The sequence below is a fragment of the Erinaceus europaeus genome, chromosome X, assembly GCF_950295315.1.
Source record: "Erinaceus europaeus chromosome X, mEriEur2.1, whole genome shotgun sequence".
Classification (NCBI taxonomy): Eukaryota; Metazoa; Chordata; class Mammalia; order Eulipotyphla; family Erinaceidae; genus Erinaceus; species Erinaceus europaeus.
Genome location: NC_080185.1, coordinates 128,151,690 through 128,223,778, shown reverse-complemented (window position 1 = coordinate 128,223,778; position 72,089 = coordinate 128,151,690). Strand labels below are relative to the sequence as shown.

Genomic DNA, 72,089 nt, shown 5'->3' with positions numbered 1-72,089 from the left:
GAGCACCCTTGGTACCCTGGGAGCACCCTTGAGACCCTGGGAGCACCCCTGAGACTCTGGGAGCACCCTTGAGACTCTGGGAGCACCCTAGAGACTCTGGGAGCACCCTTGGTACCCTGGGAGCACCCTTGAGACTCTGGGAGCATCCTTGGGATCCTGGGAGCACCCTTAACACCCTGGGAGCACCCTTGGGACCCTGGGAGCACCCTTAGGATCCTGGGAGCACCCTTGAGACCCTGGGAGCACCCTTAACACCCTGGGAGCACCCTTGAGACCCTGGGAGCACCCTTGGGATCCTGGGAGCACCCTTGGGACCCTGGGAGCACCCTTGATACCCTGGGAGCACCCTCAGGACCCTGCACACTCTGGGGCGTCTCTGGGGCTGGTCCTGGGTGTCTGTGTCCCGGTTCCCTTGACTGGGCACGGCTGGCCCCGGGGTCCCCACACCCGCCTGTCTCCCTACATGCGGCCCCGGGTTCGAGCCCGACACGGCCCCTCGGGGGCCCGGCTGACCCCCCCCACGCCCTGCTGTGCCCAGAACAGCCGGAACCTGGGTCCTGGCCCCGAGGGCAAAGGTCAGCTGAGACGGCGGGAGGTGGGGGCCACCCGTCCACCTGTCCATCTGTCCACCTGCCTGCTGGGTATCTCAGTGATTCACTCATCCACCGTGTTTCAGTGAGCCATTCATCTATCATCTGTCTGTCTGTTTATCTGTGTATCTGTCTATCTATCTCTCTGTGTATCATCTATCTATCATCTGTCTGTCTGTCTATCTATCATCTATCTATCTGTCATCTATCTATTTATCTAATGTCTATCATCTATCTATCCATCCATAATCCACCCATCTATCTATCCATCCATCAATATATCTATCTATTCACTCATTCATCATCTATATGTCTGTCTGTCTATCTACCTGTCTATCATCTATCTACCTATCATAACTATCTATCTATATGTCCATCCATCCATCAATATGTCTATCTATCCATCCATCCATCCATCAATATGTCTGTCTGTCTATCTATCTATCCATCCATCCATCAATATGTCTGTCTGTCTATCCATCCATCCATCAATATGCCTGTCTGTCTATCTATCTATCCATCCATCCATCCATCAATATGTCTGTCTGTCTATCCATCCATCCATCAATATGCCTGTCTGTCTATCTATCTATCTATCCATCCGTCCATCAATATGTCTATCTATCCATCCATCCATCCATCAATATGTCTGTCTGTCTATCTATGTATGTATCTATCTATCTGTCATCTGGCCATCTAGCAATCAATCTATCATCTATCTATCTTTTATCCACATCTGTCCACTCAGCTCTATGTCCATCCATCCATTTGCCCATTCATCTATCTCCTATCTATTTTTCATCTATTAGCTATCTATCATGCATGCATGTATCAAATAATCTATCATCTATAGAAAAACGATAGATAGATGGTAGATAAACACATACATGATTAATGATAGATAGATGATAGATATATTGATAGATGACAGATAGATGATAGATTGATAGATGATAGATAATAAATGATAGATAGATGATATATAGATTGATAGATGATAGATATATTGATAGATGACAGATAGATGATAGATTGATAGATGATAGATAATAAATGATAGATAGATGATATATAGATTGATAGATGATAGATAGATTGATAGATGATAGATAATAAATGATAGATAGATGATATATAGATTGATTGATAGATGATAGATTGATTGATAGATGATAGATAGATTGACAGATGATAGATGGTTGACAGATGGCTGGACAGACACCTGTGGCATGGACAGTCTGTCCGTCTTCACTAACTGTCTGTTTGTCCCCCTGACCCGCCATGTTGTTCCCCCCAGGAAACTACCCAGATCTCCAGCCCTACAGGCCGCAGCCCGGGAGCCCCGACAGCGGAGGAGGTGAGGCCTGCCTCTACCGACACCAATCAATAACCAATAATCAATACAACCCCAGAAAATGTCCGGGGGGGGGACGACGGCTCAGCGGTCAGAGCCCAGGACGTGCAGCCTGAGCCCCCAGAGGCCCCGGGTTCCAGCCCCGGCGTCTCCCTCCTTCAGGCCAGGGCTCTGCTCTCTTTCTGACTCAAATCAATCAAACTCCATCCTTTTTCACAGCTGTGTAGTATTCCACCACTCAGACACACGTCACTTGCTTACCCAAGCTTCTACTCATTTCTTAAGCTTTTTTGTGTGTGTTTCCCTCCAAAGATGTCTACCCAAGACCCAAGCCGCCCCCTGCCCGCCCGCAGCCAGGCCACCCTGAAGGGGGAGGTAAGTAAGCGCTGAGGGTGAGGACCCCGGGCTTGGGGGGGATCCAGGTTGCCATTTCCTGAAACGAGGGAATGAACCCCATGAAAAGATGGATGGGATGAAGGAGGTAACGGAGGAGGTGAGAACATGAAGCCCAAGAAGGAGAGGAGGGAGGGGCACGGCAGAATTAAATGATAAGAGAGAAAGGGAGGGAGGAAGGAAGGAAGGAAGAGAGGAAGGAAGAAAGAAAGAAAGAAAGAAAGAGGAAGGGGGGAAGGAAGAAAGAGAGGAAAGAAGAAAAAGAAAGAAAGAGAGGAAGCATGGAAGGAAGGAAGGAAGGAAGGATGGAAGGAAGGGAGAAGATGAACGCGAGAATGGCCGGGTGTCCGGGTGTCTGGCTGTCTGGGTGTCTGGCTGTCTGGGTGTCTGGCTGTCTGGGTGTCTGGCTGTCTGGGTGTCTGGCTGTCTGGGTGTCTGGCTGTCTGGCTGTCTGGCTGTCTGGGTGTCTGGGTGTCTAGGTGTCTGGCTGTCTGGGTGTCTGGGTGTCTGGCTGTCTGGGTGTCTGGGTGTCTGGCTGTCTGGGTGTCTGGCTGTCTGGGTGTCTGGCTGTCTGAGTGTCTGGCTATCTGGCTGTCTGGCTGTCTGGGTGTCTGGCTGTCTGGGTGTCAGGGTGTCCGGGTGTCCGGGTGTCCGGGTGTCCGGGTGTCTGGGTGTCTGGCTGTCTGGCTGTCTGGGTGTCTGGCTGTCTGGGTGTCTGGATGTCTGGGTGTCTGGCTGTCTGGGTGTCTGGCTGTCTGGCTGTCTGGGTGTCTAGGTGTCTGGCTGTCTGGGTGTCTGGGTGTCTGGCTGTCTGGGTGTCTGGCTGTCTGGGTGTCTGGCTGTCTGGGTGTCTGGCTGTCTGGGTGTCTGGCTGTCTGGGTGTCTGGGTGTCCAGCTGTCTGGGTGTCTGGGTGTCTGGCTGTCTGGGTGTCTGGGTGTCTGGCTGTCTGGGTGTCCGGATGTCCGGATGTCCGGGTGTCTGGGTGTCTGGCTGTCTGGGTGTCTGGGTGTCTGGCTGTCTGGGTGTCTGGGTGTCTGGCTGTCTGGCTGTCTGGGTGTCTAGGTGTCTGGCTGTCTGGGTGTCTGGCTGTCTGGGTGTCTGGGTGTCTGGCTGTCTGGCTGTCTGGGTGTCTAGGTGTCTGGCTGTCTGGGTGTCTGGCTGTCTGGCTGTCTGGGTGTCTGTGTGTCTGGGTGGTTGGGTGGCGGGCGCCCCGTGGCCCCTCCCCGGGTTGAGTGGGGTCCCGACTGACACCCCCGCAGGCCACTTCTCTCCTGGGGACGACGGCCACTACCCCCCAGGCCGCCCGCAGGGATCTCGGGGTCCCGGGAGGGCGGGTGGGGCCTGGGGTCAGGGTGGGCGCCCGGCTGGTGGGAGGTCAGGGTCCTGGGGGCGAGGGTGGGAGCGGGACAGGCACTGGGGGAGATGAGTCATTCATCTGTCTGTCATCTATCTAGCTATCTATCATCTGTCTGTCTGTCTATCGATCTATCATCTGTCTATCTGTCTAACGTCTACCTATCTATCATCTATCATCATCTGTCCATCTAACATTAATCTCTCTGTCTAACGTCTATCTATCTATCTATCATCTATCCATCATCTATCTGTCTGTCTAACATCTATTTGTCTATCATCTACCTGTCTATCTAACATCTATCTATCATCTATCTATCGATCAGTCATCTACCCATCCATCCATCCATCCATCCATCATGTATCTATTGTCCATCAGCATTTATCTATATATCTATAATCCTCTGTGTTTATCTGTCTCTATCATGTATCTCTAATCTATCATCTATCTAGTCTATCTTCTGTCAGCGTATCTATTATCTATGTAGCTATCATCAGCTAGCTATCATTTTCAACCTACCTATCACTCTATCATCTATCAATCTATTATCTAGCTCTGTCTATCATCCATCTATCATGTATCTATCACCTATCTATCTAATCTATAGCCTATCTATTATCTATCAGATCTAACATCATCTATCACCTCCCCATCTCCCCATCAATCCTCTGATCAATCGCCCTCTATTGGTTCTTGGCGACAGAGGTGTGTGTGTGTGTGGGGGGGAACTCAGGGTCCTGGGTGTCAGTTTTCTGGGTGCTGGGGGTGGGTGGGTGGGTGCTGGTGTCCTTGGGGCTCAGGGGCTGATGTCGGGGTTCCCTGGGGTGCCAGCATGACAGCCTGTGACACCCCATGACACCCTGTGACACCCCATGACACCCCATGACATCCCATTACACCCCGTGACATCCCATGACACCCCGTGACATCCCATGACACCCCGTGACACCCTGTGAGACCTCATGACACCCCATGACATCCCATGACAACCTGTGACACCCTGTGACATCCCATGACACCCCATGACATCCCATAACACCCTGTGACATCCCATGGCACCCCGTGACACCGAGACCTCATGACACCCCATGACACCCCATGACACCCCATGACATCCCATGACACCCTATGACATCCTATGATACCCTGTGACACCCCATGGCATCCCATGACACCCCCATGACATCCCATGACACCCTGTGACATCCCATGACACCCCTTGACACCCTGTGAGACCTCATGACACCCCATGACAACCTGTGACATCCCATGACACCCCATGACAACCCGTGACACCCCAAGACACTTCACGACACCCCATGACAACCCGTGACACCCCATGAACCTCATTACACCCCGTGACACCCCATGACACCCCAATCTGTCTCTCCAGCAGGTGGCGGCTTTGGGGGTGCCAGCGGGGGCCAGGACCCCAACTACGGGGGCTACGGGGGCACCCACGGTAGGTGCTATTCTCTCTGGGGGGGTCCCGGGAGGGGCTGGGGAGATCCCGTGACAACCAAACCCCGTCCCCTCCTCCCTCTGGGGGCCCAGAAACGGGTGCGATCACCTGACCCACCTGTCTGCGGGGCCCAGGCCACCAGGTGCACGAGAGACAGAGAGACAGAGGTGAAGAGACACAGAGATGGAGAGATAGGGATGGACAGAGACAGAGACACAAAGATGGAGAGACAGAGATATGGAGAGACAGAGATGTGGAGAGACAGAGATGTGGAGAGACACAGAGATGGAGAGATAGGGATGGACAGATACAGAGACACAAAGATGGAGAGACAGAGATATAGAGAGACACAGACATGGAGAGACATGGAGACAAAGATGGAGAGACACAGAGATGGAGAGATAGGGATGGAGAGACGACGGCAGAGAGACAATAACAGTGAGACAGAGAGAGGCAGAGATGGAGAGACAGAGATGGAGAGACAGAAAGACAGAGATGGGAGGACAAAGATGGAGAGACACAGAGATGGAGACAGGGAGACAGGGAGAGACAGAGACCACGCCCAGCAGAGTTAGTTTCAAAGACAAATGGTGGAGCAGGCCTACAGGTGTCTCTCTGTCTCTCTATCTCCCCATTCCTCTCTGTCTTATGACATATAAAAAGAATAAAATGAAATAAAAGCAAAAGATATATATATATATTTTTTTTAAATATGTATTTATTACCTTTTGTTGCCTTAGTTTTATTGTTGTGGTTATTACTGTTACTGATGTCGTCGTTGTTGGATAGGACAGAGAGACATGGAGAGAGGAGGGGAAGACAGAGAGGGGGAGAGAAAGACAGACACCTGCAGACCTGCTTCACCGCCTGGGAAGCGACTCCCCTGCAGGTGGGGAGCCGGGGGGCTCAAACCGGGATCCTTACGCCTGTCCTTGCGCTTTGCATCATGTGTGTTTAACCCGCTGAGCTACCGCCCGTCTCCCAAGAAAAAGATAGTTTAAATAAAAGAATAAAGGATGGAAGAGAATAGAATATGTTATCGTAAGGAAGAATAAGGTGAGATTTGACCGAATAGAATAGGATAGGATAGAATGAATGGAATAGAATAGGATAGAATAAAATAGAATGAAAAGAATGGAATGGAATAGAATGAATACAATAGAATAGAATAGAATAGAATAGAATAGAATAGAATAGAATAGAATGAATAGAACAGAATAAATAGAATAGAAAGAATAGAATAGAATAGAATTAGAATAGAATAGAATAGAATAGAATTAGAATAGAGTAGAGTAGAATAGAATAGAATAGAATAGATGGAATAGAATAGGATAGAATAAAATAGAATGAAAAGGATGGAATGGAATAGAATGAATACAATAGAATAGAATAGAATAGAATGAATAGAACAGAATAAATAGAATAGAAAGAATAGAACAGAATTAGAATAGAGTAGAATAGAATAGAATAGAATAGAATAGAATAGATGGAATAGAATAGGATAGAATAAAATAGAATGAAAAGGATGGAATGGAATAGAATGAATAGAATAGAATAGAATAGAATAGAATAGAATAGAATAGAACAGAACAGAATCTGCTAGAATGGACTAGAATCAGGTGAACAGTCTAGAATAGGATAGAAGGGGTCAGGTGGGGGCTCACCTGGCTGAGGGCCCCTGTTCCCAGGCACAAGGACCCGGGTTCAAGCCCCTGGTCCCCAGCTGCAGGGGGGAAGCTTCATGAGTGATGGAGCAGGGCTGCAGGGGTCTCTCTGTCTCTCTGTCTCTGTCTCTTTCCATTTCTGCTTCTCTGTCTCTACCTAAAAGAACTCCATGAACTAATTTCAAAAACACTTCTAAAAAAAAGTGAAGGTTAGGGGGTCGGGCGGTGGCGCAGCGGGTTAAGCGCAGGTGGCGCAAAGCGCAGGGACCGGCGTCAGGATCCCGGTTCGAGCCCCCGGCTCCCCACCTGCAGGGGAGTCGCTTCACAGGTGGTGAAGCAGGTCTGCAGGTGTCTGTCTTTCTCTCCCCTTCTCTGTCTTCCCCTCCTCTCTCCATTTCTCTCTGTCCTATCCAACAACGAATTGCGTCAACAAGGGCAATAATAATAGCCACAGCGAAGCTACAACAAGGGCAACAAAAGGGGGAAAAATGGCCTCCAGGAGCGGTGGATTCATGGTGCAGGCACCAAGCCCAGCAATAACCCTGGAGGAGGGGAAAAAAAAAGTGAAGGTTAGCAAAATAAAATAAAATAAAATAAGCATAAAAAATATTAAAGTATTATTGGCACCAAAAAAAAGGTATTTGCACACACAAGAAAGAAATAAATAAAGAAAATGTACAGAGAATTTCTCCCCGGTCACGCAGAATTGTCATGCAATTTGAAGTTGGCAGACGGGGTCTGTGGAGTTTGCACCAAATTTCTGCAGTTTGCAAACACACACACACACACACACACACACACACACACCACAACAAAGTCGGCTTAGAATTTATTATTATTCTTTGCACAGAGTTTTGTTTGTTTTTTTTTGCAGAATTCGCACATGATTTTTTTTTTCCAGCTCGGGCCAACACCCACGCCGGAGATGAATCAGTCTTCCCCCCACCCGCAGGGCTGCAGGATGAAAAACAGGACGGGCGGGCGGGCGGGTCCCTCCCAGCAGCTCACGTCCTGACAGCACCCTTGGGTCCTGGCTGGGTGCCCGGCTGGACGTGTCTGCATCCGCCCGGCCTCACCCATGGGCATGAGACTGACTCATGGCTCTTATGGAATCCAGACTTGGAAAATCTGGTCTCCCTGACGCTGGGGGGCGGGGGGACGGTCTCAGCTCTTCAGAGAGACCCCACTTGGCTGAGGGCACCTGTTCCCAGGCACAAGGACCCGGGTTTGAGCCCCCTGGTCCCCACCTGAAAGGGAGAGAGGACAGAGACCTGGCCTGAGGGGGGTCTGGGGCTGGAATAGAATAGAATAGGATAGGATGGGATGGGATGGGATGGGATGGGATGGGATGGGATGGGATGGGATGGGATGGGATGGGATAGAATAGAATAGAATAGAATAGAATAGAATAGAATAGAATAGAATAGAATATGATAGAATATGATAGAATAGAATATGATAGAATAGAATAGAATAGAATAGGACAGGACAGAATAGAATATGATAGAATAGAATAGAATAGAATAGAATAGAATAGAATAGAATAGGACAGGACAGGACAGAACAGAACAGAATAGAATAGAATAGAATAGGACAGGACAGAATAGAATATGATAGAATATGATAGAATAGAATAGGATAGGACAGAATAGTATAGAATAGAATATGATAGAATAGAATAGAATAGAATAGAATAGAATAGGACAGGACAGGACAGAATAGAATATGATATAATAGAATAGAATAGAATAGAATAGGACAGGACAGAATAGAATATGATAGAATAGAATAGAATAGAATAGAATAGAATAGAATAGAATAGAATAGAATAGAATAGAATATGATAGAATAGAATAGGATAGGATAGGATAGGATAGGACAGAATAGTATAGAATAGAATATGATAGAATAGAATAGAATATGATAGAATAGAATAGAATATGATAGAGTATGATAGAATAGAATAATATAGCATAGAATGGAATGGAATATGAGACTTGAATAAAATATGGTAGAAGAAGAGAATAGAGTAGAATGAATAAATGAATAGAATAGAAAAATAATAGAATAGAATGAATAAAAAATAATGAATAGAATGGAATAGAATAGAATATTATAGAATAGAATCAAGTATTATAGAACAGAGAGAATAGAATATGATAGAATAAAATAGAATAGAATATGATAATAAAACAGAATAGAATAGAACAGAATAGAATCTGCTAGAATGAAATAGAATAGAATAGAATAGAAATAGAAACTGGTAGAATGGACTAGAATAGAATTAGAATAGAATATGATAGAATATAATGGAATGGAACAAATAGAATAGAACTAGAATAGCATAGAATATTATGGAATATAATGGAATGAATGGAATGGAATGGAATAGAATAGAATAGAATAGAATAGAATAGAATAGAATAGAATAGAATAGGATAAGCTGGAATGGAATGGAATGGAATGGAATGGAATGGAATGGAATGGAATAGAATAGAATAGAATAGAATAGAATAGAATAGAATAGAATAGAATAGAATAGAATAGAATAGAATAGAATATGATGAATAGAATAGACTAGAATAGAATAGAGTAGAATAGAATAGGATGAATAGAATAGAATAGAATAGAATAGAATGGAATAGAATATGATGAATAGAATAGAGTAGAATAGAATAGAATAGAGTATGATGAATAGAATAGAGTAGAATAGAATAGAATAGGATGAATAGAATAGGATGAATAGAATAGGATGAATAGAATAGAATAGGATGAATAGAATAGACTAGACTAGAATAGAATAGAATATGATGAATAGAATAGAATAGAGTAGAATAGAATAGGATGAATAGAATAGAATAGAATAGAATAGGATGAAAAGAATAGAATAGAATAGAATAGAATAGAATATGATGAATAGAACAGACTAGACTAGACTAGACTAGAATAGAATGAATAGGATGAATAGAATAGAATAGAGTAGAATAGAATAGGATGAATAGAATAGAATAGAATAGAATAGAGTATGATGAATAGAATAGAGTAGAGTAGAATAGAATAGAATAGGATGAATAGAATAGGATGAATAGAATAGAATAGAATAGGATGAATAGAATAGGATGAATAGAATAGGATGAATAGAATAGAATAGAATATGATGAATAGACTAGACTAGAATAGAATAGAATAGAATAGAATAGAATAGAATAGAATAGAATAGAATAGAATAGAATATGCTGAGATGATAGGATAGGATAGGATAGGATAGAATAGAATAGAATAGAATAGAATAGAATAGAATAGAATAGAATAGAATAGAATAGGATCTGCTAGAATAGAAGAGAACCAGGTGAACAGTCTAGAATAGGATAGAAGGGGCCTGGTTGGGGCTCACCTGGCTGAGGGCACCTGTTCCCAGGTACAAGGACCCGGGTTCAAGCCCCCTGGTCCCCGCCTGCAGGGGGAAGCTTCTGGATGGGTGGGAGCAGGGCTGCGGGGGTCTCTCTATCTCTTTCCCACTTCCCTGTCAATCTCTCTCTCTCTGGTTTGTCATGGATAAGAGAAATACAGTAATTGAAAGGGAAATATTTTTTTTAATGATCATATGAGAATAAAAGGTTGAACACAAGAACATTTGTCGTGATATGAGAGGAAAGTATTCAGTCTGGTAGAATAGCACAGAATATGATAGGATAGAGTGAGATAGAGTATGATTTGAATAGAATAGAATGGAATAGAACGTGATAAAATAAAATAGAATATGATTAGAACAGAATAGAATAGCATAGAATATGATAGAATAGAATATTATAGAACAGAATACGATAGAATAGAATAGAATGAATAGAATAGAGAGAATGGAATGGAATAGAATAGAATATTATAGAATAGAATAGAATATGATAGAATAGAATATTATAGAACAGAGTAGAATAGAATAGAATAGAGAGAATAGAATAGAGAGAATGGAATGGAATAGAATAGAATAGAATAGAATATTATAGAATAGAATATGCTAGAACAGAATATGATAGAATAGAATAGAATATGATAGAATATGATAGAATAGAATGGAATCTGGTAGAATAGCATAGAATATGATAGAATAGAACAAAATAGCATGTAGGAGTGTGTGGTAACATGTGGTAGCATGCAGGCATGTGTGGGAGCATGTGGGGGCATGTATGAGCATGGGATAGCTTTTGGGAACATGTAGGCATGTGTGGGAACATATGGGAGCATGTGGGGGCATGTGGAAATGTGTGGGAGCACATGGAAGCATGTGGGAACATGTGTAAACATGTAAAACTATGTGGAAGCACATAGCAGCATGTGGGAGCGTGTAGGAGCATGCTGGCATGTGGTGGCCTGTAAACACCTGTGGGGGCACGTGGGAGTATGTGGAAATGTGTGGGAGCATGTGGGAGCATCTAGGAGTGTGAGATATCATGTGTGGGAGCATGTGAGAGTGTGTGCTAACATGTGGGAGTGTGTGGGAGCATGTAGGAGCGTGTGGGAATATATGGGAGCGTCTGATAGTATGTGGGAGCGTGTGGGAATATGTGGGAGCATTTGGGAGCATGTGGGAGTATGTGGGAGCATGTGGGAATATGTGGGAGCGTGTGGAAGCATGTGGGAGCACGTGGGAGTGTGTGGGAGCATGTGGGAATATGTGGGGGCATGTGGGAATATGTGGGAGCATGTGAGAGCATGTGGGAGCATGTGGGAATATGTGGGGGCATGTGGGAATGTGTGGGAGCATGTGGGAGCATGTGGGAATATGTGGGAGCATGTGGGATCATGTGGAAATATGTGGGAGCATCTGGGAATATGTGGGAGCATCTGGGAATATGTGGGAGCATGTGGGAATATCTAGGAGTGTGTGGGAGCGTGTGGAAGCATGTGGGAATATGTGGGAGTGTGTGGGATCATGTAGGGGTGTGTGGAAGCATGTGGGAATATGTGGGAGCGTGTGGGAACATGTGGGAATATGTGGGAGCGTGTGGGAGCTTGTGGGAATATGTGTAAGCGTGTGGGAACATGTGGCAATATGTGGGAGCATGTGGGAGTGTGTGGGAGTATGTGGGAGCATGTGGGAATATGTGGGAGTGTGTGGGAGCATGTGGGAGCGTGTGTGAGTGCCCCCTGACCCCAGGAAGCATGTCTGGGTCCCTCACAGCCCTGTCTCTCTCTCCCCCCGTCCCCTAGGCTCTGGTGGACACAGCAACTATGGTGACCAGCAAGGTAATGGCCCCCGGGGACCCATGTTGGGGGGACGTGTGTTCGTCTGCTTCCAACTTCTGCTTCTAAAACCCCTTCTGTCGCATTGCTTGTGGTCAATTCACATAACCACTGTTTCGTTCGCACTGGTTTCATCCCCACTGGTTCCGCCTCAGGAGATGCACAAGGACAGGATAGTGATTAGAGAGAGCTAGCGAGACCGCACCGCGTCCCCGCTCGCTGCGTTCCCAGCTCGTCAATAAAGATTGAACTGCGTTCCCAGCTCAGCCATGTCTCTTCATGTCTCTGCATGTCTCTGTATATCTCTGAATGTTTCTGACCATCTCTCTGCATGTCTTTGCATATCTACATGTCTCTGCATATCTCTGAATGTCTCTGCATGTCTCTGCATGTCTCTTCGTGTCTCTGAACATCTCTTAATGTCTCTGCATGCCTCTGAATGTCTGCATGTCTCTGAATGTCTTTGCATGTCTCTGAAGGTCTCTACATGTCTCTGAATGTCTCTACATGTCTCTGCACATCCCTGCACATCTCTGCATGTCTCTGCACATCTCTGCATGTCTCTGCAGTCTCTACATGTCCCTGCACATCTCTGCACGTCTCTATATATCTCTGAATGTCTCTGCATGTCTCTGTATGTCTCTGACCATCTCTGCATGTCTTTGCACATCTACATGTCTCTGCATATCACTGAATGTCTCTGCATGTATCTGAATAGCTCTGCATGTCTCTGAATGTCTCTGCATGTCTCTGCACATCTGCATGTCTCTGCATGTCTCGGCATATGTCTGCATGTCTGCATGTCTGTGAATGTCTCTGAAGGTCTCTGCATGTCTCTGAAGGTCTATGCATGTCTCTGTCTGTGAATGTCTCTGCATGTCTCTTCACGTCTCTTCACATCTCTGCACATCTCTGAACGTCTCTGTCTCCCCGGCCGCAGGGAACACGGTGGCCAAGGTGGTGTCCCCGATCGTGTCGGTGGTGGTGGTCACGCTGGTGGGGGCGGCCGTCAGCTACTACAACCGCAGGAGGGGCTGCTGTGTGCGTGGAGGTGAGTCCCGGCTCGCGGGGACCTTGGGGCGGACGGGGGACAGAAGGACGGTCGGGCGGCATCAAGTACTGAGGGCTCTGCTTCTCTCTCTAATCAATCAATCAATCAATCAATCAATCTATTGGAAATTCTATAAAGCATCGCAGGAGTTGCCCCAGGTTATAAAATGCTGGACTCTCAAGTGTGAGGCCCCGAGTTCCATTCCTGGCACCACAGGAGCCAGAGGGAGAGTCTCTACTTCTTTCTCTAATCAATCACTCAATGAATCAATGTATTGGAAATTCTATAAGGCACCTTAGGAGTTGTCCCAGGGGATAGAATGCTGGACTCTCAAGTGTGAGGCCCTGACTTCCATCCCTGGCATCACAGGAGCCAGAGGGAGGGTCTCTGCTTCTCTCTCTAATCAATCAATCGATCAATCAATATATTGGAAATTCTATCAGGCACTCCAGGAGTTGTCCCAGGTTATAAAATGCTGGAATTTCAAGTGTGAGGCCCTGACTTCCATCCCTGGCATCACAGGAGCCAGAGGGAGAGTCTCTACTTCTCTCTCTAATCAATCAATCAGTCAATCAGTCAATCAATATATTGGAAATTCTATCAGGCACCCCAGGAGTTGTCCCAGGTTATAAAATGCTGGACTCTCAAGTGTGAGGCCCTGACTTCCATCCCTGGCATCACAGGAGCCAGAGGGAGAGTCTCTACTTCTCTCTCTAATCAATCAATCAGTCAATCAGTCAATCAATATATTGGAAATTCTATCAGGCACCCCAGGAGTTGTCCCAGGTTATAAAATGCTGGACTCTCAAGTGTGAGGCCCTGACTTCCGTCCCTGGCATCACAGGAGCCAGAGGGAGAGTCTCTACTTCTCTCTCTAATCAATCAATCAGTCAATCAGTCAATCAATATATTGGAAATTCTATCAGGCACCCCAGGAGTTGTCCCAGGTTATAAAATGCTGGACTCTCAAGTGTGAGGCCCTGACTTCCGTCCCTGGCATCACAGGAGCCAGAGGGAGAGTCTCTACTTCTCTCTCTAATCAATCAATCAGTCAATCAGTCAATCAATATATTGGAAATTCTATCAGGCACCCCAGGAGTTGTCCCAGGTTATAAAATGCTGGACTCTCAAGTGTGAGGCCCTGACTTCCGTCCCTGGCATCACAGGAGCCAGAGGGAGAGTCTCTACTTCTCTCTCTAATCAATCAATCAGTCAATCAATATATTGGAAATTCTATCAGGCACCCCAGGAGTTGTCCCAGGTTATAAAATGCTGGACTCTCAAGTGTGAGGCCCTGACTTCCGTCCCTGGCATCACAGGAGCCAGAGGGAGAGTCTCTACTTCTCTCTCTAATCAATCAATCAGTCAATCAATATATTGGAAATTCTATCAGGCACCCCAGGAGTTGTCCCAGGTTATAAAATGCTGGACTCTCAAGTGTGAGGCCCTGACTTCCATCCCCGGCATCACAGGAGCCTTAGGGAGGGTCTCTGCTTCTCTCTCTAATCAATCAATCAATCAATATATTGGAAATTCTATAAAGCATCGCAGGAGTTGCCCCAGGTTATAAAATGATGGACTCTCAAGTGTGAGGCCCTGATCCATTCCTGGCACCACAGGAGCCAGAGGGAGAGTCTCTGATTCTCTCTCTAGTCAATCAATCAATCGATCGATCGATCCATCAATCGATCAGTCAATTGATAAACCAATCCCTTTGACCCCCCATGTCTCTCCACAGTCCCTTTGACCCCCCCGTGTCTCTCCACAGAACCCGAAAACGTCTGACGCCTCCCAGGACCCCCCCAGCACCCTCAGCACCCAGGCCGGGCCCCCAGCACCCTTGGGTGCTGCCCCCCAAGATCTCAGTCGCCCGTCAGCGGCCGAACCTCCCGTCGCCCCCGGAGCCTCGTGGGACCCCTGGGCCCCTGGTTTGCAGACAGTGGGGGCGCTGGGTGCTGGGTGCTCCCGTGGGCGCTGGGTGCTGGGTGCTGGGTGCTCCCGTGGGCGCTGGGTTCTGAGGGCCGGACACCAAGCAGGTGAGCTTCACCTGCAGGGGAAAAGCAAAGCCAGGAAGCGAAAAGAAAACAAATACAGAAGAAACAGGGGAAAGGAAGAAAAGAAAAAAGAGAAAAAGGAAGGAAGGACAGAAGGACGGAAGGAACAGAAGAAGGAAAAAAAAGAAAGAAAGAAAAATGGGACTGTGCTCACTGGCTCTCTGTCAACCATCTCTGAGATCCTGGGGACACCGTGATTCTTACGTTCTCTCTCTTCTTTCTTTCTTTCTTTCTTTCTTTCTTTCTTTCTTTCTTCTATCTCCCTTTCTCATTCTGTGTCCTCCTTTTCTTCTCTTTCCTTCGTTCCTCCCCTCTCCTCTCTCTCTCTCTCTCTTTTTCTCTCCCTCTCTCTCTCTGTCTCTCACTATCTCTGGTTCTGTCTCCCGTAAGTGAATAAACGTGTAGAGGCTGAGACCAGCCTGGTGAGACTCGTTCTCTGTTGTGTCCAGACTCCCTCATTCTTTCAAATAGTCATTCATTCATTCACTCATTCACCCATGCATTGATTGGTTGGTTGATGGACTCCGTGATTAGTTAATGCATTCGTTATTCACTCATTCATTCAAGCACTGATTCATCCACTCCATCATCTATCCATCATCCACCCACCCATCCATCCATCCACCTATCCATCCAACCATCCATCCACCCACCCATCCATCCACCTACCTGTCCATCCATCTATCCATCCACCTATCCATCCATCCATCTACTCATCCATACATCCATACATCCATCCACCTACCCATCTGTGCATCCATCTATCCATCCATCCATCCATCCACCTACCCATCTATCCATCCATCCACCTACCTATCCATCCATCCACCTACCCAGCTATTCATCCATCCATCTGTCCATCCATCTACCTATCCATCCATCCATCCACCCACTTATCCATCCATCCACCCACCCACCCACCCATCCATCCACCTATCCATCCAACCATCCATCCATCCACCTACCCGTCTATCCATCCATCCAACCATTCATCCATCATCCATCCATCCACCTACCTATCCATCCAACCATCCATCAACCCACCCATCCATCCACCTACCTGTCCATCCATCCATCCACCTATCCATCCATCCATCTACTCATCCATACATACATACATCCACCTATCCATCCATCATCCATCCATCCATCCACCTACCTGTCCATCCATCCAACCAACCATCATCCACCCACCTATCCATCCATCATCCATCCATCCATCCACCTACCTGTCCATCCATCCAACCAACCATCATCCACCCACCTATCCATCCATCATCCATCCAACCATCCATCCACCTACCTATCCATCCAACCATCCGTCATCCATCCATCCATCCACCTATCCATCCATCATCCATCCAACCATCCATCCATCATCCATCCATCCACCCACCTATCCATCCACCTATCCATCCAACCATCCATCCATCATGCATCCATCCATCCACCTATCCATCCACCTATCCATCCAACCATCCATCCATCATCCATCCATCCATCCATCCACCTATCCATCATCCATCCAACCATCCATCCATCATCCATCCATCCACCTATCCATCCACCTATCCATCCAACCATCCATCCATCATCCATCCATCCATCCATCCACCTATCCATCCAACCATCCAACCATCCATCCATCATCCATCCATCCATCCATCCACCCACCGATCCATCATCCATCCAACCATCCATCCATCATCCATCCATCCATCCACCTATCCATCCACCTATCCATCCAACCATCCATCCATCATCTATCCATCCATCCATCCACCTATCCATCCATCATCCATCCAACCATCCATCCATCCATCCATCCACCTATCCATCCATCATCCATCCAACCATCCATCCATCATCCATCCATCCATCCACCTATCAATCCACCTATCCATCCAACCATCCATCCATCATCCATCCATCCATCCATCCACCTATCCATCCAACCATCCATCATCCATCCAACCATCCATCCATCATCCATTCATCCATCCATCCATCCACCTATCCATCCGACCATCCATCCATCATCCATCCATCCACCCACCTATCCATCATCCATCCAACCATCCATCCATCATCCATCCATCCATCCATCCACCTATCCATCCGACCATCCATCCATCATCCATCCATCCATCCATCCATCATCCATCCATCCATCATCCATCCATCCATCCACCTATCCATCATCCATCCAACCATCCATCCATCATCCATCCAACCATACATCCATCATCCATCCAACCATACATCCATCATCCATCCATCCATCCATCCACCCACCTATCCATCATCCATCCAACCATCCATCCATCATCCATCCATCCACCTATCCATCCACCTATCCATCCACCTATCCATCCAACCATCCATCCATCATCCATCCATCCATCCATCCATCCACCTATCCATCCACCTATCCATCCAACCATCCATCCATCATCCATCCATCCATCCATCCACCCACCTATCCATCATCCATCCAACCATCCATCCATCATCCATCCAACCATCCATCCATCATCCATCCATCCATCCATCCACCTATCCATCCAACCATCCATCCATCATCCATCCATCCATCCATCCACCCACCTATCCATCATCCATCCAACCATCCATCCATCCATCCACCTATCCATCCAACCATCCAACCATCCATCCATCATCCATCCATCCATCCATCCACCCACCTATCCATCATCCATCCAACCATCCATCCATCATCCATCCATCCACCTATCCATCCACCTATCCATCCACCTATCTATCCAACCATCCATCCATCATCCATCCATCCATCCATCCACCTATCCATCCAACCATCCATCCATCATCCATCCATCCATCCACCTATCCATCCACCTATCCATCCAACCATCCATCCATCATCCATTCATCCATCCATCCACCTATCCATCCATCCACCCACCTATCCATCATCCATCCAACCATCCATCCATTATCCATCCATCCACCTATCCATCCACCTATCCATCCAACCATCCATCCATCATCCATCCATCCATCCATCCACCCACCTATCCATCATCCATCCAACCATCCATCCATCATCCATCCATCCACCTATCCATCCACCCATCCATCCAACCATCCAACCATCCATCCATCATCCATCCAACCATCCATCCATCATCCATCCATCCACCTATCCATCCACCTATCCATCCAACCATCCATCCATCATCCATTCATCCATCCATCCATCATCCATCCAACCATCCATCCATCATCCATCCATCCATCCACCTATCCATCCACCATCCATCCAACCATCCATCCATCATCCATCCATCCATCCATCCACCCACCTATCCATCATCCATCCAACCATCCATCCATCATCCATCCATCCACCTATCCATCCACCTATCCATTCAACCATCCATCCATCATCCATCCACCTATCCATCCACCTATCCATCCAACCATCCATCCATCATCCATTCATCCATCCATCCATCATCCATCCAACCATCCATCCATCATCCATCCATCCATCCACCTATCCATCCACCTATCCATCCAACCATCCATCCATCATCCATCCATCCATCCACCTATCCATCCAACCATCCATCCATCATCCATCCATCCATCCATCCACCTATCCATCCACCTATCCATCCAACCATCCATCCATCATCCATCCATCCATCCATCCACCCACCTATCCATCATCCATCCATCCACCTATCCATCCATCCATCCACCTATCCATCATCCATCCAACCATCCATCCATCATCCATCCAACCATCCATCCATCATCCATCCATCCATCCACCTATCCATCCAACCATCCATCCATCATCCATCCATCCATCCATCCACCTATCCATCCACCTATCCATCCAACCATCCATCCATCATCCATCCATCCATCCATCCACCCACCTATCCATCATCCATCCATCCACCTATCCATCCATCCATCCACCTATCCATCATCCATCCAACCATCCATCCATCATCCATCCAACCATCCATCCATCATCCATCCAACCATACATCCATCATCCATCCATCCATCCATCCACCCACCTATCCATCATCCATCCAACCATCCATCCATCATCCATCCATCCACCTATCCATCCACCTATCCATCCACCTATCCATCCAACCATCCATCCATCATCCATCCATCCATCCATCCATCCACCTATCCATCCACATATCCATCCAACCATCCATCCATCATCCATCCATCCATCCATCCACCCACCTATCCATCATCCATCCAACCATCCATCCATCATCCATCCAACCATCCATCCATCATCCATCCATCCACCTATCCATCCACCTATCCATCCAACCATCCATCCATCATCCATCCATCCATCCACCTATCCATCCAACCATCCATCCATCATCCATCCATCCATCCATCCACCCACCTATCCATCATCCATCCAACCATCCATCCATCCATCCACCTATCCATCCAACCATCCAACCATCCATCCATCATCCATCCATCCATCCATCCACCCACCTATCCATCATCCATCCAAACATCCATCCATCATCCATCCATCCAACCATCCATCCATCATCCATCCATCCACCTATCCATCCATCTATCCATCCACCTATCCATCCAACCATCCATCCATCATCCATCCATCCATCCATCCATCCACCTATCCATCCATCATCCATCCAACCATCTATCCATCATCCATCCATCCATCCACCTATCCATCCACCTATCCATCCAACCATCCATCCATCATCCATTCATCCATCCATCCACCTATCCATCCATCCACCCACCTATCCATCATCCATCCAACCATCCATCCATCATCCATCCATCCACCTATCCATCCATCATCCATCCAACCATCCATCCATCATCCATCCATCCATCCACCTATCCATCCACCTATCCATCCAACCATCCATCCATCATCCATCCATCCATCCATCCACCCACCTATCCATCATCCATCCAACCATCCATCCATCATCCATCTATCCATCCATCCACCCACCTATCCATCATCCATCCAACCATCCATCCATCATCCATCCATCCACCTATCCATCCACCTATCCATCCACCTATCCATCCAACCATCCATCCATCATCCATCCATCCATCCACCTATCCATCCAACCATCCATCCATCATCCATCCATCCATCCATCCACCCACCTATCCATCATCCATCCAACCATCCATCCATCATCCATCCATCCACCTATCCATCCACCTATCCATCCAACCATCCAACCATCCATCCATCATCCATCCAACCATCCATCCATCATCCATCCGTCCACCTATCCATCCACCTATCCATCCAACCATCCATCCATCATCCATTCATCCATCCATCCATCATCCATCCAACCATCCATCCATCATCCATCCATCCATCCACCTATCCATCCACCTATCCATCCAACCATCCATCCATCATCCATCCATCCATCCATCCACCTATCCATCCAACCATCCATCCATCATCCATCCATCCATCCATCCATCCACCTATCCATCCACCTATCCATCCAACCATCCATCCATCATCCATCCATCCATCCATCCACCCACCTATCCATCATCCATCCATCATCCATCCATCCACCTATCCATCCATCCATCCACCTATCCATCATCCATCCAACCATCCATCCATCATCCATCCAACCATACATCCATCATCCATCCATCCATCCATCCACCCACCTATCCATCATCCATCCAACCATCCATCATCCATCCATCCACCTATCCATCCACCTATCCATCCACCTATCCATCCACCTATCCATCCAACCATCCATCCATCATCCATCCATCCATCCATCCATCCACCTATCCATCCACCTATCCATCCAACCATCCATCCATCATCCATCCATCCATCCATCCACCCACCTATCCATCATCCATCCAACCATCCATCCATCATCCATCCAACCATCCATCCATCATCCATCCATCCACCTATCCATCCACCTATCCATCCAACCATCCATCCATCATCCATCCATCCATCCACCTATCCATCCAACCATCCATCCATCATCCATCCATCCGTCCATCCACCCACCTATCCATCATCCATCCAACCATCCATCCATCCATCCACCTATCCATCCAACCATCCAACCATCCATCCATCATCCATCCATCCATCCATCCACCCACCTATCCATCATCCATCCAACCATCCATCCATCATCCATCCATCCACCTATCCATCCACCTATCCATCCACCTATCCATCCAACCATCCATCCATCATCCATCCATCCATCCATCCACCCACCTATCCATCATCCATCCAACCATCCATCCATCATCCATCCACCTATCCATCCACCTATCCATCCACCTATCCATCCAACCATCCATCCATCATCCATCCACCTATCCATCCACCTATCCATCCACCTATCCATCCAACCATCCATCCATCATCCATCCATCCATCCATCCACCCACCTATCCATCATCCATCCAACCATCCATCCATCATCCATCCAACCATCCATCCATCATCCATCCATCCACCTATCCATCCACCTATCCATCCAACCATCCATCCATCATCCATCCATCCATCCACCTATCCATCCAACCATCCATCCATCATCCATCCATCCGTCCATCCACCCACCTATCCATCATCCATCCAACCATCCATCCATCCATCCACCTATCCATCCAACCATCCATCCATCATCCATCCATCCATCCATCCATCCACCCACCTATCCATCATCCATCCAACCATCCATCCATCATCCATCCATCCACCTATCCATCCACCTATCCATCCACCTATCCATCCAACCATCCATCCATCATCCATCCATCCATCCATCCACCCACCTATCCATCATCCATCCAACCATCCATCCATCCATCCATCCATCCACCTATCCATCCACCTATCCATCCAACCATCCATCCATCATCCATTCATCCATCCACCCACCTATCCATCATCCAACCATCCATCCATCATCCATCCATCCATCCATCCACCCACCTATCCATCCATCCATCCAACCATCCATCCATCATCCATCCATCCATCCGTCCATCCCCTCCCTCCGGCTGTGGGATCCCGAGCCCGTCCTCGAACCCGCGTCCCCGCCCGCACGGGGTCTCCCAGGGGCCCTCCCCCCCCCTCCCCCCCGCGGCCCTCAGAGCTGCAGCGACCGGACGGCTCAGTGGTCAGCGCGCAGGGGCCCGACCCGGGGTGAAAGGTCAGCCTGCGAGCACCCAATAATGACGGTTCTGCTCGAGGAATAATAATAATGATGATGATGGTGGTTCTGCTCTAGGAATAACAATAATAACAATAATAATGATGGTTCTGCTCGAGGAATAACAATAATAATGATGATTCTGCTCGAGGAATAACAATAATAATAATGGTTCTGCTCGAGGAATAATAATAATGATGGTTCTGCTCGAGGAATAACAATAATAATAATGGTTCTGCTCGAGGAATAACAATAATAATAATGGTTCTGCTCGAGGAATAACAATAATAATAATGGTTCTGCTCTAGGAATAATAATAATAATGATGGTTCTGCTCTAGAAATAACAATAATAATAATGGTTCTGCTCTAGGAATAATAATAATAATGGTTCTTCTCTAGGAATAATAATAATAATAATAATAATGGTTCTTCTCTAAGAATAAGAATAATAATGGTTCTTCTCTAGGAATAACAATAATAATAATGGTTCTGCTCTAGGAATAATAACAATAATGATGGTTCTTCTCGAGGAATAACAATAATAATAATGGTTCTGCTCTAGGAATAATAATAATAATGGTTCTTCTCTAGGAATAATAATAATAATAATGGTTCTTCTCTAAGAATAAGAATAATAATGGTTCTTCTCTAGGAATAACAATAATAATAATGGTTCTGCTCTAGGAATAATAATAATAATGATGGTTCTGCTCTAGGAATAATAATAATAATGATGGTTCTGCTCTAGGAATAACAATAATAATAATGGTTCTGCTCTAGGAATAACAATAATAATAATGGTTCTGCTCCAGGAATAACAATAATAATGATTCTGCTCTAGGAATAATAATAATAATGGTTCTGCTCTAGGAATAACAATAATAATAATGGTTCTGCTCCAGGAATAACAATAATAATAATGATTCTGCTCTAGGAATAATAATAATAATGGTTCTGCTCTAGGAATAATAATAATGATGGTTCTGCTCTAGAGAAAATAATAATAATAATAATAATGTTTCTGCTCTAGGAAAAAAAATAATAATTCCATCCCCAGCATCAACATCAGCCAGAGCTCAGCAGGGCTCTGGGAAAATAATAATAATAATAATAATAATAATGGTTTTTCTCTAGGGATAATAATAATGATGATTCTGCACTCGGGATAAATAATAGTAATAGGAAGTATAATAATAGTAATCATAATGGTTCTTCTCTAGGGAAAATAATAATAATAATATTAATGGTTCTGCTCTAGGGAAAGATAATAGTAGTGTTTCTGCTCTAAGGAAAACAATAATAATAATAGTAATATTAATAGTAATAATAATCATTCCACCCCCAGCATTCTCAGCAGGGCTCTGGGAAATTTCATAATAATAGTAATAATAGTAATGATGTTTTTTCTCTAGGGGTAATAATAATGGTTCTGCACTAGGGGAAATAATCATAATAATCATAATAATAATGAATTTTGGGTTTTTTTCTTTTTCATCCTGAAATGAAACTTTTCAGCCCATGCCCCACCTCCAGGCTCAGGGCGCTGCTGGTTGACGTCTCTGATTTGAACGAGTCGGATTTTTTAAATGATTTTAATTTAAAATTTTTTTTGATTGTTTTTGCTAGATTTTGAATTTCGACTCTTTAATTTTGAATTTGAGTTTTGATTTCGATTTTGGTCTGCGGGGCCGTGTCTCCGGGTGGCTTGTCCTGCGGTCGTCCGTGAGAAGGTTTCCTCTTTCTTCTCCTGTCTTCCGATTTATTTTTATTGTTTAGACAGAGAGAGAGGGAGAGGGAGAAAGAGAGAGACGGATGGATGGATAGATAGATAGGTGATCAATTGATGGATAGATAAAAGTAATGGATAATATATGAAAGATTTATGAGACAGATAACAGTGACATGACAGATGATAGATAGATAACAGATAATTGATGGATAGATTGATTGAATTGATGGATAGATAATTGATGGATAATGGATAGATAATTGATGGATAATGGATAGATAATTGATGGATAGATTGATTGAATTGATGGATAGATAATTGATGGATAATGGATAGATAATTGATGGATAGATAATTGAATTGATGGATAGATAATTGATGACAGATAATAGATAATTGATTGATAGATGATACGACAGTTAATTGATTGATAGGTAGATAAATAGATGATAGATACATGATAGATAAACAGATGATTGATAGATGATTGATAGGTGATTGATGACTGATTGATAGATACATAGATGAGAGATTGATAGATACATGATTGACAGATGCGTGGTAGATGATTGATAGATGATAGAAGAATTGATTGATAGATACATAGATGATAGACTGATAGATACATGATTGATAATGATAGACAGATGATTGATAGGTGATAGATGATAGACAATTGATTGATAGATACATAGATGATAGATACATGATTGATTGACAGATGCATGATGGATAGATAAATAGATGATTAATTGACAGATGATAGATTGACTGACAGATAATAGATGATACAGAGATGATTGATAGATGGATGATTGATAGATAAATGATAGACAGGTAGATGATTGTTTAGATAGATAGGGGATTGTTTGGATAGATAGATGATTGGATAGATAGATAGATAGATGATTGGATGGATGGATAGATAGACAGACAGACAGACAGACAGACATGATTGTTTGGATGGGTAGATAGATGATTGGATAGATAGATGATTGTTTGGATGGATAGATAGGTAGATAGATAGATGATTGGATGGGTAGATGATAGATGACTGTTTGGATGGATAGAGAGATGATTGTTTAAATAGATAGATGATAGACAGGTAGATGATTGGATGGATAGATAGATGATAGATGATTGTTTGGATGGACAGACTGATAGATGATTAGATAGATAGATAGATAGATAGATAGATAGATAGACAGATGATTGTTTAGATAGACAGACAGACAGGTAGATAGATAGATAGACAGGTAGATGATTGTTTGGATGGATAGATAGATAGATGATTGTTTGGACAGATAGATAGATGGATGATTGTTTGGATAGATAGATGATAGATGATTGTTTGGATGGATAGATAGATGATTAGATAGATGATTGTTTAGATAGATAAATAGATAGATAGATGGATGATTGTTTGGATAGATAGATGATAGATGATTGTTTGAATGGATAGATAGATGATTAGATGATTGTTTAGATAGATAGATAGATGGATGATTGGATAGATACATAGATGACAGATGATTGTTTGGATGGATAGACAGATAGATGATTAGATAGATGGTTGTTTAGATAGATAGACAGACAGACAGGTAGATGACTGGATAGATATATGATAGATAGATGATAGGTAGGTAGATAGATGATTGGATAGACAGATGATTGTTTGGATAGACAGACAGACGACAGATAGATAATTGATAAGATGGATGATAGATCTTTGCAGAGCGCGAACGAGAGGGACGTGAGCCCACAAGAGACCCCCCCCCCACCAAATCCAAATCCCGCACACGACACGGCAACCCCTCCTGACTATTGATTATTGATCGATCGGAGACCAGGAGGAGGCCCGTCCCCGGCGGCCATCCCTCCCTCAGGGCCGGGGCTCCGGGGCCCCGTCCGTCTGTCCGTCCTGGGAGCAGCCGCAGAAGGGGAAGGTCCCACAGCAGGGCTGCAGCCAGGGTCTCCAGAGGATATTGATCAGGGAGAACTGGGCCGGGGCTGGGGTGACCGTCGCCCGGTGGGCCTCCACCGCCCGGGCCAGGCGGGCCAGCACGGCCTGGAAACGCGGCTCGGACCCGGGGCCGAGGGCTCGGGCCTCGGAGGGGTCGCTGGTCAGCTCGAACAGTAGAGGGGGGCTGTGCACGGCCACGCCGGGCCCGGAGCAGGGGCACAGCCCCGAGTCGTGGCAGCCGTCCGAGCCCTCGGGCTGGAACCTGGGCGTCATCAGGTGCATCTTCCACACCAGGCCACCTGCAGGCAGACAGACGGGGGGACGCGTGGACAGACAGCTGCAGCTGTCCTGTAGGTTATGATAGATGTTGCGGAGCAGGAGAATGTGGGAGGGTGGTGTTCGGAGTGGTGGAACGGAACAGAATGGAAATGGAATGGAAATGGAATGGGATGGAATAAATAGAATAGAATGAATAGAATAGAATAGAATAGAATAGAATAGAATAGAATAGAATAGAATAGAACGGAACAGAATAGAATATGATGGAATGAAGTGGAATAGAATGGAAGGATAGGATACGATAGGATAAATAAAATAGAATATGATAGAATGGAATGGAATAAATAGAATAGAATATGATAGAATGAAATGTCATGGGATAAATAGAATAGAATGGAATAAAATAGAATGGAATAGAAGAATAGAATGGAATGGAATGGAATGGAATGGAATGGAATGGAATGGAATAAATAGGATAGAATAGAATAGAATAGAATATGATGGAATGAAGTGGAATAGAATGGAAGGATAGGATACGATAGGATAAATAAAATAGAATATGATAGAATGGAATGGAATAAATAGAATAGAATATGATAGAATGAAATGTCATGGGATAAATAGAATAGAATGTACAGAATAGAATGGAATAAAATAGAATGGAATAGAAGAATAGAATAGAATAGAATAGAATAGAATAGAATAGAATAGAATAGAATAGAATAGAATAGAATAGAATATGATAGGATGTGATAGAACAGAATAGAATGGAATGGATAAAGTAGAATAGAATGAATAGAACAGACTAGAATAGAATATGATGGAATGAAGTGGAATAGAATGGAAGGATAGGATACGATAGGATAAATAAAATAGAATATGATAGAATGGAATGGAATAAGGTTGAAATAAGGAAGGAAATCCCCTCAATGATAATCAATGAATCAGTCAGTCAATCCATCCATCCATCCATCCATCCATCCATCTATCCATCCATCTATCCATCCATCCATTGAAACAGTTGAAATAAGGAAGGAAATCCCCTCAGTGATAATCAATGAATAAGTCAATCAATCCATCCATCCATCCATCCATCCATCCAGAATAGAATAAATAGATAAATAGAATAGAATGAACAGCGTGTGTGAGCGTGTGTGAGCATGTGTGTGAGCGTGTGAGCGTGTGTGAGCGTGTGTGTGTGAACGTATGTGAACGTGTGTGAGCATGTGTGTGAGCGTGTGTGAGCGTGTGTATGAGCATGTGTGAGTGTGTCTGAGTGCGTGTGTGTGAGCATGTGTGAGTGTGTGTGTGAGCATGTGTGTGAGCGTGTGTGAGTGTGTGTGAGCATGTGTGAGTGTGTGTGAATGTATGTGAGCATGTGTGTGTGAGCGTGGGTGTGTGTGCGAGTGTGTGTGAGTGTGTGTGAGTGTGTGTGAGCGTGTGTGTGTGAGCGTGTGTGAGCGTGTGTGTGTGTGAGCGTTGTGAGCGTGTGTGAGCATGTGTGAGCGTGTGTATGAGCATGTGTGTGAGCATGTCTGAGCGTGTCTGAACGCGCATGTGTGTGTGAATGTATGTGAGCATGTGTGTGAGCGTGTGTGTGTGTGAGCGTGCGTGAGTGTGTGTGAGCATGTGTGTGTGTCTGAGCATGTGTGTGAGTGTGTGTGAGTGTGTGTGAGCGCGTGTGAGCGTGTGTGAGCATGTGTGAGCGCATGTATGAGCATGTGTGTGAGCATGTCTGAGCGTGTCTGAACGTGCATGTGTGTGTGTGAATGTATGTGAGCATGTGTGTGAGTGTGTGTGAGTGTGTGTGAGCGTGTGTGAGCGCGTGTGAGTGTATACTCACTTTCTCTCTCGTGCCAGCGAGCCGCGTGCAGAAGGTCCCCGCAGTAGTGGAACATGAACTCGTGAGCTGAGTGCTGAACCTCCCCCTTGAGCAGGGGCAGCAGGCTGTGGCCGTCCATCACCCTGGGGACCGGGCGGGGGCACAGGGCTGGGCATCCTCTCACTGATGCTCCGCCCTCCCCTCCATCCCTCCATCCGCCATCAGCCATATTCATCCATCCGTCGTCCATCCATCATCCACCACCCATATTTATCCATCCATCATCCATTCATCCTCCATCATCCATCCATCACCCATATTTATCCATCCATCATCCATCCATCATCCACCATCCATCCATTTTCCATCCGTCATCCATCCATCACCCATCATTCATCATCCATTATCTATCCATCATCCATCGTCCATTCATCCATCATCCAACAGTCATCCATCATAAATCATCCACCATTCATCCATCATCCATCTATCATCCACCCATCATTTATTATCCATCCATCATCCATCTATCATCCACCCATCATTCATCCATCCATCCATCCATCCATCCATAATCCATCCATCCATTCATCCATCATCCATTCATCATCCATCCATCCATCATCTATCCATCCATCTTCCCTCTTCCATCATCCCCCCATCCTCCCCCCTCCCCCCTCCACCATGCACCGTTCCTCCATCCACCCCTCCTGCCCCCAGGTGAGGGAGAGGCAGGGCACCCACCTGTCCTGGGGCACCCGGCCGCCACCCAGCTCGACCAGCGTGGGGAAGACGTCCATGAGGCTGGTGGGCTCGTGGATGACCAGCCCGGCCTCCAGCTGCCCCGGCCAGCGCACGATCCCGGGGACGCGGATCCCGCCTTCCCAGCCGCCCATCCCCTTGCCACCTGCGGACAGACGGACGGACGGACGCCCCCTGAGCACCTCCAGGGAGCCGCGTGTCCTGTCTACACAGCCAGGGGCCCCCGTGAGCCCCCAGGGCACCGCCATGGACACCCACATTTTGCAAATGGATCGTTGTTGGTGACTCCGTGTTTGTTCTCAGAAGACTTGAGACGCACAGAGATGGCTGTCCATCCATCCATCCATCCGTCCATCCGGCCATCCGGCCATCTGTCCATCCATCTATCCATCTATCCATCTATCCATCCATCCATCCATCCATTGGGAAACAGTTGAAATAAGGAAGGAAATCCCCTCAGTGACAATCAATGAATCAGTCAATCCATCCATCCATCCATTTATCCATCCATCCATTTATCCATCCATCCATCCATCCATTGGGAAACAGTTGAAATAAGGAAGGAAATCCCCTCAGTGATAATCAATGAATCAGTCAATCCATCCATCCATCCATCCATCCATCCATCCATCCATCCATCCATCCACTGGGAAACAGTTGAAATAAGGAAGTAAATCCCCTCAGTGACAATCAATGAATCAGTCAATCCATCCATTCATCCACTGGGAAACAGTTGAAATAAGGAAGGAAATCCCATCAATGATAATCAATGAATCAGTCAATCAATCCATCCATCCATCCATCCATCCATTGGGAAACAGTTGAAATAAGGAAGGAAATCCCCTCAGTGATAATCAATGAATCAGTCAATCCATCCATCCATCTATCCATCCATTGGGAAACAGTTGAAATAAGGAAGGAAATCCCCTCAGTGATAATCAATGAATCAATCCATCCATCCATCCATCTATCCATCCATCCATCCATCCATCCATTGGGAAACAGTTGAAATAAGGAAGGAAATCCCCTCAATGATAATCAATGAATCAGTCAATCCATCCATCCATCCATCCATCCATCCATCCATCCATCCATCCATCCATCTATCCATCCATCCATTGAAACAGTTGAAATAAGGAAGGAAATCCCCTCAGTGATAATCAATGAATAAGTCAATCCATCCATCCATCCATCCATCAAGAAACGATGAAATAAGGAAGTCTCTTCAGGGACAATCAATCAAGTACAAAACAATGAAAGAAAGAAAGGATAGTCTCCCCAGTGACAACCAAACATCCAGTCAATCAATCAATCAATCAATCAGTCAACCAGGCAATCAGTCAGTCAATCCATCAGGAAACAGTGGGAAATGGGAAGAAATTGTCCTCAGTGACAATTGATCGATCAATCAGTCAACCAGGCAATCAGTCAATCAATCCATCAGGAAACAGTGGGAAATGGGAAGAAATTGTCCTCAGTGACAATCGATCGATCAATCAATCAATCAACCAGGAAGTCAATCAATCAATCCATCAGCAAACAGTGGGAAATGGGAAGAAATTGTCCTCAGTGACAATCAATCAGTCATCAACCAACCAATCATCAACAAACCAATCATCAATCAACCAATCCGTGAGGGGGGAAAAAAAGAAAAAGTTTCTTTGAGGATAATCAATGAGTTGTCTATCAGAAAATTAAAAAAGAAAAGACGGAAAAAAAAGGTCTCTGGGACAAGGAGACAGACTCACGGACGCTGGGACTTGAACCTCACGGTCCAACATCTTGGAGCACCAACTCCTCCTCATTCCTTTTTTTAAATTGATTAATTGATTGATTGATTGTCAGTGAGGAGAATTTTCTTTCCTTTTTATTGTTTTATGATGAATTGATTGTCACTAAGGAGACCCTTTTTTCCTTTTTTTTCCCAGAGAGACAGAGACACAGAGAGACCATGTCACAGAGACTGTGCAGAGAGACAGAGAGACCCTGATCACAGAGATGGTCCCGCTAGAGAGACAGAGATTGTGCAGAGAGACACAGAGAGACCTGGAAACGGAGATTGTTCAGAAAGAGACAAGGAGAGACCTAGTCACAGAGATAACAGAGAAACAGAGACACAGAGAGACCCTGGTCACAGAGATCATACAGAGACACAGAGACACAGAGAGACACTGGTCACAGAGATAATAGATACAGAGACACAGAGACCCTGGTCAGAGATCATAGAGATACAGAGACACAGAGACCCTGGTCACAGAGATCATAGAGATACAGAGACACAGAGACCCTGGTCACAGAGATCATAGAGATACAGAGACACAGAGAGACACTGGTCAGAGATCATAGAGATACAGAGACACAAAGAGACACTGGTCACAGAGATAATAGAGATACAGAGACACAGAGACCCTGGTCACAGAGATCATAGAGATACAGAGACACAGAGAGACACTGGTCACAGAGATAATAGAGATACAGAGACACAGAGACCCTGGTCACAGAGATCATAGAGATACAGAGACACAGAGAGACCCCGGTCACAGAGATCAGAGATACAGAGACACAGAGAGACCCTGGTCACAGAGATCATAGAGATACAGAGACACAGAGATACCCTGGTCACAGAGATCATAGAGATACAGAGACACAGAGAGACCCCAGTCACAGAGATCATAGAGATACAGAGATACAGAGAGACCCAGGTCACAGAGATCATAGAGATACAGAGACACAGAGACCCTGGTCACAGAGATCATAGAGATACAGAGACACAGAGAGACCCCGGTCACAGAGATCAGAGATACAGAGACACCGAGAGACCCCAGTCACAGAGATCATAGAGATACAGAGACACAGAGAGACCCCAGTCACAGAGATCATAGAGATACAGAGACACAGAGAGACCCCGGTCACAGAGATCATAGAGATACAGAGACACAGAGAGACCCCGGTCAGAGATCAGAGATACAGAGACACAGAGAGACCCAGCCACAGAGACGTCCGTCCACGGTCTCACCTCTGTAGATGCCATTCCAGCCGCCCAGCCGCCCGTGTTCATCCCTGGCCTCCAGGAAGCCCCCGTGGTCGGAGGTGAAGTAGGTGAAGGTCGTGTTCGTCAGGCCGTTGGCGTCCAGGGCGTTGAGGACGTCACCTTCATGGCGGGTGGGGGTCAGGGGTCATGATGAGGGGGGCACCCATGGGTGCCTCATGGCGCCCGCCTTCCCATCAGGGTGGGGGACCCAGGTGACAGGGTGGGGTCCTCACACACAGCTGCGGCCTGACTAGGACGTCATCCATCCATCCATTCATCAGCCCATCCATCCATCCATCATCCATCCATCTACCCATCCATTCATCAACCCATCCATCCACCCTTCACCCATCCTTCATCCATCCATCCATCCACCCATCCATACATCCTTACATCCATCCATCTACCCACCCATCCATCAGCCATCCATCATCCATCATTCTACCCATCCATCCATCTACCCACCTGTTCATTCAACCACGCATCCATCCATCATCCATCCAGCCTTCATCCATCATCCATCCTTCTTTCCATTCACCCATCCATTCATTTATCCATCTATTGTCCATCCATCATCCATCTATCCATCCATCCATTCCCCATCAACCATCCATCCCCCATAATCCATCTATCCATCCAACATCCATCCTTCCATCCATCATCTATCCACCATCCATCCATCATCCATCCATCAACATATCCATCCATCAACCTATACATCCATCTACCTATACATCCATCCACCCACCCATCATCCATCCATCAACCTATCCATCCACCCATCCATTCATCCATCTATTGTCCATCCATCATCCATCTATCCATCCATCCATCCATTCATCCATCTATTGTCCATCCATCATCCATCTATCCATCCATCCATTCCCCATCAACCATCCATCCCCCATAATCCATCTATCTATCCAACATCCATCCTTCCATCCATCATCCATCCATCCATCACCCATCATCCATCCATCACCCATCATCCATCCATCCATTCCCTATCAACCATCCACCCCCATAATCCACCCATCTATCCATCCAAGATCCATCCATCCACCCACCCATCATCCATCCATCCATCAAGCTATCCATCCATCATCCATCTATCCATCTATCCATTCCCCATCAACCATCCATCCCCCATAATCCATCTATCCATCCAACAGCCATCCTTCCATCCATCATGCATCCATCCATTCATCATCCATCCATCATCCATCATCCATCCATCCATCCACCATCCATCCATCCACCCATCCAACCATCCATTGTTCACCCATCATCCATCATCCACCCATCCATCAACCTATCCATCCATCCACCCATCATCCATCCACTCATCCATCCATCCATCAACATATCCATCCATCCATCAACATATCCATCCATCATCCATCCATCAACCTATCCATCCATCCATCCACATATCCATCCATCCTCCATCCATCAACATATCCATCAACATATCCATCCATCCATCAACCTATCCATCCATCATCCATCCATCCATCAACCTATCCATCCATCATCCATCCATCCATCAACCTATCCATCCATCATCCATCCATCCATCATCCATCCATCAACATATCCATCCATCAACATACCCATCCATCAACATATCCATCCATCAACATATCCATCCATCAACATATCCATCATCCATCTATCCATCAACATATCCATCCATCATCCGTCCATCCATTAACATATCCATCCATCCATCAACATATCCGTCCATCATCCGTCCATCCATTAACATATCCATCCATCCATCCATCAATATATCCATCAATCCATCCATCCAACCATCCATTGTCCACCCATCATCCATCCATTCATCCATCCATCAACATATCCATCCATCCATCAACATATCCATCATCCATCAACATATCCATCCATCCATCAACATATCCATCCATCCATCAACATATCCATCCATCCATCAACATATCCATCCATCCATCAACATATCCATCCATCCATCCATCCCACCATCCATTGTCCACCCATCATCCATCCATTCATCCATCCATCAACATATTTATCCATCATCCATCCATCAACATATCCATCATCCATCAACATATCCATCCATCAACATATCCATCCATCCATCAACATATCCATCCATCCATCAACATATCCATCCATCAACATATCCATCCATCCATCAACATATCCATCCATCCATCCCACCATCCATTGTCCACCCATCATCCATCCATTCATCCATCCATCAACATATTTATCCATCATCCATCCATCAACATATCCATCATCCATCAACATATCCATCCATCCATCAACATATCCATCCATCCATCAACATATCCATCCATCCATCAACATATCCATCCATCCATCAACATATCCATCCATCATCCATCCATCCATCAACATATCCATCCATCCATCCATCCAACCATCCATTGTCCACCCATCATCCATCCATTCATCCATCAAAATATCTATCCATCATCCATCCATCAACATATCCATCCATCCATCAACATATCCATCCATCCATCCATCCATCAACATATCCATCCATCATCCATCCATCACCATATCTATCCATCCATCCACTCATCAACATATCCATCCATCCAACCATCCATTGTCCACCCATCATCCATCCATTCATCCATCCATCAACATATCTATCCACCATCCATCCATCAACATATTCATCATCCATCAACATATCCATCCATCCATCCATCAACATATCCATCCATCCATCCATCCATCAACATATCCATCATCCATCCATCCATCCATCCATCCATCCATCCATCCTCCATCCGCCCCCCATCCATCCGCCCCCATCCATCCCCCGTCCTCCTCCCCCCCGCCCATCCGCCCATCCGTCCCCCCGTCTGTCCGCCCGCCCGTCCGTCCGCAGGACGCACCCACCAGTCCGTCCATCTCCTGGACGCTGTCGCCGTAGCGACCGTGTTGGCTGGAGCCCAGGAAGGGCCCCGCGGTGACGAGCGGCAGGTGGACGTGGGGCAGCGCCAGGAACAGCAGGAAGGGGCGCGAGCGGTGCCTGCGGGGGAGGCGGCTCAACTACCCGGCACCCAGCACCCACACCCGGCACCCAGCACCCACACCCACACCCAGCACCCACACCCACACCCAGCACCCACACCCAGCACCCAGCACCCACACCCAGCACCCAGCACCCACACCCGGCACCCGGCACCCACACCCACACCCAGCACCCACACCCACACCCAGCACCCACACCCAGCACCCAGCACCCACACCCAGCACCCAGCACCCACACCTACACCCAGCACCCACACCCAGCACCCAGCACCCACACCTACACCCAGCACCCACACCCAGCACCCAGCACCCACACCCAGCACCCAGCACCCACACCTACACCCAGCACCCACACCCAGCACCCAGCACCCACACCTACACCCAGCACCCACACCTACACCCAGCACCCACACCTACACCCAGCACCCACACCCAGCACCCAGCACCCACACCTACACCCAGCACCCACACCTACACCCAGCACCCAGCACCCACACCTACACCCAGCACCCACACCTACACCCAGCACCCACACCCAGCACCCAGCACCCACACCTACACCCAGCACCCACACCTACACCCAGCACCCACACCTACACCCAGCACCCACACCTACACCCAGCACCCACACCCAGCACCCAGCACCCACACCTACACCCAGCACCCACACCTACACCCAGCACCCAGCACCCACACCTACACCCAGCACCCACACCTACACCCAGCACCCACACCCAGCACCCAGCACCCACACCTACACCCAGCACCCACACCCAGCACCCAGCACCCACACCTACACCCAGCACCCACACCTACACCCAGCACCCACACCTACACCCAGCACCCACACCCAGCACCCAGCACCCACACCTACACCCAGCACCCACACCTACACCCAGCACCCAGCACCCACACCTACACCCAGCACCCACACCTACACCCAGCACCCACACCCAGCACCCAGCACCCACACCTACACCCAGCACCCACACCTACACCCAGCACCCACACCTACACCCAGCACCCACACCTACACCCAGCACCCACACCTACACCCAGCACCCACACCCAGCACCCAGCACCCACACCTACACCCAGCACCCACACCTACACCCAGCACCCAGCACCCACACCTACACCCAGCACCCACACCTACACCCAGCACCCACACCCAGCACCCAGCACCCACACCTACACCCAGCACCCACACCTACACCCAGCACCCACACCTACACCCAGCACCCACACCTACACCCAGCACCCACACCCAGCACCCAGCACCCACACCTACACCCAGCACCCACACCTACACCCAGCACCCAGCACCCACACCTACACCCAGCACCCACACCTACACCCAGCACCCACACCCAGCACCCAGCACCCACACCTACACCCAGCACCCACACCCAGCACCCAGCACCCACACCTACACCCAGCACCCACACCTACACCCAGCACCCACACCTACACCCAGCACCCACACCCAGCACCCAGCACCCACACCTACACCCAGCACCCACACCTACACCCAGCACCCAGCACCCACACCTACACCCAGCACCCACACCTACACCCAGCACCCACACCCAGCACCCAGCACCCACACCTACACCCAGCACCCACACCTACACCCAGCACCCACACCTACACCCAGCACCCACACCTACACCCAGCACCCACACCCAGCACCCAGCACCCACACCTACACCCAGCACCCACACCTACACCCAGCACCCAGCACCCACACCTACACCCAGCACCCACACCTACACCCAGCACCCACACCCAGCACCCAGCACCCACACCTACACCCAGCACCCACACCCAGCACCCAGCACCCACACCTACACCCAGCACCCACACCCAGCACCCAGCACCCACACCTACACCCAGCACCCACACCCAGCACCCAGCACCCAGCACCCACACCCAGCACCCAGCACCCACACCTACACCCAGCACCCACACCCAGCACCCAGCACCCACACCTACACCCAGCACCCAGCACCCACACCCAGCACCCAGCACCCACACCCAGCACCCAGCACCCACACCTACACCCAGCACCCACACCCAGCACCCAGCACCCACACCTACACCCAGCACCCAGCACCCACACCCAGCACCCAGCACCCACACCCAGCACCCAGCACCCACACCTACACCCAGCACCCAGCACCCAGCACCCACACCTACACCCAGCACCCACACCCAGCACCCAGCACCCACACCTACACCCAGCACCCACACCTACACCCAGCACCCAGCACCCAGCACCCACACCTACACCCAGCACCCACACCCAGCACCCAGCACCCACACCTACACCCAGCACCCAGCACCCAGCGCCCAGCGCCCAGCGCCCAGCACCCAGCACCCACACCCAGCACCCGGCACCCGGCACCCAGCACCCACACCCACACCCAGCACCCAGCACCCAGCACCCACACCCAGCACCCAGCACCCACACCCAGCACCCAGGAACAGCAGGAAGGGGCACGAGCGGTGCCTGCGGGGGGAGGTGGCTCAACCACCCAGCACCCAGCACCCACACCCATGGGAGATGCCCCCAAGCACCCTTGGGAGATGCCCTTGGTCCCCCGCACCCATAGGAGATGCCCCCAAGCACCCTTGGGAGATGTACCCAGCACCCAGCACCCATGGGAGATGCCCCTAGTCCCCAGCACCCATAGGAGATGCCCAGCACCCATGGGAGATGTACCCAGCACCCAGCACCCATGGGAGACGCCCCTAGTCCCCAGCACCCATAGGAGATGCCCCCAAGCACCCATAGGAGATGCCCAGCACCCATGGGAGATGCACCCAGCACCCATGGGAGATGCCCCCAAGCACCCTTGGGAGATGCCCAGCACCCAGAACCCATGGGAGACGCCCCTAGTCCCCAGCACCCATAGGAGATACCCCCAAGCACCCATGGGAGATGTACCCAGCACCCTGCATCCATGGGAGATGCCCCCAAGCACCCATAGGAGATGCCCAGCACCCATGGGAGATGCACCCACCCAGCACCCAGCACCCATGGGAGATGCCCCCAAGCACCCTTGGGAGATGTACCCAGCACCCAGCACCCATGGGAGACGCCCCTAGTCCCCAGCACCCATAGGAGATGCCCCCAAGCACCCATAGGAGATGCCCAGCACCCATGGGAGATGCACCCAGCACCCAGCACCCATGGCAGATGCCCCCAAGCACCCATGGGAGATGTACCCAGCACCCAGCACCCATGGCAGATGCCCCCAAGCACCCATGGGAGATGTACCCAGCACCCATGGGAGACGCCCCAAGCCCCCAGCACCCACGGGTGCCTCTGTCACCTGTGCAGGAAGCTCCTGGCCTCGGCCCCGAGCGCGGGCGTGAGCGTCGGCAGGTCCAGCGGCTGCCCGGCCACCCCGTGGTCCCTCATGACGACGCAGTTCCAGCGCCGGACGAGCCCGAAGGTGCAGACCCAGGCGCCCAGGAGGAGGCCGCCCAGCACCGCGGGCAGCTCCCAACCCAAGGGCGGCCGCCCGCGGACACCCAGCAGCGCCAAGGCCGCGGCCGCCAGGCCCAGCACCCACACAGCACCCAGCCCCCGGGCCCGCAGCCCCCGGTCCAGCTCGGGGGGGCCCGCCGGGTCGCAGTCGCCCAGCAGGGTGAAGGGCAGCCCGTAGAAGCTCTCGAACCCGTGCCGGAGCGGGTGGTGGCAGTGGTCGTCCCGGGTCTCGCAGCTCACGCCCAGGTGCCACTTGCCTGCGGGGACAGACGGACGGGGACGGGACAACCCGGGCGCCACATGTCAGGGCCGCCGGGCGACCGGGGAGGCTCCTTCTCTCTCTCTCTCTCTCTCTCTCTCTCTCTCTCTCTCTCTCGATGCTGAACAATCATGCTGACAGCAACAGCGACGGCAGTAATCATAAAGGTCGTCTGGAACAGCTGGAGGGGGGCGCAGAGCGTGAGGACCCGGGTTCGAGCCCTCGGCCCCCACCTGCAGGGGGAGGAAGCTGGGCGAGCGGTGGAGCGGGGCTGCGGGGGTCTCTCTGTCTGTCTGTCTGTCTGTTTCTCTCTCTCTCTCTCCAATAAATGAATGAAAAGGGACAACACTGAAAAAGAAAGGGAGGGAGGGAGGAGTAAAGAAAAAAGAAGAGGAAAGAGAGAAAGAAAGAAAGAAGAAAGGAGAGGAGGGGACGAAAGGGGGAAACAATAAATGGGAAGGGAAGAGAGAGAGAGAGAGAGAGAGAGAGAGAAGAAGGGGAAGGGGAAGGAAGGAAGGAAGGAAAGACACATGGAAAGAAGGGATGAAGATAAAATGGAGGTGGGTGGGAGAGAAAACAGAGACGAGAGAAAAGAAGGGAAAGGAAGAACGGGAAAGAAAGAAAAGGGATGAGAAGGAAACGGGGAAAAAGGGAGGAGGAGAAGAAGGGATCAGAGACAGAGAGACAGAGAGACAGTCAGGGAGACAGAGACAGAGAGACAGAGAGAGACAGAGTGAGAGATACAGAGACAGAGTCAGAGAGAGACGGAATCAGAGACAGAGAGACAGAGAGAGACAGTCAGAGATACAGAGAGAGATAGAGACAGAGTGAGAGATACAGAGACAGAGTCAAAGACAGAGACAGAATCAGAGACAGAGAGACAGTGAGAGATACAGAGACAGAGTCAAAAAGAGAGATGGAATCAGAGACAGAGAGATAGACAGAGTCAGAGAGAGAGAGAATCAGAGACAGAGAGACAGTCAGAGATACAGAGACAGAGAGAGATAGAGACAGAGTGAGAGAGACAGAGACAGAGTCAAAGACAGAGACGGAATCAGAGACAGAGAGAGACAGTCAGAGATACAGAGAGAGAGATACAGAGACACAGTCAAAAAGAGAGATGGAATCAGAGACAGAGAGATAGAGAGACAGAGTCAGAGAGACAGAATCAGAGACAGAGAGACAGAGAGAGACAGAGTCATAGATACAGAGACAGAGTGATAGAGACAGAGTGAGAGATACAGAGTCAAAGACAGAGATGGAATCAGAGACAGAGAGATAGAGAGACAGAGTCAGAGATACAGAGAGAGAGCGATAGAGACAGAGTGAGAGAGACAGAGTCAAAGACAGAGACGGAATCAGAGACAGAGAGGCAGAGAGACAGAGTCAGAGACAGAGAGACAGTCAGAGATACAGAGAGAGAGATAGAGACAGAGTGAGAGATACAGAGACAGAGTCAAAGACAGAGATGGAATCAGAGACAGAGAGACACAGAGTCAGAGATACAGAGACACAGTCAAAAAGAGAGATGGAATCAGAGACAGAGAGATAGAGAGACAGAGTCAGAGAGAGACAGAATCAGAGACAGAGAGAGAGAGACAGAGTCAGAGATACAGAGACAGAGTGATAGAGACAGAGTGAGAGATACAGAGACAGAGTCAAAGACAGAGATGGAATCAGAGACAGAGAGATAGAGAGACAGAGTCAGAGATACAGAGACAGAGAGCGATAGAGACAGAGTGAGAGATACAGAGACAGAGTCAAAGACAGAGATGGAATCAGAGACAGAGAGACAGAGAGACAGTAAGAGATACAGAGACAGAGTCAAAGACAGAGACAGAATCAGAGACAGAGAGAGACAGTCAGAGAGACAGAGACAGAGAGAGACAGAGTGAGAGATACAGAGACAGAGTCAAAGACAGAGATGGAATCAGAGACAGAGACAGAGAGAGACAGTCAGAGACAGAGACAGAGAGCGATAGAGACAGAGTGAGAGAGACAGAGACAGAGTCAAAGACAGAGATGGAATCAGAGACAGAGACAGTCAGAGATACAGAGAGACAGAGATGGAATCAGAAACAAAGAGATAGAGATAGACAGAGATACAGAGACAGAGTCAAAGACAGAGACAGAGTCAGAGACAGAGACAGTCAGACAATCAGAGACAGAGAGACAGAGAGAGACAGAGTCAGAGATACAGAGACAGAGATGGAATCAGAGACAGAGTCAGAGACAGTCAGAGAGACAGAGACAGAGTCAAAGACAGAGACAGAAAGAGACAGAGTCAGAGAGACAGAGAGACAGAGTCAAAGACAGAGACAGGACCAGAGACAGAGATACAGAGAGATGGAATCAGAGACAGAGAGAGACAGAGTCAGAGATAGAGTGAGAGATACAGAGACAGTCAAAAAGAGATATGGAATCAGAGACAGAGAGTCAGAGATACAGAGTCAGAGATACAGAGACAGTCAAAAAGAGAGATGGAATCAGAGACAGAGAGATAGAGAGACAGAGTCAGAAATAGAAACAGAGTCAAAGACAGAGACAGAATCAGAGACAGGGATAGAGTCAGAGATACAGAGACAGAGATGGAATAAGAGACAGAGACAGAGATAGACAGTCAGAGAGACAGAGTCAAAGACAGAGACAGAATCAGAGACAGAGTCAGAGATACAGAGACAAAGATGGAATCAGAGACAGATAGACAGATAGAGATAGACAGAGATACAGAGACAGAGTCAGAGAGACAGAATCAGAGACAGAGTCAGAGATACAGAATCAGAGACAGAGTCAGAGACAAAGAGACAGAGATACAGAGACAGAGATGGAATCAGAGACAGAGATACAGATAGAGATAGACAGAGATACAGAGACAGAGTCAAAGACAGAGACAGAATCAGAGACAGAGACAGATACAGAGACAGTCAAAGACAGAATCAGAGACAGAGAGAGACAGAATCAGAGACAGAGAGACAGAGAGAGACAGAGTCAGAGATACAGAGACAGAGATGAAATCAGAGACAGAGACAGATAGAGATAGACAGATACAGAGACAGAGTCAGAGAGACAGAATCAGAGACAGAGACAGAGTCAGAGACAAAGAGACAGAGATACAGAGACAGAGATACAGAGACAGAGATGGAATCAGAGACAGAGATAGACAGAGATACAGAGACAGAGTCAAAGACAGAGACAGAATCAGAGACAGAGAGAGACAGAGATGGAATCAGAAACAGAGAGACAGAGACAGTCAAAGACAGAGACAGAGTCAGAGATACAGAGACAGAGATGGAATCAGAGACAGATAGAGACAGTCAGAGAGACAGAGTCAAAGACAGAGACGGAATCAGAGACAGAGAGACAGAGAGAGACAGAGTCAGAGATACAGAGACAGAGATGGAATCAGAGACAGAGAGACAGATAGAGATAGACAGAGATACAGAGACAGAGTCAGAGAGACAGAATCAGAGACAGAGTCAGAGACAAAGAGACAGAGAGAGACAGAATCAGAGATACAGAGACAGAGTCAAAGACAGAGACAGAATCAGAGACAGAGAGAGACAGAGATGGAATCAGAAACAGAGAGACAGAGACGGTCAAAGACAGAGACAGAGTCAGAGATAGAGAGACAGAGATGGAATCAGAGACAGATAGAGACAGTCAGAGAGACAGAGTCAAAGACAGAGACGGAATCAGAGACAGAGAGACAGAGTCAGAGATGGAGAGAGATAACCCAGCCCCCCCAAAAAAGCTTCCTTCAATGCAACGGAGGCCAGGCTTGAACCCGGGTCACACACACACACACACACAGGGCAAGGCAGCGCCCATTCCCGGGAAGATATCTCGAGATTATCTATAGATTATCTATAGGTAATAGAGAGATATCTCTATCCCGAGAGATCATTTTTTTTGGGGGGGTGGAGGAGAAGAGGGAACAGTCCCAGAGATTTTGGGGGGGAAGCTGTGAAGGGCTCCCCACCCCCGACGGCATTTGTTTTCCTTCTGCCTCTGTGGAATATTAGTCTGCCGCGAAAAAGGTGAAGGGGATGATCAAAGACCCCCCCCCCCAGGAACGGAGGATTTTTTTCTTTTCAAAAAACAACCCCAAAGTAACCCCCACGCCCACCTACCGATGATGCCGGTGGCGTAACCACGTTCCTTCAGGACCTGGGCAAAGGTGGTCTCGTTGGGGGGCAGCCCCCCAGAACCCGCGTTCCACTGCAGGGCCCGGTACCCGCCGCCAACGGCATCCATGCCTGGGGCGTGGGGGAGGAAGGGGTCAAACGGTTATGGCAGAATCGGAGGGGCAGGTGGAGCACGGCTCTGCTTCTCCCTATAGAATCCATCAATCAATAATCAATCAATCGATCAATTACTGGCAGTTCCATCAGGCATCCCGGGAGGTGTCTGAGTGAATCAAGCGGATGGGCTCTCAAGCGTGAGGCCCCGACTTCCATCTTGGACACCACCGGAGCCAAAGGGAGGAGGGTCTGCTTTCTCTAATCAATCAACCAATAGTCAATCGATCAATTTATTGGCAGTTCCATCAGGCATCCCGGGAGGTGTCTGAGTGGATCAAGTCTCAAGCGTGAGGCCCTGACTTCCATTTTGGGCACCACAGGAGCCAAAGGGAGGAGGGTCCGCTCTCTCTAATCAATCAACCAATAGTCAATCGATCATTCAATTATTGGCAGTTCTATCAGACATCCCGGGAGGTGTCTGAGTGAATCAAGCGATGGGCTCTCAAGCGTGAGGCCCCGACTTCCATCTTGGGCACCACAGGAGCCAAAGGGAGGAGGAGGGTCTAATCTCTCTCATAAATCAACCAATAGTCAATCGATCAATTTATTGGCAGTTCCATCAGGCATCCCGGGAGGTGTCTGAGTGAATCAAGCGATGGGCTCTCAACCGTGAGGCCCTGACTTCCATCCTTGGCATCTCAGGAGCAAGAGAGAAGCTCTGCTTCTGTCTCCAATCAGTCAATCAATCAATCAATCAATCAATCAATTATTGGCAGTTCCATCAGACATCCCAGGAGGTGTCTGAGTGAATCAAGTGATGGGCTCTCAAGCGTGAGGCCTGGAGCTCCATCCCCAGCATCAAGGGAACCAAAGAGAGACTCTGCTTCTGTGTCTCTAATCAATCAATCGATCGATGAATCGATCGATCAATTATTGGACGTCCTGTCAGGCATCCTGGGAGGTAGCTAAGTGTTTAGAGCTCTGGACTCTCAAGCCTGAGGCCCCTGAGTTCCATCCCCGGCGTCCCAGGAGCCAGGGGGAGGGTCTGCATCTCTCTCTCTTTCTCTCTCTCTCTCTCTCATCAATTACTTTTTTAAAAAATAAATCAAACCGATGCTCTTATAGTCCCACTTAAAATCTTTGAATTTCCCCAAGAGGTTCAACTTATCATCCGGATCCTAATCATTCCTACCATTCTCTAGTATCACAACAGTATTGGCCATTGATCATCGATTATTGGTTACTGGTCGCTGATCACTTGTCACCGACGACTGGTCGGCGACTCGCTATCGAATATTGACTATTGATCCTTGGTTATTGAGCACAGACGACCAATTATAGGCTATAGATCATTGATTATAGGTTATCTATAATAGGACATTGATCATATACCACCGACGGTTAGTCATCGATCACTCATTACCGATTATTGACGACTGATTATCGGTTATAGATGATTGGCTATAGGTTATCTATAACCAGGCATCGAGCATTTACCACCGACGATCGGTCAATTACTCGTTACTGAGTATTGACTCCTGATCATCAGTTACTGAGCACAGACGGTCGATTATCAGTGATAGATTATTGATTATAGGTCATCGATGATCGGTGACCGATCATTTGTCACTGGTGATCAGTCATTGACCACTCGTTATCGAGTATTGACTATTGATCACCGGCTATTGAGCAAAGATGACCGATGATCGATTATTGATTACGGGTTATCGACAATCAGTCACTGATCATTTGTCACCGACGATCGGTCATCGATTATTCATGATCGATCGCTGACTATTGGTCATCGAGCACAGACGACTGATGATCGGTTACAGAGAGTTGGCTATTGATTATAGGTTGTCGACCATCGATCATTTGTCACCGACGATCGACCACCGATGACTCATTATCGATGACTGACTATCGATCATCGGTCACTGAGCACAGACCACCGGTGATCGGCGATAGACTGTCGGTGATCGATTATTGGTTATCGATCATCCCCGGCCCGTCACCCACCTGAGCGGAAGGCGTGTCTCCCCGTGAGGAAGGCGGCCCGGCTCGGGGTGCAGAGGGGCGCGGCCGCCAGGTGCTGGGTGAGCCTGACGCCCTCCCGCGCCAGCCGGTCGATGTTGGGGGTGCTGGGTGCCCGGCAGGGAGAGGAAGGAAGGAAGGAAGGAAGGAAGGAAGGAGGGAAGGAGGGAAGGAGGGAGGGAAGGAGACGCGGTGAGCACGGGGATGGAGGGCAGGGGACGCCCATGGGTGGCCGGCGCCCAGGACCAGCACTCGGCCTCCCTCCGCCCGGGGCTCCTGCCTGGGACGCCCCTCACCCGTCTGCCTGCACGTCCAAGGCCTGGAGAACTCATCCGTCCATTAGCTGTCTATCCATCCATCCATCCATCATCTGTCTGTCTGTCATCTATCTATCCATCCATCATCTGTCTATCATCTATCTATCCATCCATCATCTATCTACCATCTATCTATCTACCTATCATCTATCCATCCATCACCTATCTATCTATCCATCATCTATCAATCATTCATCTATCACCTAGCTATCATCTATTATCTATCATCTATCATCATCGATCTATCATCTATCCATCCATAATCTATCCATCCATCATCTATCTACTATCTACCTATCCATCCATCCTCTGTCATCTATCAATCATACACCCATCACCTATCTATCATCTATCCATCCATCCATCATCCATCCATCATCTACCATCTATCCATCCATCATCTATCATCTATCAATCATACACCCATCACCTATCTATCATCTATCTATCATCTATCAATCATTCATCACCTATCTATCATCTATTATATATCATCTATCATCTATCCATCCATAATCTATCCATCCATCATCTATCTACTATCTACCTATCCATCCATCCTCTGTCATCTATCAATCATACACCCATCACCTATCTATCATCTATCCATCCATCATCTATCTACCTATCCATCCATCCTCTATCATCTATCATACATCTATCACCTATCTATCATCTATTATATATCATCTATCATCATCTATCATCTATCCATCCATCATCTAGCTACTATCTACCAATCCATCCATCCTCTATCATCTATCAATCATACATCCATCACCTATCTATCATCTATTATATATCATCTATCATCTATCCATGCATCATCTATCTACTATCTACCTATCCATCCATCCTCTGTCATCTATCAATCATACACCCATCACCTATCTATCACCTATCCATCCATCCATCCATCATCCATCCATCATCTACCATCTATCCATCCATCATCTATCTACCTACCTATCTATCCACCCATCATCTATCTATCCATCCATCATCTACCTATCCATCCATCCTCTGTCATCTATCAATCATACACCCATCACCTATCTATCATCTACCATCCATCCATCCATCATCCATCCACCATCTACCATCTATCCATCCATCATCTATCAATCATACACCCATCACCTATCTATCATCTATCAATCATTCATCACCTATCTATCATCTATTATATATCATCTATCATCTATCCATCCATAATCTATCCATCCATCATCTATCTACTATCTACCTATCCATCCATCCTCTGTCATCTATCAATCATACACCCATCACCTATCTATCATCTATCCATCCATCCATCATCCATCCACCATCTACCATCTATCTATTCATCCATTATCTATCTATCTATCTATCTATCTATCTATCTATACATTCATCTATCTATCTATCTATCTATCTATCATCTATCTGTCCATCCATCATCCATCTATCTATCTATCTATGTATCTATCATCTATCTGTCCATCCATCTATCTATCCATCCATCATCTACTATCTACCTACCCATCCTCTATCATCTATCAATCATACATCCATCACCTATCTATCATCTATCCATCCATCCATCATCCATCCACCATCTACCATCTACCTATTCATCCATCATCTATCTATCTATCTATCTATCTATCTATCTATCTATACATTCATCATCTATCTGTCTATCATCTATCTATACATTCATCATCTATCTGTCTATCATCTATCTATACATTCATCATCTATTTGTCCATCCATCATCTATCTATCTATCTATCATCTATCTGTCCATCCATCATCCATCTATCTATCATCTATCTATCATCTATCTGTCCATCCATCATCTATCATCCATCATCTATCTATCTATCTATCTGTCCATCCATCTATCTATCTATCATCTATCTGTCAATCCATCATCTATCTATCATCTATCATCTATCTATGTATCTATCATCTATCTGTCCATCCATCATCTATCATCCATCATCTATCTATCTATCTATCTATCTATACATTCATCATCTATCTGTCTGTCTATCATCTGTCTATACATTCATCATCTATCTGTCTGTCTATCATCTATCTGTCCATCCATCATCTATCATCCATCATCTATCTATCTATCTATCTATCTATCTATCTATCTATCTGTCTATCATCTATCTGTCCATCCATCATCTATCTATCATCCATCATCTATCTATGTATCTATCATCTATCTGTCCATCCATCATCCATCTATCTATCTATCTATCTGTCCATCCATCATCCATCTATCTATCTATCTATCTATCTATCATCTATCATCCATCATCTATCTATCTATCTATCATCTATCTGTCCATCCATCATCCATCTATCTATATATCATCTATCTGTCCATCCATCATCCATCTATCTATCTATCTATCATCTATCTGTCCATCCATCATCTATCATCCATCATCTATCTCTATCTGTCTGTCTGTCTGTCTACCTATCCATCCATCAATCTATCTATCTATCTATTCATCTTCTATCTATCTGGAAGCCGTGGAATCACGTGGGCAGCAGCCTCAGCGAGGACCCTGTCTCTCCCCTCTCTCTGTCTCTCCTCCTCCATGTGTCTGTCTGCCTCCCTCCCTCTCTGTCCGTCTGTCTCTCCCCTCATGTCTCTCCCTGTTTCTGCCTCTGTTTCTCCTCCTCACCTTCCCTGTCTCTGATCCCTCTGTCCATCCGTCTCTCTGACTCCCTCCGTCTCTGTGTCTGCCTCTCCCTGTGTCTCTCTGTGTCTCTGTCTCTCCCCTGTGTCTCTGTCTCTCCATGTCTCTCTGTGTCTCTGTCTCTCCCCTGTGTCTCTGTCTCTCCCTTGGGCGTCTCTGTATCTCCCTGTGTCTCTCTGTGTCTCTGTCTCTCCCCATGTCTCTGTCTCTTTCCTGTGTGTCTCTGTCTCTCTCCCCTGTGTCTCTCTGTCTCTCCCTGTGTCTCTCTGTGTCTCTGTCTCCCCTGTGTCTCTGTCTCTCCATGTCTCTGTCTCCCCTGTGTCTCTGTCTCTCCATGTCTCTGTCTCCCCTGTGTCTCTGTCTCTCCATGTCTCTGTGTCTCTGTCTCCCCTGTGTCTCTGTCTCTCCATGTCTCTGTGTCTGTCTCCCCTGTGTCTCTGTCTCTCCATGTCTCTGTGTCTCTGTCTCCCCTGTGTCTCTGTCTCTCCATGTCTCTGTGTCTGTCTCCCCTGTGTCTCTGTCTCTCCATGTCTCTGTGTCTGTCTCCCCTGTGTCTCTGTCTCTCCATGTCTCTCCCCTGTATGTCTCTGTCTCTCCCCTGTGTGTCTCTGTCTCTCCCTGTCTCTCTGTGCCTCTGTCTCTCCACTGTGTGTCTGTCTCTCCCTGTGTCTCTCTGTCTGTCTCTCCCCTCTGTATCTCTGTCTCTCCCTGTGTCTCTCTGTCTGTCTCTCCCTGTGTCTCTCTGTCTGTCTCTTCCCTGTGTGTCTCTGTCTCTCCCCTGTGTCTCTGTCTCTCCCCCTGTGTGTCTCTCTCTCCCTGTGTGTCTGTCTCTCCCTGTGTCTCTCTGTGTGTCTGTCTCTCCCTGAGTCTCTCTGTCTCTCCCCCGTGTGTCTCTGTCTCTCCTTGAGTCTCTCTGTGTCTCTGTGTCTCCCCCGTGTCTCTGTCTCTCCTCGTGTGTGTCTTTGTCTCTCCCCCTGTGTGTCTCTGTCTCTCCCTGAGTCTCTGCCTCTCCCTCTGTGTGTCTCTGTCTCTCCATGTCTCTCTGTGTGTCTGTCTCTCCCACTGTGTGTGTCTGTCTCTCCCTGTGTTTCTGTCTGTCTCTCCCCCGTGTGTCTCTGTCTCTCCTTGAGTCTCTCTGTGTCTCTGTGTCTCCCCCGTGTCTCTGTCTCTCCATGTCTCTCTGTGTGTCTGTCTCTCCCACTGTGTGTGTCTGTCTCTCCCTGTGTCTCTCTGTGTGTCTGTCTCTCCCTGAGTCTCTCTGTCTCTCCCCCGTGTGTCTCTGTCTCTCCTTGAGTCTCTCTGTGTCTCTGTGTCTCCCCCGTGTCTCTGTCTCTCCTCGTGTGTGTCTTTGTCTCTCCCCCTGTGTGTCTCTGTCTCTCCCTGAGTCTCTGTGTCTCTGCCTCTCCCTCTGTGTGTCTCTGTCTCTCCATGTCTCTCTGTGTGTCTGTCTCTCCCACTGTGTGTGTCTGTCTCTCCCTGTGTTTCTGTCTGTCTCTCCCCCGTGTGTCTGTCTCTCCCTGAGTCTCTCTGTCTCTCCCCTGTTTGTCTCCATCTCTCCCTGTGTCTCTCTGTATCTCCCCTGAATGTCCCTGTCTCTCCCCCTGTGTCTCTGTCTGTCTCTCCCTGTGTCTGTCTTCTGTCTCTCCCTCTGTCTCTCTCCACCTGAATGTCTCTGTCTCTCCCCCTGTGCCTCTCTGTGTCCTCTTTCTGTGTGTCACTGTCTCTCCCCTGTCTTTATCTCTGTCTCTCCCCCGTGTGTCTCTGTCTCTCCCTGTGTCTCTGTCTCTTCCCTGTGTCTGTCTCCCCCTGAATGTCTCTCCCCTGTCTCTCTGTGTCTTCTGTCTCTCTGTGCATCTCTGTCTCCCCCATGTGTCTCTGTCTCTATCTCTGTGTCTCTGTCTCTCCCCCATGTGTCTCTGTCTCTGTGTCTCTGTCACCTGAGGGTGCTGTTCCCGTAGCAGCCCAGGTCCCCGATGCCGAGGTCGTCGGCCATGATGATGAGGAAGTTGGGGTTCGAGGCCGCCAGGGGCCGACCCGCCGCCATGAGCAGCAGCAGCAGCAGCAGCCACCAGGCCCTGAGGGGAGACGCGGGGAGGGAGCACGGGGGAGGACTCAGCACCCAGCACCCACATGGCTGGGGGGACTCAGTCATCAGCACCCACAAGGCTGGGGGACTCAGTATCCAGCACCCACAAGGCTGGGGGACTCAGTCATCAGTACCCACATGGCTGGGGGACTCAGCATCCAGCACCCACATGGCTGGGGGGACTCAGTCGTCAGTACCCACATGGCTGGGGGGACTCAGTCATCAGTACCCACATGGCTGGGGAGGACTCAGCATCCAGCACCCACAAGGCTGGGGGGACTCAGTCATCAGCACCCACATGGCTGGGGAGGACTCAGCATCCAGCACCCACATGGCTGGGGGGACTCAGTCGTCAGTACCCACATGGCTGGGGAGGACTCAGCATCCAGCACCCACATGGCTGGGGGGACTCAGTCGTCAGTACCCACATGGCTGGGGAGGACTCAGCATCCAGCACCCACAAGGCTGGGGGGACTCAGTCATCAGTACCCACAAGGCTGGGGGACTCAGCATCCAGCACCCACATGGCTGGGGGGACTCAGTCATCAGCACCCACATGGCTGGGGGGACTCAGTCATCAGCACCCACAAGGCTGGGGGACTCAGCACCAGCACCCACATGGCTGGGGGACTCAGTCGTCAGTACCCACATGGCTGGGGGACTCAGCATCCAGCACCCACAAGGCTGGGGGGACTCAGTCATCAGCACCCACAAGGCTGGGGGACTCAGCACCAGCACCCACATGGCTGGGGGACTCAGTCGTCAGTACCCACATGGCTGGGGGACTCAGCATCCAGCACCCACAAGGCTGGGGGGACTCAGTCATCAGCACCCACATGGCTGGGGGACTCAGCATCCAGCACCCACAAGGCTGGGGGGACTCAGTCGTCAGTACCCACATGGCTGGGGGACTCAGTCATCAGCACCCACAAGGCTGGGGGACTCAGCATCCAGCACCCACAAGGATGGGGGGACTCAGTCATCAGTACCCACATGGCTGGGGGGACTCGGTATCCAGCACCCACAAGGCTGGGGGACTCAGTCATCAGTACCCACTTGGCTGGGGGACTCAGCATCCAGCACCCACATGGCTGGGGGGACTCAGTATCCAGCACCCACAAGGCTGGGGGACTCAGTCATCAGTACCCACATGGCTGGGGGGACTCAGTCATCAGCACCCACATGGCTGGGGGGACTCAGTATCCAGCACCCACAAGGCTGGGGGACTCAGTCGTCAGTACCCACATGGCTGGGGGGACTCAGTATCCAGCACCCACAAGGCTGGGGGAATCAGTCGTCAGTACCCACATGGCTGGGGGGACTCAATCGTCAGTAATGGCTGGGGGACTCAGTATCCAGCACCCACAAGGCTGGGGGGACTCAGTCATCAGCACCCACATGGCTGGGGGACTCAGCATCCAGCACCCACAAGGCTGGGGGGACTCAGTCATCAGTACCCACATGGCTGGGGGGACTCAGTATCCAGCACCCACAAGGCTGGGGGAATCAGTCGTCAGTACCCACATGGCTGGGGGGACTCAATCGTCAGTAATGGCTGGGGGACTCAGCATCCAGCACCCACAAGGCTGGGGGGACTCAGTCATCAGTACCCACATGGCTGGGGGACTCAGTATCCAGCACCCACATGGCTGGGGGTACTCAGTCATCAGTACCCACATGGCTGGGGGACTCAGCATCCAGCACCCACATGGCTGGGGGGACTCAGTCATCAGCACCCACATGGCTGGGGGACTCAGCATCCAGCACCCACAAGGCTGGGGGGACTCAGTCGTCAGTACCCACATGGCTGGGGGACTCAGTCGTCAGCACCCACAAGGCTGGGGGACTCAGCATCCAGCACCCACAAGGCTGGGGGGACTCAGTCGTCAGTACCCACATGGCTGGGGGACTCAGTCGTCAGCACCCACAAGGCTGGGGGACTCAGCATCCAGCACCCACAAGGATGGGGGGACTCAGTCGTCAGTACCCACATGGCTGGGGAGGACTCAGCATCCAGCACCCACATGGCTGGGGAGGACTCAGCATCCAGCACCCACATGGCTGGGGGGACTCAGTCGTCAGTACCCACATGGCTGGGGGGACTCAGTCATCAGTACCCACATGGCTGGGGAGGACTCAGCATCCAGCACCCACAAGGCTGGGGGGACTCAGTCATCAGTACCCACATGGCTGGGGAGGACTCAGCATCCAGCACCCACATGGCTGGGGGGACTCAGTCATCAGTACCCACATGGCTGGGGGACTCAGCACCAGCACCCACATGGCTGGGGGACTCAACACCAGCACCCACATGGCTGGGGGGACTCAGTCGTCAGTACCCACATGGCTGGGGAGGACTCAGCATCCAGCACCCACATGGCTGGGGGGACTCAGTCGTCAGTACCCACATGGCTGGGGAGGACTCAGCATCCAGCACCCACAAGGCTGGGGGACTCAGCATCCAGCACCCACAAGGCTGGGGGACTCAGTCATCAGTACCCACATGGCTGGGGGACTCAGCATCCAGCACCCACAAGGCTGGGGGGACTCAGCATCCAGCACCCACATGGCTGGGGGGACTCAGTCGTCAGTACCCACATGGCTGGGGAGGACTCAGCATCCAGCACCCACAAGGCTGGGGGGACTCAGTCATCAGTACCCACAAGGCTGGGGGACTCAGCATCCAGCACCCACATGGCTGGGGGGACTCAGTCATCAGCACCCACAAGGCTGGGGGGACTCAGTCATCAGTACCCACAAGGCTGGGGGACTCAGCATCCAGCACCCACAAGGCTGGGGGGACTCAGTCATCAGTACCCACATGGCTGGGGAGGACTCAGCATCCAGCACCCACATGGCTGGGGGGACTCAGTCATCAGTACCCACATGGCTGGGGGACTCAGTATCCAGCACCCACATGGCTGGGGGTACTCAGTCATCAGTACCCACATGGCTGGGGGACTCAGCATCCAGCACCCACATGGCTGGGGGGACTCAGTCATCAGCACCCACATGGCTGGGGGACTCAGCATCCAGCACCCACAAGGCTGGGGGGACTCAGTCGTCAGTACCCACATGGCTGGGGGACTCAGCATCCAGCACCCACATGGCTGGGGGACTCAGCATCCAGCACCCACAAGGCTGGGGGGACTCAGTCGTCAGTACCCACATGGCTGGGGGACTCAGCATCCAGCACCCACAAGGCTGGGGGGACTCAGTCGTCAGTACCCACATGGCTGGGGGACTCAGCATCCAGCACCCACATGGCTGGGGGTACTCAGTCATCAGCACCCACATGGCTGGGGGACTCAGCATCCAGCACCCACAAGGCTGGGGGACTCAGTCGTCAGTACCCACATGGCTGGGGGACTCAGCATCCAGCACCCACAAGGCTGGGGGGACTCAGTCGTCAGCACCCACAAGGCTGGGGGACTCAGCATCCAGCACCCACAAGGATGGGGGGACTCAGTCGTCAGTACCCACATGGCTGGGGGGACTCAGCATCCAGCACCCACAAGGCTGGGGGAATCAGTCGTCAGTACCCACATGGCTGGGGGGACTCAATCGTCAGTAATGGCTGGGGGACTCAGCATCCAGCACCCACAAGGCTGGGGGGACTCAGTCATCAGTACCCACATGGCTGGGGGACTCAGTATCCAGCACCCACATGGCTGGGGGTACTCAGTCGTCAGTACCCACATGGCTGGGGGACTCAGCATCCAGCACCCACATGGCTGGGGGGACTCAGTCATCAGCACCCACATGGCTGGGGGACTCAGCATCCAGCACCCACAAGGCTGGGGGGACTCAGTCGTCAGTACCCACATGGCTGGGGGACTCAGTCGTCAGCACCCACAAGGCTGGGGGACTCAGCATCCAGCACCCACAAGGATGGGGGGACTCAGTCGTCAGCACCCACATGGCTGGGGGGACTCAGCATCCAGCACCCACAAGGCTGGGGGAATCAGTCATCAGTACCCACATGGCTGTGGAGGACTCAGCATCCAGCACCCACAAGGCTGGGGGGACTCAGTCATCAGTACCCACATGGCTGTGGAGGACTCAGCATCCAGCACCCACAAGGCTGGGGGGACTCAGTCATCAGTACCCACAAGGCTGGGGGACTCAGCATCCAGCACCCACATGGCTGGGGAGGACTCAGCATCCAGCACCCACATGGCTGGGGGGACTCAGTCGTCAGCACCCACAAGGCTGGGGAACTCAGCATCCAGCACCCACAAGGATGGGGGGACTCAGTCATCAGTACCCACATGGCTGGGGGGACTCAGTATCCAGCACCCACAAGGCTGGGGGACTCAGTCATCAGTACCCACATGGCTGAGGGACTCAGTATCCAGCACCCACAAGGCTGGGGGACTCAGTCATCAGTACCCACATGGCTGGGGGACTCAGCATCCAGCACCCACAAGGCTGGGGGGACTCAGTCGTCAGCACCCACATGGCTGGGGGACTCAGCATCCAGCACCCACAAGGCTGGGGGGACTCAGTCGTCAGTACCCACATGGCTGGGGGACTCAGCATCCAGCACCCACAAGGCTGGGGGACTCAGCATCCAGCACCCACAAGGATGGGGGGACTCAGTCGTCAGCACCCACATGGCTGGGGGGACTCAGCATCCAGCACCCACAAGGCTGGGGGAATCAGTCATCAGTACCCACATGGCTGGGGGGACTCAGTCATCAGTACCCACATGGCTGGGGAGGACTCAGCATCCAGCACCCACATGGCTGGGGGGACTCAGTCGTCAGTACCCACATGGCTGGGGGACTCAGCATCCAGCACCCACATGGCTGGGGGGACTCAGTCGTCAGTACCCACATGGCTGGGGGACTCAGTCATCAGCACCCACAAGGCTGGGGGGACTCAGTCATCAGCACCCACAAGGCTGGGGGACTCAGCACCAGCACCCACATGGCTGGGGGACTCAGTCGTCAGTACCCACATGGCTGGGGGACTCAGCATCCAGCACCCACAAGGCTGGGGGGACTCAGTCATCAGCACCCACATGGCTGGGGGACTCAGCATCCAGCACCCACAAGGCTGGGGGGACTCAGTCGTCAGTACCCACATGGCTGGGGGACTCAGCATCCAGCACCCACAAGGCTGGGGGGACTCAGTCGTCAGTACCCACATGGCTGGGGGACTCAGTCATCAGCACCCACAAGGCTGGGGGACTCAGCATCCAGCACCCACAAGGATGGGGGGACTCAGTCGTCAGTACCCACATGGCTGGGGGGACTCAGCATCCAGCACCCACAAGGCTGGGGGAATCAGTCGTCAGTACCCACATGGCTGGGGGGACTCAATCGTCAGTAATGGCTGGGGGACTCAGCATCCAGCACCCACAAGGCTGGGGGGACTCAGTCATCAGTACCCACATGGCTGGGGGGACTCGGTATCCAGCACCCACAAGGCTGGGGGACTCAGTCATCAGTACCCACTTGGCTGGGGGACTCAGCATCCAGCACCCACATGGCTGGGGGGACTCAGTATCCAGCACCCACAAGGCTGGGGGACTCAGTCATCAGTACCCACATGGCTGGGGGGACTCAGTCATCAGCACCCACATGGCTGGGGGGACTCAGTATCCAGCACCCACAAGGCTGGGGGACTCAGTCGTCAGTACCCACATGGCTGGGGGGACTCAGTATCCAGCACCCACAAGGCTGGGGGAATCAGTCGTCAGTACCCACATGGCTGGGGGGACTCAATCGTCAGTAATGGCTGGGGGACTCAGCATCCAGCACCCACAAGGCTGGGGGGACTCAGTCATCAGCACCCACATGGCTGGGGGACTCAGCATCCAGCACCCACAAGGCTGGGGGGACTCAGTCATCAGTACCCACATGGCTGGGGGGACTCAGTATCCAGCACCCACAAGGCTGGGGGAATCAGTCGTCAGTACCCACATGGCTGGGGGGACTCAATCGTCAGTAATGGCTGGGGGACTCAGCATCCAGCACCCACAAGGCTGGGGGGACTCAGTCATCAGTACCCACATGGCTGGGGGACTCAGTATCCAGCACCCACATGGCTGGGGGTACTCAGTCATCAGTACCCACATGGCTGGGGGACTCAGCATCCAGCACCCACATGGCTGGGGGGACTCAGTCATCAGCACCCACATGGCTGGGGGACTCAGCATCCAGCACCCACAAGGCTGGGGGGACTCAGTCGTCAGTACCCACATGGCTGGGGGACTCAGTCGTCAGCACCCACAAGGCTGGGGGACTCAGCATCCAGCACCCACAAGGATGGGGGGACTCAGTCGTCAGTACCCACATGGCTGGGGAGGACTCAGCATCCAGCACCCACATGGCTGGGGAGGACTCAGCATCCAGCACCCACATGGCTGGGGGGACTCAGTCGTCAGTACCCACATGGCTGGGGGGACTCAGTCATCAGTACCCACATGGCTGGGGAGGACTCAGCATCCAGCACCCACAAGGCTGGGGGGACTCAGTCATCAGTACCCACATGGCTGGGGAGGACTCAGCATCCAGCACCCACATGGCTGGGGGGACTCAGTCATCAGTACCCACATGGCTGGGGGACTCAGCACCAGCACCCACATGGCTGGGGGACTCAACACCAGCACCCACATGGCTGGGGGGACTCAGTCGTCAGTACCCACATGGCTGGGGAGGACTCAGCATCCAGCACCCACATGGCTGGGGGGACTCAGTCATCAGTACCCACATGGCTGGGGGACTCAGTATCCAGCACCCACATGGCTGGGGGTACTCAGTCATCAGTACCCACATGGCTGGGGGACTCAGCATCCAGCACCCACATGGCTGGGGGGACTCAGTCATCAGCACCCACATGGCTGGGGGACTCAGCATCCAGCACCCACAAGGCTGGGGGGACTCAGTCGTCAGTACCCACATGGCTGGGGGACTCAGCATCCAGCACCCACATGGCTGGGGGACTCAGCATCCAGCACCCACAAGGCTGGGGGGACTCAGTCGTCAGTACCCACATGGCTGGGGGACTCAGCATCCAGCACCCACAAGGCTGGGGGGACTCAGTCGTCAGTACCCACATGGCTGGGGGACTCAGCATCCAGCACCCACATGGCTGGGGGTACTCAGTCATCAGCACCCACATGGCTGGGGGACTCAGCATCCAGCACCCACAAGGCTGGGGGACTCAGTCGTCAGTACCCACATGGCTGGGGGACTCAGCATCCAGCACCCACAAGGCTGGGGGGACTCAGTCGTCAGCACCCACAAGGCTGGGGGACTCAACATCCAGCACCCACAAGGATGGGGGGACTCAGTCGTCAGTACCCACATGGCTGGGGGGACTCAGCATCCAGCACCCACAAGGCTGGGGGAATCAGTCGTCAGTACCCACATGGCTGGGGGGACTCAATCGTCAGTAATGGCTGGGGGACTCAGCATCCAGCACCCACAAGGCTGGGGGGACTCAGTCATCAGTACCCACATGGCTGGGGGACTCAGTATCCAGCACCCACATGGCTGGGGGTACTCAGTCATCAGTACCCACATGGCTGGGGGACTCAGCATCCAGCACCCACATGGCTGGGGGGACTCAGTCATCAGCACCCACATGGCTGGGGGACTCAGCATCCAGCACCCACAAGGCTGGGGGGACTCAGTCGTCAGTACCCCCATGGCTGGGGGACTCAGTCGTCAGCACCCACAAGGCTGGGGAACTCAGCATCCAGCACCCACAAGGCTGGGGGGACTCAGTCGTCAGTACCCACATGGCTGGGGGGACTCAGCATCCAGCACCCACAAGGCTGGGGGAATCAGTCGTCAGTACCCACATGGCTGGGGGACTCAATCGTCAGTAATGGCTGGGGGACTCAGCATCCAGCACCCACAAGGCTGGGGGGACTCAGTCATCAGTACCCACATGGCTGGGGAGGACTCAGCATCCAGCACCCACATGGCTGGGGGGACTCAGTCATCAGTACCCACATGGCTGGGGGACTCAGTCGTCAGCACCCACAAGGCTGGGGGACTCAGCATCCAGCACCCACAAGGATGGGGGGACTCAGTCGTCAGTACCCACATGGCTGGGGGACTCAGTCGTCAGCACCCACAAGGCTGGGGGACTCAGCATCCAGCACCCACAAGGATGGGGGGACTCAGTCGTCAGCACCCACATGGCTGGGGGGACTCAGCATCCAGCACCCACAAGGCTGGGGGAATCAGTCATCAGTACCCACATGGCTGTGGAGGACTCAGCATCCAGCACCCACAAGGCTGGGGGGACTCAGTCATCAGTACCCACATGGCTGTGGAGGACTCAGCATCCAGCACCCACAAGGCTGGGGGGACTCAGTCATCAGTACCCACATGGCTGGGGAGGACTCAGCATCCAGCACCCACATGGCTGGGGGGACTCAGTCGTCAGCACCCACAAGGCTGGGGAACTCAGCATCCAGCACCCACAAGGATGGGGGGACTCAGTCATCAGCACCCACATGGCTGGGGGGACTCAGTATCCAGCACCCACAAGGCTGGGGGACTCAGTCATCAGTACCCACATGGCTGGGGGACTCAGTATCCAGCACCCACAAGGCTGGGGGACTCAGTCATCAGTACCCACATGGCTGGGGGACTCAGCATCCAGCACCCACAAGGCTGGGGGGACTCAGTCGTCAGCACCCACATGGCTGGGGGACTCAGCATCCAGCACCCACAAGGCTGGGGGGACTCAGTCGTCAGTACCCACATGGCTGGGGGACTCAGTCGTCAGCACCCACAAGGCTGGGGGACTCAGCATCCAGCACCCACAAGGATGGGGGGACTCAGTCGTCAGCACCCACATGGCTGGGGGGACTCAGCATCCAGCACCCACAAGGCTGGGGGAATCAGTCATCAGTACCCACATGGCTGGGGGGACTCAGTCATCAGTACCCACATGGCTGGGGAGGACTCAGCATCCAGCACCCACAAGGCTGGGGGGACTCAGTCATCAGTACCCACATGGCTGGGGAGGACTCAGCATCCAGCACCCACATGGCTGGGGGGACTCAGTCATCAGTACCCACATGGCTGGGGGACTCAGCACCAGCACCCACATGGCTGGGGGACTCAACACCAGCACCCACATGGCTGGGGGGACTCAGCACCCAGCACCCACATGGCTGGGGGGACTCAGTCGTCAGTACCCACATGGCTGGGGAGGACTCAGCATCCAGCACCCACATGGCTGGGGGGACTCAGTCGTCAGTACCCACATGGCTGGGGGGACTCAGTCATCAGTACCCACATGGCTGGGGAGGACTCAGCATCCAGCACCCACATGGCTGGGGGACTCAGCATCCAGCACCCACATGGCTGGGGGGACTCAGTCATCAGTACCCACATGGCTGGGGGACTCAGCACCAGCACCCACATGGCTGGGGGACTCAACACCAGCACCCACATGGCTGGGGGGACTCAGCACCCAGCACCCACATGGCTGGGGGGACTCAGTCGTCAGTACCCACATGGCTGGGGAGGACTCAGCATCCAGCACCCACATGGCTGGGGGGACTCAGTCATCAGTACCCACATGGCTGGGGGACTCAGTCGTCAGCACCCACAAGGCTGGGGGACTCAGCATCCAGCACCCACAAGGATGGGGGGACTCAGTCGTCAGTACCCACATGGCTGGGGGACTCAGTCGTCAGCACCCACAAGGCTGGGGGACTCAGCATCCAGCACCCACAAGGATGGGGGGACTCAGTCGTCAGCACCCACATGGCTGGGGGGACTCAGCATCCAGCACCCACAAGGCTGGGGGAATCAGTCATCAGTACCCACATGGCTGTGGAGGACTCAGCATCCAGCACCCACAAGGCTGGGGGGACTCAGTCATCAGTACCCACATGGCTGTGGAGGACTCAGCATCCAGCACCCACAAGGCTGGGGGGACTCAGTCATCAGTACCCACATGGCTGGGGAGGACTCAGCATCCAGCACCCACATGGCTGGGGGGACTCAGTCGTCAGCACCCACAAGGCTGGGGAACTCAGCATCCAGCACCCACAAGGATGGGGGGACTCAGTCATCAGCACCCACATGGCTGGGGGGACTCAGTATCCAGCACCCACAAGGCTGGGGGACTCAGTCATCAGTACCCACATGGCTGGGGGACTCAGTATCCAGCACCCACAAGGCTGGGGGACTCAGTCATCAGTACCCACATGGCTGGGGGACTCAGCATCCAGCACCCACAAGGCTGGGGGGACTCAGTCGTCAGCACCCACATGGCTGGGGGACTCAGCATCCAGCACCCACAAGGCTGGGGGGACTCAGTCGTCAGTACCCACATGGCTGGGGGACTCAGTCGTCAGCACCCACAAGGCTGGGGGACTCAGCATCCAGCACCCACAAGGATGGGGGGACTCAGTCGTCAGCACCCACATGGCTGGGGGGACTCAGCATCCAGCACCCACAAGGCTGGGGGAATCAGTCATCAGTACCCACATGGCTGGGGGGACTCAGTCATCAGTACCCACATGGCTGGGGAGGACTCAGCATCCAGCACCCACAAGGCTGGGGGGACTCAGTCATCAGTACCCACATGGCTGGGGAGGACTCAGCATCCAGCACCCACATGGCTGGGGGGACTCAGTCATCAGTACCCACATGGCTGGGGGACTCAGCACCAGCACCCACATGGCTGGGGGACTCAACACCAGCACCCACATGGCTGGGGGGACTCAGCACCCAGCACCCACATGGCTGGGGGGACTCAGTCGTCAGTACCCACATGGCTGGGGAGGACTCAGCATCCAGCACCCACATGGCTGGGGGGACTCAGTCGTCAGTACCCACATGGCTGGGGGGACTCAGTCATCAGTACCCACATGGCTGGGGAGGACTCAGCATCCAGCACCCACATGGCTGGGGGACTCAGCATCCAGCACCCACATGGCTGGGGGGACTCAGTCATCAGTACCCACATGGCTGGGGGACTCAGCACCAGCACCCACATGGCTGGGGGACTCAACACCAGCACCCACATGGCTGGGGGGACTCAGCACCCAGCACCCACATGGCTGGGGGGACTCAGTCGTCAGTACCCACATGGCTGGGGAGGACTCAGCATCCAGCACCCACATGGCTGGGGGGACTCAGTCATCAGCACCCACATGGCTGGGGGACTCAGCATCCAGCACCCACAAGGCTGGGGGGACTCAGTCGTCAGTACCCACATGGCTGGGGGACTCAGTCGTCAGCACCCACAAGGCTGGGGAACTCAGCATCCAGCACCCACAAGGCTGGGGGTACTCAGTCATCAGTACCCACATGGCTGGGGGACTCAGTATCCAGCACCCACAAGGCTGGGGGACTCAGTCATCAGTACCCACATGGCTGGGGGGACTCAGTCATCAGCACCCACATGGCTGGGGGACTCAGCATCCAGCACCCACAAGGCTGGGGGACTCAGTCATCAGTACCCACATGGTGTATATGAGATTTACGCAGTTATAATGGCGTATATGAGATTTATGCAGTTATAATGGCGTATATGAGATTTATATAATTATAATGGCGTATATGAGATTTACGCAGTTATAATGGCGTATATGAGATTTATATAATTACAATGGCGTATATGAGATTTATGCAGTTATAATGGCGTATATGAGATTTATATAATTATAATGGCGTATATGAGATTTATATAATTATAATGGTGTATATGAGATTTATGCAATTATAATGGTGTATATGAGATTTATGCAGTTATAATGGTGTAATATCTTAGAATTGTATAGATAATATATACAATATGTATTATATCATTAGAATATATATCATAATTCTGTATATAATTATACAATCATAATATTGACTATCATTTTAATCCATCATAATTTGATTAATTATAGTGATTATAATATTAACTATCCTATAAATCAATAGTTTGATTAATTATAAGATATACAAGTATATATTATATAATTATGATATACACTAATTGGATCTAGAATATATACACTTATATGTTATGAAATTATAAAATCCTAATCTATGATAATTGCATATGTAATATAGAAAACTCTGTATCATATAATTAGATTATATATCATAATTGTATATATAATTATACAATTTATTAACTATCATTTTAATCCGTCAGAATTTGATTAATTATAATGATGATAATATTAGCTATCATTTTAATCAATAATAATTTGATATAATTAATATGATGTAAACAACTATATATTACATGATTATGATATACACTATAATGGTCTATAGCATATAGACCATTATACGTTATATAATTATAAAATCCTAATCTATGACAATTGTATATGTAATATAGACAACTATGTCTTATATAATTATGATGTATATCATAATTGTATATATAATTATACAATTATAATTTTAGTGATCATTTTAATCCATCATGATTTGATTAATCATAATAATATATACAATTATACATTATATAATCATACATCATATTATGATAGTATATATAACATATAACTATGTATTATATAATTATAATATTATATAATTATACAATTATATTATATAATTTACATTATATATAATTATATATTTATATATAATATTTATATTTATATATAATTTATATTATGTATAATATAAGTTATATAATATATAATTATACAATTATATTATATATACAATTATACAATTATAATATTATAATTATACAATTATAATATTAACTATCATTTTAATCCATCATAATTTGGTTGATTATAATGATGATAATATTAACTATCATTTAAATCAATAATAATTTGATATAATATAGATCATTAAATATTATATAATTATGATATACACTGTATGATATATACGATCATATGTTATATAATTATAAAATCCTAATCTATTAAGATTGTATATGTAAGATACACAACTATGTAGTATATAATTATGATATATCTCATAATTGTAGCTATAATTATACAGCTATAATATTAACTATCATTTTAATCCATCATAATTTGATCATAATATATACCATCATATATTATATAATCATAAAATCATAATATATTACAACTGTATATGATATAAAACTATGTATTATATAATCATAATATATCATAACTGTATATATGATCATACAATTATAATATTAACTATCCTTTTAATCCATCACAATTGGATGAATTATAACGATCCTATGAATTATCATTTTTAATTCATCACAATTTGATTGGTTAGGATGATCATAATATGAGCATTTTAATGAATCACAATTTGATTAGGATGATCATAATATTGATTATCATCCTAATCAATCATTAATTTGATTGATCATGATGATTCTAATATTACATTTTAATTCATCATCATTGGATTAGGATGATTACAATATCATTTTAAGTGATCATTTGATTGGGATGATTACAATATCATCATTTTAGTTAATCAGCATTGGATTGGGATGATTATAACATTGATCATCATTTTTAATTAATCATTTGATTAGGATGACTATAATGATGATCATTTTAATGAATCATCAATTGATTAGGATGATTATAATATCATTTTATTCAATCATCATTTAGTTGTGACGATATTTGTTGTTATTATCTTATTTCATCTCAATTTAGTTATGATATTTGTTGTCATTATTATCTTATTTCATTATTTGTTGTTATTATTATCTTATTTCATTATTTGTTGTTATTATTATCTTATTTCATCCAATTTAGTTATGATATTTGTTGTTATTATTATCTTATTTCATCATCATTTAGTTATGACGATATTTATTATTATTATCTTATTTCATTATATGTTGTTGTTATATGATTTCATCACAATTTAGTTATGATATTTGTTGTTATTATTATCTTATTTCATTACTTGTTATTATTATCTTATTTCATCACAATTTAGTTATGATATTTGTTGTTATTATTATCTTATTTCATTACTTGTTGTTATGATTATCTTATTTCATCTCAATTTAGTTATGATATTTGTTGTTATGATTATCTGATTTCATTATTTGTTGTTATGATTATCTTACTGCATCACCGCGTAGCCGTGACACCTGCCGTCGCTGTTGTTGTTATGATTATCTTATTGCATCACAATTTAGTTATGATATTTGTTGTTATTATCTTATTTCATGATCTGTTATTATTATCTTATTTCATTATTTGTTGCTATTATTATCTGATTTCATTACTTGTTATTATGATTTCATTGTTGTTATGATTATCTTATTTTATCTCAATTTAGTTATGATATTTGTTGTTATGATTATCTGATTTCATTATTTTTGTTATGATTATCTTACTGCATCACCGCGTAGCCGTGACACCTGCCGTCGCTGTTGTTGTTATGATTATCTTATTGCATCACAATTTAGTTATATTTGTTGTTGTTATTATCTGATTTCATGATTTGTTGCTATGATTACCTGATTTCATTACTTGTTATTATTATCTGATTTCATTATTTGTTGTTATGATTATCTGATTTCATGATTTGTTGTTATGATTATCTTACTGCATCACCGCGTAGCCGTGACACCTGCCGTCGCTGTTGTTGTTATGATTATCTTACTGCATCACCGCGTAGCCGCGACATTTGCCGTCGTTGTTGTTGTTGTTATTATTATTATTTTCTTTCTTTTCGTTTCATTTTCATTTCCCCCACACCCCGGCCCCCGACCCCCGACCCCCGGCCCCCGACCCCCGACCCCCAGCACCCAGCCCCCGACCCCCGGCCCCCGACCCCCGACCCCCGGCCCCGGGGAGCACCGATACCTGGACCCCAGCACCGCGGCGGCCATGGCGGGAGGAGAGGCCGGACTTTCACCCCCGGGCGGCCGGGCGGCTCCGGTTGCTAATCCCGGAGGGCGGAGGGAGGAGGCGGCACCCAAGGGAACCGGCTGGGCGGGTGTCGGGTGTCGGGTGTCACGGGACCGGGCGATGGCGGAGACCCGCACTTTGCCCGCCTCGGTGCCGGGCTGACTGGGCCAGCTTTCTGATCGATCGATCAATCAATCAATCAATCAGCCAGGCAGGCAGGCAGTCAATCAATCAATCAATCAGCCAGCCAGTGAATCAGTGAGTCAAGTCAATCAATCAATCAATCAGCCAGGCAGGCAGGCAGTCAATCAATCAATCAGCCAGGCAGGCAGGCAGGCAGTTAATCAATCAATCAATCAATCAGCCAGCCAGTGAATCAGTGAGTCAAGTCAATCAATCAATCAATCAGCCAGGCAGGCAGGCAGTCAATCAATCAATCAATCAATCAGCCAGCCAGTGAATTAGTGAGTCAAGTCAATCAATCAATCAATCAGCCAGGCAGGCAGGCAGTCAATCAATCAATCAATCAGCCAGCCAGTGAATCAGTGAGTCAAGTCAATCAATCAATCAATCAGCCAGGCAGGCAGGCAGGCAGTCAATCAATCAATCAATCAGCCAGCCAGTGAATTAGTGAGTCAAGTCAATCAATCAATCAATCAGGCAGGCAGGCAGTCAATCAATCAATCAGCCAGCCAGTGAATCAGTGAGTCAAGTCAATCAATCAATCAGCCAGGCAGCCAGCCAGTGAATCAGTGAGTCAAGTCAATCAATCAATCAATCAGCCAGGCAGGCAGGCAGTCAATCAATCAATCAATCAATCAGCCAGCCAGTGAATTAGTGAGTCAAGTCAATCAATCAATCAATCAGCCAGGCAGGCAGGCAGTCAATCAATCAATCAATCAGCCAGCCAGTGAATCAGTGAGTCAAGTCAATCAATCAATCAATCAGCCAGGCAGGCAGGCAGGCAGTCAATCAATCAATCAATCAATCAGCCAGCCAGTGAATTAGTGAGTCAAGTCAATCAATCAATCAATCAGCCAGGCAGGCAGGCAGTCAATCAATCAATCAATCAATCAGCCAGCCAGTGAATCAGTGAGTCAAGTCAATCAATCAATCAATCAGCCAGGCAGCCAGCCAGTGAATCAGTGAGTCAAGTCAATCAATCAATCAATCAGCCAGGCAGGCAGGCAGTCAATCAATCAATCAGCCAGCCAGTGAATCAGTGAGTCAAGTCAGTCAATCAATCAATCAGCCAGGCAGGCAGGCAGGCAGTCAATCAATCAATCAATCAGCCAGCCAGTGAATCAGTGAGTCAAGTCAATCAATGAGTCAATCAATCAACCAGCCAGTCAATCAATCCATCAGCCAGTCAACCAATCCATCAGTCAACCAATCCATCAGCCAGTCAGGCAGTCAGTCAGTCAGTCAATCAATTAATCAGCCAGTCAGGCAGTGAATCAGTCAATCAATCAACCAATCTGCCAGTCAGGCAGTCAATCAATCAATCAGCCAGCCAGCCAGTGAATCAGTCAGTCAATCAATCAATCAACCAATCAGTCAATCAGTCAGTTAATCAGCCAGCCAGCCAGTGAATCAATCAACCAATCAGTCAATCAGCCAACAAGTGAATCAATCAATCAGCCAGTCAGTCAATTGATCAGCCAGCCAGTGAATCAATCAACCAACCAATCAGCTAGCTAATCAATCAATCAATCAACCAATCAGTCAATTAATCAGCCAACAAGTGAATCAATCAATCAATCAGCCAGTCAGTCAATTGATCAGCCAGCCAGTGAATCAATCAACCAACCAATCAGCTAGCTAATCAATCAATCAATCAACCAATCAGTCAATTAATCAGCCAACAAGTGAATCAATCAATCAATCAGCCAGTCAGTCAATTGATCAGCCAGCCAGTGAATCAGTCAATCAATCAACCAACCAATCAGCCAGCTAGACAATCAATCAATCAATCAGCCAGCCAGTGAATCAGTCAGTTAATCAATCAGCCAATTAATCAGCCAGCCAGTGAATCAGTCAATCAGCCAGTTAGTCAGTCAATCAATCAATTAATCAGCCAGCCAGCCACTGAATCAACCAACCAGCCAGTCAGTCAGTTAATCAATTAATCAGCCAGCCAGTGAATCAGTCAACCAGCCAATCAATCAGCCAGTTAGTCAATCAACTAATCAGCCAGCCAGCCAGTGAATCAGTGAGTCAATCAATTAATCAGTCAATCAATCAATCAGCCAGTCAGCCAATCAATCAACCAGTCAATCAGCCAATCATTCAATCCATCAGTCAGTCAATCAATTAATCTGTCAATCATCAACCCATCGATCATTCAGGCAATTGATCAGTCAATCAGTCAATCAATCAGTCAGTTGAATGATAACACAGTTGGGGAGACGCCGCCTGAAATTTCCCAAAATCGGACCCTAAAAATTCTGCTTTCTTGGCTATTATTATTATTATTATTATCATTATCATTATTATTATCATTATAGGATTTCCTTCATTATTATTATTTACAGATTTTCTTCATTATTATTTAAGAGTTTCTTCATTATTATTACTTAGAGTTTCTTTATTATTATTACTTAGAGTTTCTTTATTATTATTATTATTACAGATTTTCATGATTATTATTTAGGGAATTTCTTCATCATTATTATTTACTGATTTTCATTACTATTTACAGTTTCTTCATGATTATTATTACTTACGGATTTTCTTTGTTATTATTTAAGGGTTTTCATTACTATTATTACTTTCAGGTTATTATTATTATTTAAGGATTCTCTTCACCGTCATTATTGTTTAAGGATTTTCTTCATCATTATTATTACTTACAGAGTTTCTTTATTATTAGTAGTATTACAGATTTTCATGATTATTATTTAGGGAATTTCTTCATCATTATTATTTACTGATTTTCATTATTATTTACAGTTTCTTCATGATTATTATTACTTACGGGTTTTCTTTGTTATTATTTAAGGGTTTTCATTATTATTATTTACAGATTATTATTATTATTTAAGGATTCTCTTCACCGTCGTTATTGTTTAAGGATTTTCTTCATCATTATTACTACTTACAGAGTTTCTTTATTATTATTTACAGTTTCCTCATTATTATTACTACTTACAGATTTTCTTGATTAAGGATTTTCTTCATTATTATTATTCACAGAGCTTCTTCATTATTATTCACAGTTTCTTCATTATTATTACAGATTTTCATTATTATTATTTAAGGGTTTTCTTCATCATTATTATTATTCACAGATTTTCTTCATTATTATTTACAGAGTTTCTTCATGATTATTACTACTGACAGATTTTCTTTATTATTGTTATTTAAGGGTTTCATCATTATTATTATTCAGTTTCTTCATTATTATTATTGTTTAAGGATTTTCTTCATCATTATTATTACTTAGAGTTTCTTTATTATTATTATTACAGATTTTCATGACTATTATTTAGGGATTTTTCTTCATCATTATTATTTACTGATCTTCATTATTATTTACAGTTTCTTCATGATTATTATTACTTACGGATTTTCTGTTATTATTTAAGGGTTTTCATTACTATTATTACTTACAGATTATTATTATTATTTAAGGATTCTCTTCATCGTCATTATTGTTTAAGGATTTGCTTCATCATTATTATTACTTACAGATTTTTCTTTATTATTATTTAAGGATTTTCTTCATCATTATTATTACTTACAGATTTTCTTTATTATTATTTAAGGGTTTGCTTTATCATTATTATTACTTACAGATTTTCTTTATTATTATTTAAGGGTTTGCTTCATCATTATTATTACTTACAGATTTTCTTTATTATTATTTAAGGATTTGCTTCATCATTATTATTACTTACAGATTTTCTTTATTATTATTTAAGGATTTTCTTCATCATTATTATTACTTACAGATTTTCTTTATTATTATTTAAGGATTTTCTTCATCATTATTATTACTTACAGATTTTCTTTATTATTATTTAAGGATTTTCTTCATCATTATTATTACTTACAGATTTTTCTTTATTATTATTTAAGGATTTTATTCATCATTATTATTACTTACAGATTTTCTTTATTATTATTTAAGGATTTTCTTCATCATTATTATTACTTACAGATTTTCTTTATTATTATCCACAGATTTTCTTTATGGCTATTTACAGTTTCTTCATTATTATTACTTACAGATTTTCTTTATTATTTAAGGGTTTTCTTCATCATTATTATTATTCACAGATTTTTTCATTATTATTTACAGAGATTTATTATGATTATTATTTAAGGGTTTTCTTCATCGTTATTATTTACAGTTTCATTATTATTCCTTACAGATTTTCTTTATTATTATTATTTAAGGGTTTTCTTCATCCTTATTATTATTCACAGATGTTCATTATTATTTAGAGTTTCTTCATTATTATTATTCACAGATTGTCTTCATTATTATTTACAGATCTTTATTATTATTACTAAAGGATTTTCTTTATTATTATTATTTAAGGGTTTTCTTCATTATTATTCACAGATTGTCTTCATTATTATTTACAGAGCTTTATTATTATTATTTAAGAGGTTTCTTCATTATTATTATTCACACTGTCTTCATTATCATTTACAGAGCTTTATTATTATTTAAGGGTTTTCTTCATTATTATTATTCACAGATCTTTATTATTATTATTTAAGGGTTTTCATTATTATTCACAGATCTTTATTATTATTATTTAAGGGTTTTCATTATTATTTACAGATCTTTATTATTATTATTTAAGGGTTTTCATTATTATTTACAGAGCTTTATTATTATTATTTAAGGGTTTTCTTCATTATTATTATTCACAGATCTTTATTATTATTATTTAAGGGTTTTCTTAATTATTATTATTCACAGATCTTTATTATTATTATTTAAGGGTTTTCTTCATTATTATTATTCACAGATCTTTATTATTATTATTTAAGGGTTTTCATTATTATTTACAGAGCTTTATTATTATTTAAGGGTTTTCTTCATTATTATTATTCACAGATCTTTATTATTATTATTTAAGGGTTTTCATTATTATTTACAGAGCTTTATTATTATTTAAGGGTTTTCTTCATTATTATTATTCACAGATCTTTATTATTATCATTTAAGGGTTTTCATTATTATTTACAGAGCTTTATTATTATTTAAGGGTTTTCTTCATTATTATTATTCACAGATCTTTATTATTATTATTTAAGGGTTTTCATTATTATTTACAGAGCTTTATTATTATTATTTAAGGGTTTTCTTCATCATTATTGTTATTCACAGATTGTCTTCATCATTATTCACAGAGCTTTATTATTATTATTAAAGGATTTTCTTCATCATTATTATTAAAGGATCATTATTATTCACAGATTGTCTTCGTTATTATTTACAGATCTTCTTTATTATTATTATTTAAGGGTTTTCTTCATCATTATTATTTGGTTTCTTCACTATTATTATTACAGATCTTCATTATTATTTAGTTTCTTCATTATTATTATTATTCACAGATTGTCTTCATTATTATTTACAGATCTTTATTATTATTACTAAAGGATTTTCTTCATCATTATTATTATTTAAGGATCGTCTTCATTATTATTATTCACAGATTGTCTTCATTATTATTTACAGAGCTTCATTATTATTATTAAAGGATCTTCATTATTATTCACAGATTGTCTTCATTATTATTTACAGATCTTTATTATTATTTAAGGGTTTTCTTCATCATTATTATTTAGTTTCTTCATTATTATTATTATTACAGATTTTCACTATTATTTAGTTTCTTCATTATTATTATTATTCACAGATTGTCTTCATTATTATTTACAGATCTTTATTATTATTTAAGGGTTTTCTTCATCATTATTATTTAGTTTCTTCATTATTATTATTATTATTACAGATTTTCATTATTATTTAGTTTCTTCATTATTATTATTATTACAGATTGACTTCATTATTATTTACAGATCTTTATTATTATTACTAAAGGATTTTCTTCGTCATTATTATTATTTAAGGATCGTCTTCATTATTATTATTCACAGATTGTCTTCATTATTATTTACAGAGCTTCATTATTATTATTAAAGGATCTTCATTATTATTCACAGATTGTCTTCATTATTATTTACAGATCTTTATTATTATTTAAGGGTTTTCTTCATCATTATTATTTAGTTTCTTCATTATTATTATTATTACAGATTTTCACTATTATTTAGTTTCTTCATTATTATTATTATTCACAGATTGTCTTCATTATTATTTACAGATCTTTATTATTATTTAAGGGTTTTCTTCATCATTATTATTTAGTTTCTTCATTATTATTATTATTATTATTACAGATTTTCATTATTATTTAGTTTCTTCATTATTATTATTATTACAGATTGACTTCATTATTATTTACAGATCTTTATTATTATTACTAAAGGATTTTCTTCGTCATTATTATTATTTAAGGATCGTCTTCATTATTATTATTCACAGATTGTCTTCATTATTATTTACAGAGCTTCATTATTATTATTAAAGGATCTTCATTATTATTCACAGATTGTCTTCATTATTATTTACAGATCTTTATTATTATTTAAGGGTTTTCTTCATCATTATTATTTAGTTTCTTCATTATTATTATTATTATTACAGATTTTCATTATTATTTAGTTTCTTCATTATTATTATTATTACAGATTGACTTCATTATTATTTACAGATCTTTATTATTATTACTAAAGGATTTTCTTCGTCATTATTATTATTTAAGGATCGTCTTCATTATTATTATTCACAGACTGTCTTCATTTTTATTTACAGAGCTTTATTATTATTATTTAAGGGTTTTCAACATTATTATTTGGTTTCTTCATTATTATTATTCTTCACAGATTTTCATTATTTAGTTTCTTCATGATTCTTATTATTATTCAGATTGTCTTCATTATTATTTACAGATCTTTATT

General features: G+C 47.1%; 2 protein-coding genes across 2 annotated transcripts in view; one reads left to right on the top strand and one right to left on the bottom strand.

Moving 5' to 3' along the window:
- The window catches only part of XG (Xg glycoprotein (Xg blood group)), a 22,323-nt gene extending 7,294 nt beyond the window's left edge, over window positions 1-15,029 (top strand). Inside the window, exons 4-8 of the mRNA XM_060183136.1 lie at window positions 1,888-1,947; window positions 2,257-2,319; window positions 12,027-12,062; window positions 13,000-13,110; window positions 14,879-15,029. Coding sequence (XP_060039119.1) covers window positions 1,888-1,947; window positions 2,257-2,319; window positions 12,027-12,062; window positions 13,000-13,110; window positions 14,879-14,895 — 287 coding nt within the window. The 3' untranslated portion in view covers window positions 14,896-15,029. The remainder of the gene's footprint in view (window positions 1-1,887; window positions 1,948-2,256; window positions 2,320-12,026; window positions 12,063-12,999; window positions 13,111-14,878) is intronic.
- Window positions 15,030-25,792: 10,763 nt separating this feature from the next.
- Window positions 25,793-65,023, bottom strand: LOC103127486 (arylsulfatase D-like). Its single transcript, XM_060182698.1, has 10 exons — window positions 64,998-65,023; window positions 50,073-50,210; window positions 45,099-45,220; window positions 42,969-43,094; window positions 38,422-38,836; window positions 34,945-35,081; window positions 32,006-32,140; window positions 28,972-29,134; window positions 28,249-28,370; window positions 25,793-26,425 (listed from the first exon to the last, which is right to left on the bottom strand). Exons 1-10 carry the CDS (start codon window positions 65,021-65,023, stop codon window positions 26,046-26,048), a joined length of 1,764 nt encoding a protein of 587 aa, XP_060038681.1. The 3' UTR covers window positions 25,793-26,045.
- Between the last annotated feature and the right edge of the window lie 7,066 nt (window positions 65,024-72,089).

Excerpts from the sequence above, each read along its gene's own strand:
- LOC103127486 (XM_060182698.1), bottom strand. The coding sequence starts at position 65,023 with ATGGCCGCCGCGGTGCTGGGGTCCAG. Across the intron at positions 50,211-64,997 it reads GCCGCGGTGCTGGGGTCCAG|GGCCTGGTGGCTGCTGCTGC; the intron begins GTATCGGTGCTC and ends GTCTCCCCTCAG. Across the intron at positions 28,371-28,971 it reads GGCCGGGTGCCCCAGGACAG|GGTGATGGACGGCCACAGCC; the intron begins GTGGGTGCCCTG and ends CCCGGTCCCCAG.